Raw genomic sequence first — 60,948 nt, 5'->3', positions numbered from 1 at the left:
CAACAATGGCCCAAATATAACAAGTAGCTCTCGGAGTTCGACAGCCTTACACAAGGGTAGACCAGAGCCAATTCTAACCTCCATTTCAATTTCTGACATGATCTCATATTTCTTTCTTCGTATTATTTTTTCTCCCCATAGTCCCCATTCACTTGTGTCACCTGCTCACTAGACAACAAAGTATCCTGCAGTGTTGCAGACTTTGATGCTGTCTATTCAAAGTTATCTCGTGTTTATGTCACGATTCACACACATGCTCGTAATTATTCAGTGAAGATGTCAAAGTATTCATCTACGCAGAGGTTTGAAACACACCCAATATTGATGGCCTCATGCGCATGTGGTGGTTTACCATGCAAGTAAGGAAGTGGTCTTTTGCCAAACGATGTGAGCCAAAAGAAATGTTTCCTTGCTGTGAGCCTAAACCAACCAGTACTAAGCACAAAGTTTTCCTTTGTTGGAAGTTAGAATAATAATGTGAGTAACTGTCATCAACGTAACTACTATGCCCTGTGGCTTGGACGTTCCTGTGTAACTTGGGTGTTTTCTCTCCATGCAGTTGCAGCAGGACAAAGAACTCGAGGCAAGGGGAGATCATTTCTCCAGTGGTGGACGGTGAGGGAGAATACTGAAGAGACAGCTGAGACTGAGCCAAACAAGCCACGCAAGTTTCGCCAGCTCGTCGGGAGCACCACTAAAGGTGCTGTTGTTCAGGGAAAGAAATCCAGCCAGAGAAAAGATCCACTTCTCTGCAGCCTTTGCCCATACACCACGCATCACTCGACCCACATGAAGGACCACATGCGAACACATAGCGGAGAGAAGCCCTTCAAGTGCACCAAGTGCCCTGCCGCATTCACGCAGGCAGCACACTGTCGGCGCCACTTACGCACCCACGGGCGCCGGAAAACTTCGCTGACCTAATTATGTCTTGTAAAATTTCTATATAGACATGGTGACTCCATCTGTGTATTACGGCTTTATAAAGTGAGCTCCTCTTCTGCTTCTCCTCTTCTCTCCTGATCCTTGGCCACTGGCAATGTGGATCGCTGCACTCTCCCGGCCAGCTGTCGTTGCCCTGCCGCTGGTAATGCGCTGGTAGCACACTTCTGACAGATGCCTCTTCAGTTCTACCACTTGGTCAGTTATAATAGATGGTCTTCAACAGTCTTTGTCACTTAGCTGTTTTAACAACGAAGTACAGACCAGTGAATGGAGTTTTTGAGTCCAGTCCTTTTCTCGCCAATATTGTGGATCCAGGGTCGATCTCTGGCATCTTTGTTTTACAGTGATGATCAAAGTGTGTCTTCATAGTCATCCGGTATTTCTGTCACTGCATCTGGGTCTTGGGATGCTGCACTATTGATTAAGCTCAGCTCTTGATCATCCGGCAACCAAGGGATAGTACTGAATGCAGGGAAGTGTGAGCTGCACCCAATGCCTGGGGTGTAAAACCTGTGTTGGTGAGGCATTTCTGGCTCCAACCTCTTCCGCCCTCCCTTAAACTCTGGATATAACTTAATAAACATTCTGAGGTCCTGGATCATGCGTTCAGTGAGAAAACTAGCCTCAGGATGGTAAGTTAGTGAATCGGGATGTTTTCCTCATTAGGCCAACTGCATAGCTCATCGCTTCCGAACGCTGCTCCATTGTCGGTAACAATTAATTTGGCGTTCTTGAAGATTTCCCACTCGAGAAGATATGTGAAACAGCTCACATATTCTCTTCCAGCTTTGGTGGCAACAAAGGGCATCCACTCATCCATGGCGACCAGAAAAGCTTGAGTTCTCCTAACGCCTTCACCTTTCTTCTTGAACTCGAGCAAATTCAAGATGAATGACTTTGAATGGGATCATTAAGTATTCTGGCAGTACCATTTTGTTCCCACAAGGTTTGTATTTGACCATTTGGCACTCGTGACGTGTCTTCATGTAGTTAGCGACATCTGCTTTCATATTTTTCAACGTAAACCTCTTGGTGAGCTCGTGGTAAGTCTCCAAAAATGCATCATGTCCTCGCAGTTTAGGACTGGTGTGATATAACTTGAGGACTGCGGGCACTTTTGTTTCGGAAACTAGACTTTCCGCTTGTGCAGCTCCATCTCTTTCCTACCCTCCCAGAGCTGCATCAAGTTAATATTTGCTTCAGAAATTTCTTGCGGAACATGAAGTTGTGATTATGCGTCAGCATCCTGATGCCGCTGGCCTGGTCTATGCATTATGTAGAAGCTGAATTGTTGACTTTCGCTCACCCAGCGGACTACCTAGGCTTTGGCATTGCAAGTTCCAAGAGATACGTCAATGCCTGATTATCAGTGAAGAGCTTGAAATCTTTGCCTTTCGTGTAGCTTCTGATGTATCTTGGGGCCATAATGACTGCGAATGCTTCCTTGTCAGTTGTTGTGTAGTTCTCTTGCAGTTTCGTGAATGTATAGGGATGGTATCCGATCGCCTTGAGTTCCTTGCAGGTTGTCCATTTTCGTCTCGTTGATAAAGGATGGCGCCAGTAGCATAGCGAGAAGAATCTGTGTAGAGTTCAAACGGCAAATCAAAGTCTGGGAATGTCGGCACAGGTTCAGATGAAATGGCTTGCACAAGTTTCAGATAGCTGTTCTGACATTCTTTGCACCATATGAACGCCTTTCTGTTTCAGTTTAGTAAGACATTTCGTTTTTGATTTCAGGCACCACCAGTGCTTCAACCTTTATCTTTTCGCCTTCAAAATCCAGATAAGCCGATGTCTACCCACTCTCGGCAAGAACCATCGTAACTGCAGACACGTATGATCTCCCCACGCGCAATGTTGTCAGCATCGACTAGGCTCTTGTTGAATGAACTTACAGAAGCACCTGTATCAATTAGAACTGACAAAGTGTGGCCGTCCACTAGCACCTGGACACTCAAATGCCTGTCCTTGTGAAAAATACTGTTTCCTCAACAATGCATCGCTCTTGATCCAAGTCCTGACACTGAACATTGGGCATCGTGCAGTGTCGGTTACAGTCGGTGCTAGTTTATGCTGCCTCCAATGATGTGGCTGTGTTCTTGTCACGGTAGCCGCCTATACTGACCATCTTCTTATCAGGTGCATGGTATTCCGGACATTTATTATTCAGTACTAGTAGTAATTCGTCCAGAGTGGTAAGTGATCTGATTTGAATCTGTCTGATAATATCTAGTCATACCATGCAGAACGAGAGCGATGACAGAAGAATCCACCAATGTCGGGTCAGCAATACGAAGCAAGCACAACTTTTCAAAAACATACTCTCTGATATTAGTGCCTCTCTGCCTGTAGATAATAGCATTATTCCACAGTTCTACAGGATTTACCTGAAAAGAACTCAAGAAGCTTTTCCTCCATTCAATCCAAGAAGTACTATTTGCAAGTCAAGCCACTTTTGTGCGTTCCCACAGAAAAAAGGTCCTATATTACGGATGCATTCTTCATCAATTGCCTATTGGTTTTTGTTGCAGGCATGTTTGTAGTAATCCAACCAAAAAGCTATGCCCGAGAAAGTACCATTAAACACGTCTGGTCTTGCAAAGAGGTCTTTGTGCTTTCCTTTTGTATTTGCTACTGAACAACAAGTCTCAGGGGCTGCTGCTGCCGTGCCATATACGTCATCTGCATTTCTTGTAATGTGCTAATGACACATGCTATGTTAGTCAGGGAAATTTGCTGGCTGGTGGGACTCTCCCTAACCAAGACGCCAAGTCCTCAAGGTTCAGACTGACAGTCACACTTCAGTGACGAGGTCATCTACTGTAGCTCCGCCTGTATGGGAAATCGTCTCCAGAAGACTCGGGGGGGGGGGTCGTATCCTCCAGCAGCCTGACGTATCTCTCGCCATCTGGTTGGAAGCCCACGATAATGGGTCGCCCCTCACGGCGCGTGATGTCGAACTTAATCTTCATTTGCGGGTTCCACACCTCAGCTGTGCCAATGTAAAGTTTCTATGTAGACATAGTGATTCTTATCGGTTTATTGTGGCATTCTCAAGTGAGCTTCTCTTCTGCTTCTTATTCTCTCCTGATCCTTGACCACTGGTGATGTGGATCGCCACATGTCTGTATGATGCTCACATTAGCTCATGCTTGGGAGCTCGTGGCACTCATGTTTTGTGCAAATGTGTGGGGAGAAACATGCATTAACATGTGTTGCGTCAATCATATAAAGGATTCCATTGCTCCGGAGTGCTTTGGACAGAATCACAATGGCACATATATAATGCATGCAAGCATTGTATTTGGTGGTCTAACGAAATAGAAAAGGGCCCAACATTGGAAGTTGAATACAGAACGGATTAGTCAGCTAGATGAAGCAGTGTTCTTGAATAGTAAAGCTCTACCTTGAATAAGCAGGATGACAAAGGCACAGGCTCCATATTCGTCTTGTTAATTTGCAGTAGGCATGTGCTATCGAAGTGTCGGCTATTGTTGAAAATGGTCGACCATTGTTGAAAGACCACTGTTTGGCAATCTCTCGCTCATTGACTCCGTGACTATGTGCTTTTGCCTTAGCTCTAAGTTTGAGCACTGACATTGAAGAGCAGTGTACCACCTAACCCGGGAATGTGTTCGTTTGACATATAGTAGCTTGAAAATGTATGCATATTTGTATTGTGTTTCCATTTTGCATTGCCATTCACTAGTTTGTTGCGCTCGGTTCATAAGAGCGATGTGTTCATATGGTTACATATGTCAACTTTTCCACGAAGTTGGGTGTTTCATTGTATTGTAATTGACCTTGTTAAATTTTGTAGAGAACTACGTAAAGTTAAATACTGTTACGAACTAGTAAACATTGCTTGTCTTATATTGTGAAGTGAATTTCCTCAACTTGTGCTTCCTTTAAAAAAAGAAGTATGCATCTCCAGATCTTAAACTGCTCCCAAAATATGTTTACATTGTTTCAGTTTAATTCTTACATGTAAGGAGTGCATGGCATGAGCAGGAGTGCAGGAAAAAAGTTGCATTAAGGCAGGTTGACGCTACAGCTACACTTAGTTGCACAATAACCTGGTAAATAATGTTGATGCATGGTGCATTTAAGGGAAAGTGTTTTCTCATTCTCTGAATAAAGATATCCTTGCAGAGCATTCAGAATTTTTTTTCTAAATTGCACTTTTACAAAGGGGTCATTTGCTGTCACTGGAATTGGACCTCTCTTGACTTTAGCCCACCTAAACGGATGTGAAATCTATTGAGTTGAGCCCAATATCGCCATGAAAAGGTATAAAGCATGCCTATATAAATGCAAACACGAAATTTGTGTTCAAAGCCAGTAATATTTTATGTGTATGCCTATGATGAGAAAAGGTTGCACGATTGGGATTCTTCAACAGGTGAACAACATAACTAATAGCAGTGCTTAGGACATACTAGTAAGCTAGTTGCTTAACAGCGCTTGTGTTTGTTTATTCTGTGTTACGTTGTTCTTTCAAAGTGCACTGCCATATTCCAAAATAGCAATATTTGAGGTGCTGACTAAAACAGTTTCAAGAATAATGTGACTAATGAAATGTTGCCAGCATGTAAATTGAAGAAAACACGGTGGAATGAGACACGGCGATTTCGGCAGTGCCGAAAGGACTGGACAATGTACAAGTGCTTATAGGCGTTAGTTTCAGGTCTTCCTTTGGTGTCTGTCATTACACACTGCTAAAGCTTGACTGAAGTCACTACAACATATTTAAAGAGCGTCCTCACCATACTTTGGTAATAGAAACAAACAATTGTAATGGTAGGTCAGTTGGTACATTGTGTCTGGAAACTATTACACCAATGTTTCTTGTGAAAAGAGCTGAAAATTTATGCAAATGCAGATATGCTCTCTTCTTGAAAGGAAACTGTTTGGCTGTGATTGAGATGACATTACGTGCTATGTGCTTCGCATCATATGCTTGCATTTGCTGTGCGTCACAAGCCAGCAGTTGCGGGGACAACTTGGAAATTCTCATAAAATGCTGAGCACACAGCACCATCTCTTGAAATGCAGCACACAGCAGGAAAAGATGAAAGACAAAGATTAATAGAGAGTTTTATCCATAAACTTCTTCATTTGCTGAATGCTGGGTAACCTAAGATGTGTACCGTAGCAGCAACGTTGGTAGTGACATCTGGTGGCACGGAGTCTAACCTGAGAGCATGGAAAGTTAGTACTGCACTGACTTGCGTATTCTACCTAATGGTTGGTGTAAAGCGTTGGTAGCAACATAATTGTTAACATGCAGTAGTTTCTCTTTTTGTTTCAGGGATAATGCAGATGTGACACAAGAATTTTAGAAACACAGTGTAGTTGTACAAATCGTCACAAGATGTCCCTACTAGCTTTGCTTCTGCCACGTGTGGCTCTGGTAATCCATAAACAGTAACAAGTTCATGGACAAGCTAATAATAGCAAACTAATAAGGAAATCGCAGGGGTGGTTGCTGTGTCAGAAGGATGGGAACCTTGCATCCGAAACCAAACTGCACTGTGTGCATGTGTAACTGAGTGCATTAAAAAGAAGTAACCTAATTATTATATTCACTCTCATGGAATTGAGGCTACATAGTGTAATTACTTAGTCAACAACTATCAAATAATGTAAAAATGAGACAAAAATTATCTGTCATTACTTGAGGACCCTTGCTTGGCTTGAATACTATCACTAAAGTATAAAATACTAATAGAAAAGGAAAAAATGCATATTGCAGACATAATGCAACAGTTCTGAAGGAAATTATCAAATGATGATTCTGTAGGTAAACAAGAAATGTTTTTACAACTGGGGTCACACATGTCAGCTTCTTTCCCATGCCACTGCGTAGTGGCTATTATGGCCACTTATCGCTGTTTTTATCATAGGACTACATAAGCACAATCTATATTGCAGATTGAAAAAACTCTTTAAAAATTTTAAGAAAAAAAAATTTCCACAGTGCTTTTCACATAACCGCTGCTGGATTGGGCGCCATGGATGGTGCACTTTCCATAACACTGAAAAAGATTTTATTGACTGAAGAAAAAAAGAAAGCAGGTGTCGCGAACATCACAAGTCATTCTCCTTAAATGCTTAACCAATCATCTTGCAAGTGTAGCATTCATTCTGGAGTATGACTTGGGTCCTTCATTGCAGCATTGGCATAATGCGTTTATCTCCCACAGATGCAGCAGCACCGACCAATTGTGGTGAAGGCACTTCATTTCTCCAGTCATGGCCGGCGGATCCTTCCGAGGAGGCGGGCGAGTTCAAGCCAAGCAGGCATTCTTTCTTCCAAAGTGTCGGCGAGGGCGGTGCTCGAGTGTGCAAGAATGGGATGCGGAAAGAGCCACTTCTTTGCAACCTGTGTCCGTACGCGACACACTATTCAACCCACTTCAAGGACCACATGCGGGTTCACAGCGGAGAGAAGCCCTTCAAGTGCACAAAGTGCCCAGCCTCGTTCACACAGAGGGCGCACTGTCAGCGGCACTTGCTCACCCACGAGCCCAAGAAGCCTCACCAACGTGCTGCACTTGCGCGTGCCTCTGTTCGGAAAGCGAGGTTTGTCCCCTGAGGAAGTGTACAGCCTGCAGTAAAATTGCAAAAAAGGCAAAGAAAAGAGAGCCTTCCTTGGCAATTTTAAGGAGTGCGCAGTCAGACTTTGTTTTGTGACTTACACTCGCAAAAGTAGCTCAGCAGGCTTGTCGTTGAGCTGCAGAGCGAGAGGTTCGATGCCTTGCTGTGATGCTGCATTCCAGGGGAGGGAGTCTGGGGGCCAAAATGGGAATGCTCAAGTACCACGTTTTTTGGGTGCTAGTTAATAGAACACCAGATAGTGAAAATTATCCTTTGGAGCACAGTGTGTGGCTTCGAGATGTAGAACACCACAATAGAACCATTTCTAAATCTACAAGTGTGCTTGTCTGCTTTTTCTTATTTGCTCAAGTAATGATGGCACCGATCATGATTCACATCAAGACAAAGTACTTAGCTGCACACTCGGGGCCTGACTTTTGCGCATGGTTTTATCAGGCCCATACTTGCTGATCTGTGAACATTAATATTTGTAAAAAGATTCGCACACGAAGCAACACGTATACCACGTACTTTTTGAAGCTTGTCCTTAGCACCCACCTTTCATGGTATCCGAACTCACTATACCAATGATTTAAACGTAAATTTACCTTTAGATGTAAAACACGCAAGCAGCAGCAAACATTGAACAGCAAAGACTAACAGGCAGTGCAATGTTTCTATTCACAGTGACTTTTTCGGCAACTTTGCTGTTGCCGATGTTGCTTCAGAAACTTGTCTGTGCAAACTTGCTCAGAGCAAGTACTTCACTTGCACTCTTTCACAATCCGAAGACTTCCAACTGTAGGTTTGGAGGCCGATGTCTGAAGCTTACTTGGAAACAGAATCTATTTTCTTCTAAATATTGATGACAACATTCACAGAATTGTACAATGCATCCGAATTTGTTATGGAGATTTAGCAGGTATAATCACGTGAACCATGACTATATTTTTCATGTCAGAAGACAAGTAAACGGTGCTAGTATGTGCGGAGTGCAAAAAGTGACTGCTTTGCCATTAGCTGTCCGAACTGCCTCATGGGAAAGCTAGCTTTAATATTATAAAAAGGGCCTATAATGTATCAATGCAGCAAGTGGAGCTTGTTGGTTGGGATTCATTCCTAAAGACAGTAACAGTAGATAAAACAGATGGAAAAAGAAGGCACGCTGACACTTTATTCATGCCTTTTTGTTTGCGCTTTTATTATTAATTTGTTTTTGGGCTTATTGGCTTTGACAGGCAGTTTATCAGTCCGTGAAAAAAATGCATAAATCCATTGGATTTGTTAGTACTAACCTATGAGGCCAAAACTTGGATGATAACAGTGCAACTCGAAAGAAAGCTGGGGACCCGTGAACGTGTGGTGGAAGTTAAAATTATATGCTTAATGTTGAGAGATGGGGAGATGACAGTATCTGTTTAAGAGCTTATATGAGTAGTTGATGTTAGAGTTACAATTAAGAGAAAAGAACAAACTCAGGCAGATTGTGTAATGTATATAGAGAAGGTAATTAGTAGTGTATCAGTGTACTGCAAAGGGTGCCAGGAAATATGATAGAGGGCATGCAGTGAGATCAGGATATTTTCAGGCATAGGACGGGGGCAGCTTATGCAAGTCGAGGGTAAGGAGGTCACAGGGAGAGGCTTCTGTTCTGCAGGCAATTTGTGACACCACACACTGGGAAACAAGAAGTTGGCAGCTTAAAAGGCGAGTAGTCCAGCAGGAAACTTCTTTCTCTTTGGGCTACACGTAAGCATTGCAAGTGATCACAGCGAGCGGTCCTCATTGAGCATCACCGGGAAGTGTGTAGGAGATAAAGAACATGTGTTCTCACTCTTTCTAGGCAATGTGGTTTCAAGTAATTTATGTGCCTAGTCTCAAAGCTTCTATTAAGATATGCTTTTGGCAACATTTGCCGATAGTGCAGTAGAACTTCGTTGATACGTTCCCGTCACGTACGTTTCCCGGCGCCAGCGTTCGCAATCGAGGACACGAAAAAAAAAAAAGTACGTTCCCGGAAAACAGGATTTTTCGGCATCAACGTTCAGTACGTCGCCAAACTGCGATCGTGTGCCACGTTTTGTGACACGATCGTGTCCCACGTAAACAAGGAAATGCGCGAGGAGCGCGCGATCGAGAACAGCATACAGCTGCTCGCCACGGCAGCTTCACCGCAATACTCGCCCGCCTGCCTCGCGTGAAAAGGCCGGCGCGCGTTTCTCATTTCGGTAACAGTAAATCTTCGGGGTCGTCGCACGCGGCATTCGCAGCTATCGCCGCCAATCCTGTTGCGATAAGCATCTTCGCCTGTCGTTTCACAGCGTGTGGTGCAGTCGAGCGTAGTGCTCGCTTTTAACGGGCGATAACCGAAACGCGCCGCCGTTCCCTGCTGCAGACTGCGATCGTATGCGTTTTCCGGCCGCTAGATCCGATGTGAACAAGCAAAGGCGCGAGGCGCGCGCGATCGAGACGTTATGTAGGCGCCTGCCTCACGTGAAAACGACGGCGCTCACTTTCTTGTTCTCGGCATATCTCCGCCCGGGTCATCGCACACCGTATTCGCAGCTATCGCCGCCAAACATATTGTTATAAGCACCTATCTGTTTTACAGCGCGTGGTGCGTAGTGTCATTGGTATAGCGTACTGCACGCTTTTAGTAGGCGATAATCCAAACGCGCCACCTGCTGCAGGCGGCGCGATGTGAGCATCACGTTTCGCTTCGGCGGCATCCGGCGTCGCCCACTAGCTCGAATTAGCTTCGGTTTCCCGTCGCCCTCTTAAAACACCGCGCAATAGGAAAACAACAAAACGCTCCTCGGGTCGCCGGATCGCCCGACGCGCGTCGGCGACTCGTGCCGCATCGATCTGCGCTACGCTTCGCATTACGTAGATGGCAACAACCGTTGAGTCTGTCAATTTTTTTTAGTTCGGATCGTACGTTTTCCCGGTAAGTACGTTTTCTCTCGCGTTTTTTTTTTTTTCAAAACGTATCAACAACGTTCTACTGTGATAGGTCGGAGGTACGTATGCATACAAATACCGAGGTACCATAAGCATAAAATGAAAGATGAAGATAGCAGGCTTTTTAAAATGCTTGCTATGCATAATTACATGCAGGTGCATCATGTAAATGCTTTGTTGATAAGGATTGACTGTAGTACCAAGCATACATTTTTGGTGGCTGAATCATGACAGTGTTACAAATGCAGGTGAACCTAGAACAGTGCATTGGAGTAGTGTCAGTATTGTTCATTTTTGAACTTATGCTGATATTTTCAATGTGCACAGAGGAATTGTCTCAATGTTTGTGTCAGTACTCCTTCAAAGCACAGATCTTGAAGAAACATTCTGTAAATCACACTTGTCAAAGACTTAAAAAAGCTTGAATGCATTTTCATCTTGTCTTTCAAAGCCTGTACTGCTTGTCGCACTGCTCTGTAGTCTAGCACCCATGGATTACATATAATGGTGAGCTCCGTCTAGTGTATTGTATATTTGAGGTGCCTAACATTGACCCAGTTATATGGCACTGACATGTTGTTAAATAATAGTAATTCAAATTTTCATCATCCTTGTGGGTGATTAATGCTGTAGTTTTTTTTTTCTTTAGCAATTATTGTAGCGTTACTTGAGAACAGCTTACAATGGATGGCAAGTAGTCAGGTTTCGATGCTGTCCAGTAGCCCTCACTCGAGAGTTACACTGGGCGGTGCAGTTCCTATTGTTTTCTAGTCATGCACACTATACTTCACCATAGAGCATGATCCTTGAGTGCATTGCGACCACCTGAAATTTAAATAGCGCATATTGAGAAAATTTATCTGCAACCCATTAAGCATTGTTATGATGTTTAAATCGGTTTACTGTAAATCATATCTTTGACAAATACGTGGAGTAGCATGCCAGACTGTCAATTGGGGAAAAAATCACCAGCATTCCATTGGAGATAGCATCTCTTTCTACCTTTCTGTTTATTGCACATGCAGGGTAATAGCGTTTGAAAGGGTGTGCACATTTTGTTGGTTTACACAGACCGTTTCTTTTTTAATATGTTATGGAAAAGTGCGCAGCCTTGATTAAACTCAATGTAGAATCTGGAAGTTCGTTGCAAAATAATGTGACTTTGCCCGATTGCCTACGGTGTGCTCTAACTTCTTTTTTCATGATATGTAGACCAATTTGTTTACCTGTCTCTCGAAATTTTGTCTCTGTAGTTTGTGTGTGTTGGCTAAGCCAGTAACTGATGTTCTCACTGTCTTTTTGCAAGGGGCTTGGAATGCTGCGATCATTCAAGAAAGCATGTGCTTGGAGGTCAGTGGTCTGCACGCTTTCTTGTCTTGGAGTGGTATCTAGAGCACTGCACGGCCTTGACCTTACCCAAAAGCTCGGGCTGGCCCGCAGGCCAGGCCTGTGTCATCTAAAGAGAGCTTTGATGTCGGCACTTGCAGCTTCAGACTCAAGTCTGGCTCGGTCTTTGGTTGAGTCCACAATGAGCCCAGCTATGTTGCCTGTGGCTTTGCAAAACTGTTTGCTGTGAAAATTCCTGTATTTGCAGCATTTTGGTCAGTAGCACAAGTCGGGCTAAAGGAAAGCAGGGGCAGGCAGGTCGCTACACTTTAGCGATATGCTCCACCAATAAGTGCTACGTTAGCAGGACTCCTCAGTCTCTCACAAAATGATACCAATAGACCCCCCCCCCCCCCCTTGAAGCCCACCTATGCCCCACTTTTTCCTGTCTTCACAGTACTAGGGAACACTGATCAATGTAGTTCTCAGGTAATTAAGGCCCCCAATTTCTTGAGGTGAGCTGCACGTTCAGATGAGAGACTGATGATCTGTCATTTGAATCCAAGTGATGAGATGGGTCACAGTGGCCCCATCAAACAACAAAGGAAGCGCATTAGCCGGATAGGGAGTGGCCGCAAAGGATGAACTCCAAGTGTGACAAGACTTCTCAGAGTTGGAACAAAATGAAGACAAGTTGGATATATATTTGCATTGCAGTGGTCTTGGAAGAGATGGAACACCTGCATGAATAGTGGAAGGATCACAGAAAAAAAAAATGTCCTAGACTGTCTTCATTTGCTGGAAGTATTAATATAGCAACCGCAATCTTAAGCAGTGGAACGATTTTCAGTGCAGATAAATTTTGCAAGAGCAGAAAACATCCTTAAAGTAGACTCAGTGGACGATCATTTGTTTCTGCATAAAAATATTCGTACTTGTGGCAGCAGTGAATGCTTTGTGTCTTTGCATTGACTTACCTGTGACAATTTTAAGCAAGAACAAAAATGAAACAAATGTTCAACACTTTCTTAGAGCTATGCAGTAATTCATTAAGGTGGCAGCAAAGAGATTTTGGAGTACACGTTTAGAAATTGCATTGTGTGTTAAGGCATGGTGCAACTTGCTACTGATTTCCATTTCATTCTTTGTTCAAGCACGTTCAATAAAATGGGGTAGTTTATTGCACGTTTAATGCAACACAACTTATGATTTTTAATTGTTTTTAGCTACTTTAAACCAACAAAGTTGCGTCAAGATTATGCAGCGTTAGTGAAGTGGATGTGGAAAATAAAACAGAACGCAGGTAAATTAATCTCTCAATACATTTTTCTCTTGAATGAAATTTTGAGATGGTAAATGGCATGGTCCTCATGTTCATTGCCTTGCATTCATTCTCCCTGGCAATACTTGTGTTCACTAGGGATCAGCATGAATGAAGAATTGTATGGAATTTTAACCTGGTCGAGAAAAAAAAGAAGTACTTCATTTTCTAAACTGTATCTGCACTGTGCTTAACACCCAGCAAATTAAATCAAAAGTAGACGGAGCCGAAATTCGCTCTATTACGAAAAACCAATGCTTGCCTTGCTGACTGAAAAAGCGATGATTATAAAATGAAGTTGAATAAAGTAATAAATATTCCTGGTTCCACGTGACACATAATCATGTCCCTTGCATGTCAACCGTTTCTATATAATGGATTGGGAAGAGATCCTAGCACTAGTAATTATGGAATTCTGAAAGCCAATAGACCAGCATATTTGAATTTACAATCCTGTAAATTTTAATTGTTTGTGAGAATTCTAGCGTTGTACGGCACAATGTTATCCGCGATTCAAGAGTGAGAAGAAATGGCTGCTAGTGTGTGCAACAGTAGTCAGCTATGTTTTCTCTATACGAATATATTATTATTCATTCCATATTTTTTCAACAAGTATATTGCTGCACAACCATGTGGAAAATATAGTAGGGGCATTCATATGACAGAGTGATGCACAGGTCTGATAAATAGAGCATGTGGTTTGTTTTTCTCTTACCTGTTTATTTGACAGCAAGAACTTCAATGGAAAACTTCACAGTCAAATCTTTCTCCTTAGCAAAGAATCTTGACGTGGCTAGTAGCCTCACAATAACTACGAACTGGATCATGGTTCGTTAGGCTAAAGGATGTATGGGCTGAACTGGATCGGACCAGGCCAAGTTTCAGGCCTGGGTCAGGTGTAGGCCAGGTTTGAAACAATCGGGTTGCGCTCGGGTCAGGCCCAGGCCAGAAAAGATGGCCTGTGCAGTGCTCTAATGGTATCTCACTGGGGCACAAGATCTCATTAAAGTCACATTGTGCATTTATTTCAAATATTTGTAAGTGTTCTGGGATTTCGAAGTATACTATATTCTATAGAAACATTCTAGGCGGTGGGATGCTTAGCTTTGACGATGCACAGTGCTTTTTCTTCTTTTTTTTTTTGAAGTTGGCATCACTGCTTATGCAGAAAAAAAAAGCATGCCTAGATTAAAATGAGCTTCTGTATCTTTTTTCTGTTAGGTCATTCTGTAGGGTCTTCATGCATGCATTTGATAGCTGCAGCTTTTTTGATACATTCTTGTTGCTTTTTGTTATGCTTTCTAATGTTATGTTTTATGATACTTTCTTTGATTGATTGTTTATTCTTCATCAGATTTGAGGTGAAATATAATTATGCAGTTTTGCTACTGCTTTGGTGCTAGCTGAACAACTGAGCTGCATTTTGTTCATTCGATACAAAGAAGGTCTTCATCACTGCTAATTGTTTGCCCTAAGATACCAGGGAGATACCAGGTTAGATTCTTCATCGAAAATTTCAAGTTCTGACTTTCAGTGTGCATTGATTGGCTGACTGAGGAACAGTTGCGGATGTTGTGAATTGAGCTTGGACAGGTGCGCTTCTTATCAGTTTATTTCAGCCTCTTATCAGCTTTAGAGGTCATGTTTTCGAGCACACTCACAGAAATGTACTCCGTGCACCTTTTAGCCAAAAATGTAATGCTTGTTTGGCATAGTTATTTTGGCCATGGAGTCGTTGTGCAGCTTGTCATGATGTGAAATGCTTTTCACAATGTTCCTCTCGGTAATGCCCACACTGTTAATGCCTGAGCAATATCGCTTTGTAAATCCGAGAGGTGAAAGTAAATTATACGAAAGCTGACACAGAATGGGTATTGTGCCCAGAGCACAAGATGACAAGAATGGGTCTTATTTGGGATCACCCAATATCATGGCAGTTACTTGTCCTTTAAGAGTACAAACACACCATTTTATTGCTAGTCTGTGAGAACCAGGCGTGCTTCATTTATCTGAGCACTTGCAGGTGTCATACCATTTAGTCATATCTGCTAGGACAGGGGGTTGTTCAACCACCATATCTGCAAAACCGTTTTTGCTTATCCTGAAAAGAAGCTAGCAACATTAAGATTTATATATTTTAAACTTTGATATTTTTTGTATATGCAAGTGTATTTTAGACACTGTTGCAGCGAAAGCACCAATATTAGTGGCCGTGAAGTTGGCCTCACTGTGTGGCACTTTCCAGATGCAACAAATTTGTTGAATTGCTGGTGATGAAAAAGGAAACATTCACAGACATTCATTTAGGATCAGAAAGTACAATTTCAAGCATGCCTAATGACCACAGATAAACTGAATCAGCTAATGCCCTGGTCGATTAAACAATGCCCCACTCATGTATGTACATACACACTTCTGAAGTACCAGGATTGGATCACCAAATTTTCTTGGACTGTGCTTGTCTATCCAATATATGCAATCATCCTCTCTTATTGAAGACAACTCAGTATCTAAACAGGCATAGCAGTTTGGATTTGGAATTCTAAGCCCACAAGTCAATATTCACATGTTACAAGCCTATGTTAGCCATCAGGCTGACATCTTTTTCTCCACATGAGGCAGAAATGTTAAAGTTGTGTGACACCTTCATTCAAAGGTAATTATCAAGCAGTTAGAGCGCATCCAAGTTTAACATTTTTCATGCGACTGTTATGACATAGAACTTCTATTCATATCGCACACCTTTTTAGATTGCATGCAAGACCTGTTTACGATGAGAAAAGTGAAGCATTAGAATGTGTGTAATACACAATAGAATCGAGCTGAAATTCAGCAATTATTCTCAAATGATTTGTTGTAGGGGGTGACAGAAACGGGAATACGAAGCAATACCCCTGTCACGTCTGCAAATCTAATGTCATTTCCAATGAATGACATTTGTTGCGATTAATGTCACTCTCACCGCACGCTGTCACACGGCAAAAACTGTCATTTGAAAATGATGACAATGACGATAGTAAAAAGAAAGACAGGCAAAAAGAATGTCAAACCCACTTTCTTTTGTACAATAATTATTTGCCAATATGATAATTTCCATTGGAACATGTGATCCTCCCTTTCACATTGTGCTTCTGGATCCCTAACTTGTTGATACTGACAACCAACTCGAGTCAAGCCAAGCCGAAGATCATGCAAGCAACATGGCAGAAAGCATAGCGGGCAAGTCCGCTAACTCTGCTGAAGAGGAACGAGGAGCGACAGTTGTGTGTAATCGTCGTTCTGATGTGCATGTGGGCTCCTAATATCCACATCGGCAGCACATGCTTTAGGAAAACAGGCATGCATTTTCGTCAAGTCAATCGGAGTGGCCGCGACTGATGCTCCAGTGCGAACAAACAACTGCCACAGCTAAAGCCAAGGACGTCCTTATAGTCACTGGATTGAGAGTAGCTTTCTATAATTATGCAGTTATGCGCTGTGATGCACTTAAACATCATCAAAGTAATAATTAGGTAATAAAATCTACAAAACAATCATTATTGTTTCTTAAACAACAAAAAAAGCATGTGCTGTTTGTGAAGCTGACCGATAGGCTCCTGGTGTCCAGGGTACACATTCGATACCAAAACGAATGAGTTTGGCGAACTTATTCATTTGGATTTGTCATTTTCAATGAAGTTCATTACGTCTTACAATGTGATAGCAAACAAGTGTCATTATAAGTGAATGTAATTCGTTTTAATTGACAGTAGATTTGCCGTGTGACAGGGGTATAATTTGCTGTCTTGTTGCAAGACATTATTATATTTTGCCTTGAATTCTGCATGAGTGGAATGTGTGTTTTTGCTACAAGCTCAACGTTTCCTGACGTAGTACATTTTGTCTTGTATGTTTCTGTATTCTTTATTACTGTTCTCATTCTGTATGCCTGGCCGCACTCTTCTTCCTTCTCCATCATGCATTTGTCTTCAGCTATTGCTGGCTGTATGTATACAAAATATTGTCGTACTGAATACACCTCGACATGAAAAACACAGATGTAAGAAATTGTTGGAAATAAGAAGTAAACCAGAAACGTTTCTTGCCAATATCAGTGTGTAAGGAATAAATGCGGATAATGAATATTGAATATTTTTGTGTTGTGTATGATTTCATTATATCCCCTTCAGGCTCTTATTAGATCTGTCTATTGAAAATTTATTTTCACAACAGATAAAGAACTTAAAAAATGTTCAGCGAGTTTTATTATGTTTAAAAAATGTGTACTCCATGCAATAGCCCAGTACGGGAACGCCAGATATGAGAACATCAACAATTTCACATTTAGCATACTACTTGCAAGGGAGCCTTCCTGCCATTTGAATAATATGTGTGTCATAAAACATTGTGAAAAACAGTAAAAGTGAACCCATACACCATTAGACACTGTGATGAGAGTAAACAAGCAGCCATTTACTTTGTAACTCATTTTGCTAAACAGTGTACACTTACTGTTCAAATCTTCAGCACATGTCCAATCTAAAGTGTTTCAAGATGCATGCAACACATTTTTAATATCTCACTTTCATCAGCGCTTTTGCTTTTGACGTTCTAATTTTGGCGTCCACAGTTGAGCGCACAGCGCCTGAAGGAGGTAATGCTGTTTGGCTGTACTGGTGAGGTGTTTTCACCAAGTGCATTTACTCTGTATAATGAGGTTAACCTGAAATTTTTCTTTCTAGTATGAGTGCATCAGAAATAAATGCTGATATTGAATGCTATATGTACTATAGTATCTTTGTGTCGAATGCAACTGTTATAAGGAGGTTCAGCTGTACAGGTGATGTGCTTTTGCAAAGTGTGTACCACCCAGTACAGTAACTATTTGGTGACCTAAGGTTTTTGTCTTTCTGGGTCATTCAGGAATGCCATGTGCATAATCGGTGTTTTCAAAAGAGTTCAATTCATGGCTGTGAAAACATGATCTCATGCGCGGCATTCAACCTTGTACAGGAAGGCATGGTCGCATTAAGTTCGCTCCCACATGAAGCCGAAAAGCTCTCAGAATATTACGAAAGATAATGTGCTTTGCACAACACGGAGGTCTGTAAATTTCTTGTGCTTTGAGCAAATACTTGCCAAGACATAAAATGGTGCGGCCATACTTTCTTGGGGACCATTACATTATAGCTACGAAGTAGTGAAGTTTTAGTCAGTGCAGTGTCAAACAGCTTACCATTTTTAAGGTGCTTTAATTTAATGGTGTACTCTCATTTTTGCTGCCCAGTGTCGCTTATGTTGGTATATGTGATGCTAAACCAAATCATCAGTATTATTTCTTACATGGTGTAAGGTTTTGTTTCTCTTTCTCATGTCTGTTGCTTGAGAAGGTGTATGAATTGATTCTTGTGCGTGTTTATTTCAAGGAATGCTTTAGAACTCACACCGTTGCTTATATGTTAAACTCTGTATGTCTCAAATGGGGAGATATTATTGTACACAGCCTAAAGCTTGGTTGATGGTCTGATACAGTGTTTTCACTGCAGAAGACATGGTGTGTCAATAATTTAGCTCTTTCCTGCGAAACGCCGATTACTGTACTGGTTTTCTCTTAATGGCAAAAATTAGACTGAAAATCACCATGGTTACATTCCGATTTGGGTGGAATGAAAAAGATGCTTGTAGACCATGTTTGGGTGCATGTGAAAGAGTTGTACGAAAATCCAGAACTCCTTACTACAGTGTACTTCATAACCCACTGTGCGATTTCAGAACATTAGACCCAATAATTAAAGTATGAATTATTCTGGAAAATTGTAGCCTTTATGGTCCCTAAATAAAACGTTTCTTTGTGGACTCTCAGTATTGATTAACTTGTTAATTTAAATGTACTGTGAAACTTAGAAACTTGGCAAACTGTGCGACCACCAAGTTGTCTGTTTTCTCATTTAATAATACCGATTGCAGATGTTGAAACACAATTGTGAGCTAAAATTCGACAATCGTGAGTCCCGTAAAAAGTTACGTTTTACAGCCTGCACATGCTGCCTGGAGTTGAACACATGTGTCCAGTGCACATGGATTTGAGCAAACAACATGGGTTTGTTCAAATGACAGAGTACAAGCACAAATTTCAGATAGCGTGGTGTCACCAGAAGCGAATTCGAAAAAGGCATTCAGGGTATCAGAACTTTTGCTCATGACCTTAACTACGTACAAACGAGATCGAAATGAAAAACTTGAAATGCAAAAATGCCAAGCAGGTCTTTCCAAATGCTGCGCAGGCAAGCTCCAACTTACCGGGAAACCGGTAGCAACTGAAGCCAACCAAGATTGATGTTCTGAAAGTCATGTCTCTATTCTTGTTATTCTTCATCTGTAGGGCTGTGTAAGTATTCGAAAGTTTCGAACGCAAGTCAAATATTGCCCTATTCAATTTGATCTTCAAATCAAGTAGTCACTATTTGTAAATACAAATATCTTGCGAACAATATTCAGATAGATAACTCAGTTCGCCAACTTTGGGATGAATTTACTGCCCGGCGGCTGTAGTAGACATAAAATGCGGGAAGTTAAGTAGTGGAATCTGCGATACATGACTCGGGAGCTAGGCTTCTACAGCTATGCCACTATCATTCCCACTCACCTATGACACTTGAGTATGTGAATAAACTGCTTGCTTGATCCTAATGCTCCATTTGTGTTTTAATAAGCAACACTTTGAAATTAACGGGCAGTATTATTATAAAAGAAGCTCTCCAACACTGTAACTGTTCTACATTGTGAAGACCATTTAGCACTTATGCTGAGAATGGCTGTTAATTATTCGAGAACTATTCTAAAAGTATTAGAGTTGATTTGCTTCTGGCACTTTTCTATTCGTATTCAATTCAGTCTCAGAAATTACTTTTTGCACATCCTTTTATTCTGTAACACAATATTGTGTGCTTGTCGTTGCTTTTATCTTGGTTTGAGCTTGAGCTTATTGCTGCAAGGAGGGCAAGTGCTTTGTACACCCAGTAGGAATAAATGTCGCGTTCTTTCAGTTTCTGAATGCAGTTTGTTTGGTCACTGGTGAAAATCACCAATGATGTTCTTGATCACTTACTGTTAAGTCCAACATGTAATGCAATGTAATTGTTTTACATTTTGGCATGTCAAGTTTGCTTCTTTGTTTGGGTACCACAGTGCTTATGAATTAAAGTGTATTTTTGATTTCATCTAATTGTGAAAAACCATTTTTGGACATATTATACACAGCTAAACTTCCTTTGGTATTTCACGGCCGTGAAATAGTCCATTATGTTAAATTCAGGTGTGTATTTTATGCAAGAGTTTGTACTATTTATCGCCCATGAAGGAGCAGATGTAAACAAAAAGCTTCTTAAGGCTATGAAAATGTAACTTGCGCCTTTTTAGCTACTTGCTGCATTGACAGCAGAGACTAGATGAATCAAATGCATAGACAAAAAACATCAATGAAATTTTACAGCTTTGAATCTGTTCAGCAGGCTCATTTCATTAAGTGTCTGAGTGACAAATAATAGGAAAATATAGCGTGTCTGCCTGGCCACCCAAATTCAAGCAATGTTGAATGTGCATTGTAGTAGTAAGACATTTCTTTATTAGAATAGTTTTTGTATGCAGAAAGTTTACCTTTAAGAAACATGTGTCTGAGTCATTGAGTTGAGTATGCTCTATAATTTATTGAGGGTACATACCATGTATTTTGTAATACAGAAAACTTGTTTTCTGGGAGATTTTTTCGCCTGCTTACCAGTGCAAGGGGCAGTTGCAGAAAGCATTTTTCCAAGGGGTAACCAGAGTTATAACCTCAAATTATGAACTTGTGTGCAAGCAGCAGTAAGTTACTGCATATAATAAGTTACCAAGTGTTGAAGAGGGGCATTTGCGTGAAACTTGTTATCATAGTCACTTGGCATCCTAATGTGCAGAGCTTTTTGACCATAGCTAAATTTACTGATAAAATGCTTCATGCAAACAGTCCCACATTTTTGTGTACTTTTGAGTTAATAAGGCATATTCTGTGCTTTTTGAATGCTTATGGTTTTTAGGATTTAACATTGCCTGTTTAGTACAATAATGTGCATTTTTATTCCAACAACTCCAACCGAATATTTGGCACTTAGTGCTGCTGTGTTCTTGTGCATATCTTGCAGTAACATTACATTTCTGGGTGTGCACCATTGGTAGAACATGTGTCATTATTAAGGAAGTAATATGGCCAACAAACAGAAAAAACTATGAAGCAACATAATGACCACCTTTCAAATAAACTTATTAGGAAACCCTTGCATCATCACATTTCCGCATGCTTATGCTATGGCTGTGACAAAAAAGAGGGTTTCTATCTTATTCTTAGTTGATAGTTAGCAATTGTGTTCTTATGTGTTGTCCTTTATGTTATCTTTGCTACTATTTTCTTCTTAACAATGTTGTTCCAACTGGCCTGCACTTCTACGCTTCTCGAATATGTGGCATTGTTGTTCACTTAGTTCGTTCAATGTTTTATTTGCTGACAGAAATCAAAGCCACTGTGTCTCTCACCTCCAGTAAATTCAAAGAGTTTGAGAACTCGCTTACTACAATATCTTTGGTGCATTACTCGCTCACATTCACAACATATGGCAGTGCTTTTGACCTCCTTGGTATGAATAGTCTCTTTTCCTTACATCTATGCTTTAACCTCAAATGTTATGAAGTTAAAGAAGAAATGATTTGGAGCCAGACGGCACAAATATTCATTTCACATGTGCCAATACATTTTGACGATGTCCAACATGGTGCAAGCTTTTGTAGAGTGGAAGCAGTAACACAAGCTTAACAAGGCGGTCACACTCGTAATTTGTACCATGTCAACAGCAAGAAGCTGTTTCTACTCTGGAGGTAAATTTTGCAAGTCAACTCTGCACTAACTTGCCCTTTTGACAGTACCAACAGTGTTAGTTTTATCTATTGCCGAATTACTTGTGCAAGCAAAGAAACCAGCGGGATGTGTAAAGCCTTCTTTGAAAGTTGTTGGAATAAATATGTAAGTCTCTCTAACGGGCATATCTACTTTTCCCTTTCCCTGTAGTTTGGCCCTTGCAGTGTAACATGAGTGTTTTCTCTCCCCACAGCTGCAGCAGGACGAAGCGCTCGAGGCAAGGGCAGATCATTTCTGCAGCTATGGTCGGTGAGGGAAAATGCTGAAGAGGCAGCTGAGACTGAAGGTATCAGGCCACGCAAGTTTCGCCCGATCTTTGGGAGTTCCATTACAGATGCCACTGCCCGGGCAAAGAAAAGTGGAATGAGGAAAGATCCGTTCCTTTGCAACCTTTGCCCGTACACCACGCACTATGCGACTCACATGAAAGACCACATGCGAATGCACAAGGGGGAGAAACCCTTCAAGTGCACAAAGTGCCCTGCTGCGTTCACACAGGCAGCAAATTGTCGGCGCCACGTACGCACCCATGATTGTGAGAAAACCTCGCTGACATGATTTCGTATTCGTAGGCACATGCCTTGAGCGGCAGTCATGCTCTATGGAGATGTGCACGAAGAAATGTGTTAACAGATGTAAACACAACGTAAAGGATATTACTGCTCCAGAGCAAGTTATACTAGACAGCCAAGGTACATGAACAGCAAACATGGTAATTGCTTTTTTTCATCTGGCTAGATAGGAACGGGCTCAGTTTAGAAGAAATTTGAGTCCGGAAAACTCATTCATGAGCTTTGGTACATAGCTGTTATCAGTGCTTTAGTGTGAATAGGCAAATACTATTGTGGAGCCATGTGGACTTAATATAGAATGACAAAGGCATACTTACAATAAACATAGGCTGTCATCTACTGATCCAAAGTGGGCTGCCAAGTGGAGCCACCAGAATGAGGACAACAAAATGTGCATGTGTGTGCTCCACATGTCAAGCATTATTAAAATATATTTGTATGACAAGGTATTACTTATAATCAAATTCGTGACAATATGTGTGCTTTTTCCTTTCTCTGCATGATGGAGCACTCGTATTCGAAAAGCAGCGTATCAGTTAACCCAGAAGTTGTTTTGAAATAAAACAGCTTAAAGAGCATGTTTAGTAATCTTGTATTCCAATTTTGCATTGTTTACTGCTAGCTTGTTGCACTACTTGATTATAATTGCATTAAAAAAGAAGTCGCAGTTTGGCCTGGAAATCACAGCACTTACGATAAATTTGTGATAACAAAGTTTTCAGCAACATGAAGCAAGGCTCGTAGTTTCATTGGTCATAAGTTGCAGTGAACATTCCCTTTCTGATTACAATACCAAGCATGGTGTCGCGCATGCACGGGCAAACACGAGCAGATCTCACTCAACGACCACAAGCATTTGCTATGACAACATTGCCACAATGAAGAGTGGCACCAATGGCGAGCAAATTACCCTTAGGGCTGCCTCCTGGTTTAACGCGAAGTAGGTATGGGAGAACACAGGGCACACGAAGCCATGGGCGAACGTAGCCTTTGTACCCATACCTCCAAGATAGGCTCACATGGTTGTGCACAGCTGTGCCATTTGCAGCCGCCCGCCTGCTGGAGGAAACACACCAACTTCCTCCTCCTCCTCTTCTATTGCACGCTCACTGCTTCCCCACTTGTGCACACAAAGAGACTGCACGCATCCGCCCCACCCCTCCTTCCTGTGCGTGCGAGACGCTGCGACACCAGGTCGCCATCCCCGGCTCTGCGTTGCACCTACAGTACAATGTGCACGGCCGCGATCTTATCACACTTGGACTTTATACAGAACATTACGGTGATGATGGCGGCAATTCATGTGTAGTGTCCATATAATTGCTATCACAAGAAAATGTTGACTTGCAGTACACATACCTAGTCATTTTATTGCGATAGCAATTATAGCAATTACATCTTCTCATGCCATGCGTAACGACAAGACAACAAAGGGTGGTGGCGCTGCCTTGTTAATCAAGAACTAAATTAAGTACAAGCCACTTCCCGTCATTGAGGATCATGAGAGCATATGGTGCAAATTATTCATGGGTAGATTCGTTTTAATAATTTGTGTTATTTTTCGTGCCCTTGGCAGCTCCTCAGAGTTTATTCAGAAGCTTGATTACATTGTAAGCATAACTAACAAATGTAGTAGGTTAATACTAGTGGGCGATTTTAATCTGCCTGGTGTTGACTGGAACGCACGCATATCAAGCACTGTCGATAGGCTAGACGCGGACTGTATGTTGGAAATAATGGCAAAACATAGTCTAATTCAAGTGGTAAATGAACCAACGCGAAAATAGGGCCAATGCCACTCGATACTTGGTGTGGTATTTTTATCATATGAGAGCTTTTATTGCCAAATCGATGTAGAAAATGGAATATCGGACCGCCAACAATAGCAGCCACCCTTAGGATAGATGATAAGGGCTTTGCCAAACATTGTAACACGCATGTGCTAAATTTTCGAAGGGCCGATGACACATCAGTCCTCGATAATCTAGAGATACCTCTTGACACGATACCGCAGGAAAATTATGTGCCGCGTGTTTGGACATATTTTAAGTCAACAGTTGCAGATTGTATATCGCAGTTTGTACCTGTCAGATGGAAACGCGTAGAAAACGCAAACCCGTGGATCACTAGAACCATTATTCACTTGAAATGCTGACTACGGCGCGCCTGGCAGGCGATGCCAAGAAACCCTGACACGATATCTGTTCTTAGCGCACAGGTTTGAACTGAATTAAAGACAGCCAGGGCAACTTTCTTTTCGACTGCCTTGACCAATTACGTGAACTGAATTAAAGACAGCCAGGGCAACTTTCTTTTCGACTGCCTTGACCAGTTACGTGCTAAACAGTCCGGACAGATTCTGGAGATACCTGACTGCTTCAAAGTCAGCAATAACTGCAGTTCGCGTGAATGATAGCATTTACAGCAAGCCAGGCCTCATGGCAAAGGAATTCAATAATTTCTTCTGGTCAGTGTTCTTGCCTGGTCAAATCGACCCCCCGATACAGGAATTACAGGACACCTGCGGAGACGAAATTCAAATTTCAAAGGAAGGACTATTAAAGCTCCTATTGAAACTAAATTGTGAGAAGTCATCAGGGCCAGATGACATACCAAATGAATTTCTGAAACGCTATAGTGACTGGGTTGAAGAATTCCTAGTACAAATTTTTAGGGCATTATTAGACACTGGTACTTTACCTGATGACTGGCTAATGGGCAAGGTAGTGCCAATCTTCAAAGGAGACAGATTCAACGTGAAGAATTACCATCCTATTTCTATTACATGCACTGTTTGTAAAGTGTTGGAACACATCCTCTGCAAGTATATAATAGAGAACATGGAAACGAAAAAAATATTTTATGCTAAACAACATGGATTTCATAGGTGCCTCTCCACCGTGACCCAGCTGTTCGAGACAGTTGAACACTTTGTGTTAGCCATAAACAACAAAGACGACATAGATGTCATAGCCTTAGATTTTTCTAAGGCATTTGGTAGGGTTTGCCATGCAAAACTTTTGCGCAAGCTTTATGACACTGGTCTTAGTACAAAAATAGTATGATGGGCTCAGGCTTATTTAAAGAATCGACAACAGTTCGTAAAAATTTCTAATGAGCAGTCGTCAACATTGGTGGTTACGTACGGCGTTTCTTAGGGGTCGGTCTTGGGGCTGGCGCTGTTTCTGATATACATTAACGATATAGCCATGAACATTAACCCACTGATCGAAGTATCACTATTTGCAGATGGCTGTTTGGTGTTCTGCCGGGTAAAAAGCGTCATTGACCAAATTTTATTGCATGAGTCATTGCAGATTATTAATGACTATTGTACCTTATGGGATATGTAAATTAACTTAAACAAGTCTGCTTGCATGACTGTATCAAATGAGAAACTACCCTCGCTTTTTTCTTATGCTATTGGTGGTGATATAATAAAATGTACAAAAGATATGAAATATCTTGGAATAACCATAATACACAATCTAAAATAGAACCGTCATGTGGCGATCACTTGTGGCTCCACACAGTGAAAGCTTGGCTTGTTAAAAACGAAATTGAAGTTTGCCAGTTGTGATGTAAAACTAAGTGCATACCGGGGAATTGTTCGCCCTAGTATAGAGTACGGAAGTATAGTCTGGGACCCATACCAGTGATACCTCATTAATAAACTAGAAAAAGTACAGCGTCTTGCTGCCAGGTTTGTTTTTTCCTGCTACAATCGAACGCAATCACTTACAGAGTTACTTGATAGGGCTAACCTTCCGGCACTTGCTGAGTGCCGGAGGGTTGCTAGATTAAAATGTATATTACAATTACAAACATGAAGCCTAAACGTGGATCCCAGCCTGTACTTGCGACCTCCTCGCAGAATAGCACCAAGGATTAATCACAGCTATGCTTTCATGCCTCATTCCTCCAGATTTGATGTCTGTAAGCATTCTTTTTTGGTTAAAACAATTGTTGACTGGAACATACTTAATTCCGAGGTTTTTGAAAATGTTGACTGTGTGGTTTCCTTTGAAAGAAACTTGGAAATGTTGTTTTACTAATCGTAAATGTATGTATGCCTTGTAATTATATACGCCTTGTGGATAATTGCTGATTAATTGTTTTCGCATATGCCGCTGTTTTGTTATAAGATTGTATTTCCCACCCTGTAACAGCCCGAAAAGGGCTCACAGTATGGACAAATAAAAATATCAAAATGTGGACACTCCAGGTGCATTTCTGTTGTTGTCGTCGTCATGATGTTCTGTGTAAAGTCTAAGGGCGATAACATCATCCCCATGTGCTGTATACTGTATGTGTGAGTTAAAGCATGTGACAGTGGGCCAACGATGGCGGCTCAATCCCCACATGGGCAGAAAGGCTTCCTTCCCGCATGGGCAGAAAGTGGGGAGGAAGCATGTCGTCTACCATCGCATGCAGAGAACCGGGAGTAGGGGAGGGAGGGGGAGGGCGTTATACTTTAGTGGTTGCTGCATGTGGCTTGGTCGTGTGGGCTCCATCTTGGAAGCAATCTGTGATGGGGAAAGAGTCTAGGTGCACCAACAGCCAATAGCCTCGTGTGCGTTATGTTCTTGCCGCTTATTTGCGTTGAAGCAAGAAGCAGTACGAAGGTCAATTCGCTCGCTCCTGCTGCAGTGCTTCCTCACTCCTGTGTTTTGAGAGTGAGTTTCTGTGATCATCAAGTTAGGTGTAATGTTTGCTTGTGCACATGTGACACTATGCTTGTCAGTTTAGCAAGTGAATGTTTACAAGTTTACATGGCCGATAAAACTGCTATTCTTGCTTCTTTTAGCTGTCCAGTTATTTTCTATCACAATCGATGCTTTGCTTTTCAGGCGAAACTGCGATTTCCTTTTTTTCCCTTTATTGATGGTATTGGTCTGGAGCACGCTGGTCCTAAGGTTGTGTATTTCATTACTTTGTCGCCAAATAAACTGTTTGAATGAATTTGTAAACAGAGCTATGTATATAGAGACAAATAGTATTGAAAAAATGGTAACATTGCTTGTCTTGCTTTAACGATTAACGCTTTCTCAACTTGCACTTCATTGTAAAAAAATGTCTAGACCGATGTGCAAGCACGACCTGAATCAGGCTTTATTGCAAAAGTGCCTGATATTGAATCTATGTTCATGCATGAGTGACTGCATTTAAGTGAAAATGTTTTTGCTTTGTCTGAATAAAGACACCCTTGCAGTACTTTCAGAATCTTGTTCTAATTTGTGCTTCTACACAAGGGTGACTATCACAAGTGCATGTTTGCACTAACATAATGATATAAAACTAAAGCCAGCAGGTACTTCTTTGCATATGATAGGGTCTGTTACTAAGGCATTCAGGCCAGAGCTTTATTCTGCTGCTTTGAAAGAACCAGTAAGAACACTCATGGCTGCTTTAGAAGGTCTGCCAGTAATTTTCATTGGCTTTGTTTCCTATGTTACAATATAAGAAGCTAATTCAGACATGAAACGGGCATGCTTAATTTTTTAGGTTATTTTGACGAAAGAGGAGGGATGTTAATATTGCCAAAGTTATATGACCAACATATACTTTGACCCTGCGTGAGAACTTGGGACACGAAGACTAATTTTTGGCTGTCTAGCAGCATGTCAAACTGAAAAATTGTTTGGGCATGATAGTTGTACAAGCATGGGGTATGTCTCACTTGCTGAAAGATCTGTAAAGCTCTGTCCATTTGCTGCGCAGCTCATGTTGTGAAGCAAATGAATGCTTTTCTACCAAGCCGGTTTCATTTGGTATGTTTTAGTTCAAGAACCCTTATGGTTTGCTATGCTTAAAGTTACTTAGGCAATGTAGAGAGCAGTGTTGATCTCATGTTTCCAATTGACATTTGTCACAGAGATATGAGTGGTGTCATGGTCAGATTGACTGTGAGGAAAGTGAGTGCTTGTGGTCCGTTTACTCTCATCACAGCAGAGTAAGGCTTGTGGTCCCCTTGCTGCCACCATCATTGTGTTGTGACACCATATTGTTCTCAATAAAATCTTGTGAAGTTGACAAAAGCTTGTGTCCTAGTGGAGCAGAGCACAATGGTTTAGCTAAAACTGGTGATATGGCAGTACAGAGATCACAGGGAGACTGATGAGCAGTGCATAAGCAAGCCACATGGGAATTGAGGGGCCATTTATATGAAAGCTTGACACTTTTCGTCCTTTAGAGACATATGCAAAGAAATCATTCAAGGGATTTGCCGATGCTGCTGCTGTAGGTGTTGGGGTTGGCTGCATTGTGCTTCCACTTAGTGTAGTATGGAGGAAAACGAGCTCAAGCCTTTCCTTCGCAAGGTTAAAGTTCCACCATCATCTCCAATATTCGACATTTATTGTGGGGAATTAGACATTGAGTGCATTATGGAAACTTCACAGGGTTGTCTACGGGATGCACAGTAGCAAAGATTTACCGCAGATCGAACAGCCAAGCAATAGGCAATACAGTTAACTCTCGTTAATTCGAAAGGTCAAAATTACAAACAGAGGCAGAATAAATGAATTTCAATATATTTTCATTGCCTGAGGTAGTTTGCAACGGCTTTCTGCTTAATGCTGCTCTTAAAGTGATTCAAATCACAATGAACAGCAATATGTTTAAATGCTGCCTCAACGTACAACTTAAACGAAAAGCGAGCCTGGGGTGCCATCAAGGCAGCTTTAAAGTTGATGGTGAAGGCGTTCAACCATTCCATTTGCCGATGGGTGATACGTGGTAGTATGGATGTGGCGGACGCCAAGCAGGCATGTGAGTTCACAGAAAAGATCACATTTGAACTGTCGGCTGCATTTGGTCATAACAATGCTGGGGCATCCAAAGCGCAAGATCCGGCTACTGACATAAAGTAATGAAAACAAAACTGAAGTAAAGTAAAACAGCTTCACAGCTGTGGAAGCAGTTGCGCTCTCTGCTGAATTTATTGTTTTTCATGTCTTAGTAGCCTCTGCACATATGGAGGGACGCTGGCAGGGGTATGATTAACCGAAGCATCACACTTTCATCAGCTAAACGAGCTTTTTTCGATAACCAGGTATGGTTTCTCACCAGGACGTTCTAGTGCATTCAAATTAAGCAGTGCATCAAATTAATTAGTGTCAACTGCCATTTTACAAGCACGTACTGCGTATTCTTTTGATATAGAACACTATTTTTTAACAAAACAGTCATATTGCCGTTGCCATTTTTGCAGGTAGGTTACTTGGCTAGGTGGACATTAGCAGTATGACAAAAAGATATGAAAAGATATTTTCGCTAACTAACTTTTGCAACCAATTTTAGGTGTACCTTGCAATTGCAATATTGAAGATGAGCAGTTGTGAAGTGTAGTAAGCAGGAATTTTAAGACTAGCACCACTTTAGAGAATTCTGTCCCCAATATCTACACGCTCAAGAATGCCTCAGCGTTCGGGATCAGATCATCCCAAACTTTTAGAGGTATGCTTTTAGGAAACCCAACAGGAACGTCCATTTATTTTGCAGCACAGTTTAAGGTCGCATATCTCAGAAAGTGATGGTTGCAATTTCTGCTGCACAGACTGCTTCACCATTCCTGAACTTGATTTTCACAATTGTAACATGAGGCCTAAAGTCAGTAACTGTTTGCTATATTAATAGCCGTGTTGAAATAAAAGGACGGTTCCTTCGGATACATGCCATCAATGGTGGCGTCCATGGAGTGACGGGTCATATGTGTTAATTAGTGGCTACTTAACAAGATTCCATTAAATGACTTAAACTTTTGGTTTCGGTTTGCTCGTAATCGAGAATTTGAAGCGAGTTCTCCGTACAAGCCATATCAACTTAATACCGCACCCCTTCAGGTGGTGTTCTGCTGACGTTACCCAGCAGCGGGCAGCCTGAGTGCTGCAAGAAGCACGGAGCCGTAACGCCCTGGCTGCCCGTGTTTTTAAGCAAGCCCTGTTTAATGCATTGGAGCACAAGCGTAATGAGCGTTAATGCTTTTCACCAGACAATGAAAATTTGAAAATGAATGTCCCGAAACTGGCATAGTCCTGTGAATTCGATCGAAGTGGATATGTCTTGCGAACTCGCTGGCTACAATTATTTACTTGAAGGATGTGCCATAATGTAGGTAACTAAATACAATTACTGTAATTATGCAAATTATTCACTTAAGCGTTTTGATGTCTTGTGCAAGCAGTGACCAACTCGTGGAATAATTTAGTTCCAGATTTGGAATTGTGCTGTCTTCCATAGGCAGTTTATAAAAACTAGGTGCTGTTAAAAACGCGGTGTATAAATAACAATTATGCTCCCTATGCCTTCTTTGGCTTCATTGTATTGTTACTTAGCTGGTTGCGAATCCTGACTAAGATAAAGTTGCAGCTTCCCCTGAAGGGTGAAGCACCGAGAGCCATAGTAAAATATTAGACAACTGCACAAAGTAATGTTTGTAGTGTTATTGACCGTATAAAGTGCATAAATGTAGGCTTACTAATTAAATGAACAGGCATGGTGTCATGCGTGCGCAGGCAAACATGGACATATGTCATTTTATGACTGCCCACACGTCACAATGCTGGCGGCGTGAAGAGCACCAGCCTGGGGAAAAGATAGCTTCGCGATGCCTCTTACTTCAACACGTCCTCAAAACTTGCTCACAGAACCTCCACACTACACGTGGGGAAAGACAGTGCTAATGAAGCGACCAGCCATCTCTGCTCACTGTCTTTGCAGCAGCTAGCCATGCGCAGCCACGGTCGATCTAAACGAGCTGACGCGCACTCGCCTGCCCCCCCCCCCCCCCCGTACCAGCGTGCTCTTGACCACGTGACCTCGAACTTTGGGGGCCGTTTGACGAATGCGTCAAATGGCCCAGCGGCTGTTGTAGCTGCGAAACGGATGCAAAAAAACTGCGAAACTTCCCATCGGCTGCGACGCCACGTCACGAGCGCTCGTGACCCTGGATCGCGCTCGCTGGCTCGGCCAGTACGTACCGCTATGGAGTGAAGCACCTACATCGTCGGCGGCCGCAACCTACGTAGCAACGAAATGTCGGTGGCATGCGGCAGCTTGCTGGCACGGGCAGCATTTACCGCTATGGAGTCTGGAGCATCTACATTGGCAGCGGCCGCAGCCTCGGCAAGAGCGAAACGTGGCAGCCTACGCCAATACACGCAGACAAAGTAAGTGAGCGGAAGAGTGTAGCAAAACGAGCGAAGAGGCAGGCAGCAAAATAAGCATCGCCGTCAGCTTTCCCAATACAGGGAGCCGGACCGAGCATTACTCGCAGCTAGAGTACAGTCGTGAGCACGCTTAGCGTAAACACGGGAGCGCGTGCCGCCCTGTGCTATCAGCGACGCCTGCCGACGCGAACCTGAAGTTCTGCACATGCGCAGTGCGTTTGCGGCTTGAATATTTTACCACCGCGCGCATCGCGTCATCGGAAAGCGCCTTCGTCGTCTGCTATGTTGCGCGCCGGCTGCCGAACGTTTTATGATAAAGATCACGCCACCACCCAGCATGCTATGAGCAAATATATAAATGGAGACGGTGTTTCTGAACGTTCCACAGGTGACGGCATACTGCCATGGATAGGTTTCCCGAGGAGCAGAGGCGTGAAACTGCATCTTGCATAAAAGGGGTGCACCCAACGTCAAATCGGACCATCGGTTAACAGGCCATTGAAGACCGTGAACCGAATAATTCAGGCTTTTAAGCATGAAGGACGCATCCGCGATACGACGCAGGATGAAGATGAAGAGGATACGGCGGAGGATAAAGGTGTGTTAATCATCAAAGCGGTAGTCCAGGATCCTTTCCTAGAGTGCTGACTCCATTTAGCTATTTACACGTTTTGTTGTTAGTAATTGTTGCGGCAAGCAGGGCGAAAGCTGGAACCCACGCGAACGCTCTTAAATAAGGACGAAGTGACAAAAAACGAACGGTGGTAGCTTCAGAAGCAGGCAAGAGATGGTGTAACGTAGTAACATATTGTTTTAAAACGTCATTCAATGGGCGCTTATTTGGTATAGAAGACACGCAAAGTCTAAGCTAAAAGTAAATCGAAGGCCGGTACTGCCGCACAGACCTAGCCAGCTCTTGTTTCATTGATCGTAACTGGCAGATCGCGGTAAGCCGGACGATAGCAGCAGAGGCAAAATATAGCAGACGACGACGGCGCGCTGCGATGATGCAATGCGCGCGATGGTAAAATAGCAACGCCGCAAAAATGCTGCGCATGTGCAGAACTTCGCGTTCGCATCGGTAGGCGTCGCTGATAGCACCGTGGGGCACGCGCTCCCGTGTTTACGCTAAGCGTGCTCACGACTGTACTAGACAATGGTCGAGTGGGCCTAACGGCGCTCTCTCGCTGAGGCGCCGCGTCTGAACGCAAGTTTGCGAGGGCGCTGCAAGCGAACTGGATTTAGTGTTGCTGTATATCAGTATGGTGTTCTAGAAATATCAGGAACACTAAGTGAATTGGGGCGGAGACTTGCTTCGCGGCATATTCAACGTAATTTCGCTGCAAACCCCGTGACCCATTGCGCGGGTACGCTCTTATAATAGTGCTTTGTTTACAATGCAAATTTATATTGACACCTTTTTGCTACGTATGCCTATCTGAGGCATGGATTCTACGACATGACGTCTTCAATTTTGCTGTCGTTGTCAAGTGTGTCGTCTGCTTGTGAGCGCGCGTTCGTTGCGCGGACGCCCAGTTTATCTCGCAAAAAGTCTGTGCAGTAAAATTGTTTATGGTTTTACTTGCTTTGGTGCGCCCGCGACTCTTGTCGGCCGTTATCAACTGTAATTTTAGCCAGGTGAACTGATATTTTTAACGCTGTTTTCTAAAAATAACGCGTTCTTTTTGACACGCACAGAAGCCGCCTATCTGCAACATGAACCTATAGTAAGAAAATTTTATTAATACGGGTGTCATTTTACGCGCGCTTTTTGTTGGTGGAATACTGATCAGGGACAATGATCAAAGACTATTATAGTGAAATAAACCAGGTTTATTAACTGCGTGGCGCAAAGAGATGCAGATGACCAATGCACTTTTAGGTAAATCTAATTGCTACATTGACATATATATCCACGAAATATTTTGACGCGTGTACTTGTCTATCTTTATCGGGTGACCACGCTTCAACGCCTAACAAATGTTTTCGCACAGCGCAGGACGCGCCTGCATGTATCGGAAGTTTCTGGAATGTTATCGATGGTTCCATCCGCTGTCTGTCCCCACCCTTGTGCAATCTGTTTGCATGTATGCGCGACGCGAATAGTGTAGAACTTTGTGGAAGACACGCGGCTCCCAGCGATTACTCTGGAACATTCGACGACTGATGTATAAAAGCCGACGCGCTTGATGCGCTGATCAGATTTTCGACGACCGCCGATCGTGTTCGCCGCTATTGCTGTCCTTTGAGTGTACTTGCTTTTGTGGCCACAAATTCGCCCAATAAAACGCTAGTTTCGCCATTCACCGTTTTGCTTTCTTCACCGTCACTCCCACGTGACAATATGCAAGAGAAAAATTATCAAATATTCTAACTGCACTGATAGAAAAAGTTGGAACTTCTGACCGGAATAAGCACGTTTCTTTTAAACGCTGCACCAGCCCCAGGTGAACCAATTGACTTTCAGAGAAAGAGAACCAAGGCAGTTATTGGGCGTTAATATGAACAACAGTGTTAGGGACAACATATTGCCTATGTACTCTGATTGAATCGATGAGACCGGGAAATCTTTACCAAAGGAATCTCTGTGGCTTGTATGGCGATCTAGTTCGACGTGCCAGCAGGCGTAATGAAGTTGAAACATGTAGTCTTATCGAATGGTATTTGCCATTGAAATCGTATTCGACTTCAAAATTGACTATTAAAAATTACTGAATAAGTGTTTGCGTTCGGAATGTAACGAATAACAGCACTTTTGAAATTTCTAAGGTCAAGGGCCGATGCAAGTGAGGACTCTTATTCCGAATGAATGTGCTGCTGGAGAATCGTGGCTGTTGCGCAGAGGCGCACCAGTTCCCGAGAGAATTAACGCACGGGTGCTAGTCGGTTCTGCTGAAAAAGTTCCTAGCTATAATTCAATATAAACGCCTCGTTTTGGGTCAAATCTGCAAACTTGACACCGGCAAGGAAACCATTTGTTCTTTAGTCGGACGCTGTAGCCCAATAAATCTGGGTGCCCAATGTGGTACCACACTTATCTTCAACGAACACAGCAGAACTACAAATATCTCTACGTGTATGTGAGGCATGCCGTTCCTTTAAATGCTTCATTATTGTCCCTATGATAGTTCACCGGATAAGTGAAAGCAGCCGTGTATAATACAACAGCTGCTTAGTTGAGCGGACGTACAGTCGGGAACGGCATTACATAAATATGAAATATAAGATAAGCGTAGCATGTTTCCTATTCCTTTTCTATTCTAATATTCTATTCTAATAATCTATTCCTAATACATTCCCATTCTCTCTATGTAATTGTCTCCTGTGTCGCCCCTACTGTCTCTTTTGTAATTCTTGCAGTTTACGCTCCCCCTCGCAAACCATTGGAACCTCTTTTTGATGCCTTACAGTCCCACCTGTCCTGTATCACTCAGCCATTTCTGGTGATGGCTGGAGACCTTAATGCAAAACACCTAATGTGGGGTCCAGTGGATGGTGATATATCCGTGGCGCGCAGCTCGCATAATTTGCTACCGCAAAAATTTTAAAGCATTAAATGATCCACGCTCGCCATCTACCTTCCAATCCCACTTTGCTGCAAGTTGGATCGATGTCTCTTTTGCATCGGTTCATCTCGCCTCATGCGGCTACAGCTGGTCGGTAGACGAGTATGAAACGCTCTCCGACCACAAATATATTTTGTTTTCCTTTTTTGGCCATACTAAACCTCGGCATAAACTCTTAGCCAAATCGACTACATCTCATCTCCTGCATTCACTCATCACTTCCTCTTGGCTTTTAATGGTACAACAGACGACTTTGCTATTTATGCACTCTTTGACATATACATACATATATATGTGTGTGTGTGTGTGTGTATGCGCGGGCGCGCGCAAGGGTATTTTACGTAACTTAACATGTCAATTGGAAAATTGTAGAGTGACTTGAAAAACTCCCCATACAGCTTTCTGTTGCTCAATACGTGCCACATAAAAGTATATTTCCGAGCGTGAAAGAAGCCCGCGAATACACGCAAAGTGCCTCGAGCAGCCAGTCGCGCGGCAATTTTGCGTGCATTTGCGGGCTACTTTCACGCTCGGAAAAACACTTTTATGTAGGACGTGTATCGGAACTTTTTCATGTTGCTCAACAATTTTCTCATTAACACTTTTCATCTAATTATAATATTTGAAAAGTCGGACAATTAATGTTAATTATCCAATTAGGCAGAATGAAAATAAATAACTTGACTATCACCAAGCAACGGCAAACAAGATTACTTTGGTTCTATCCAGCTACATTGCATTCCCATATTTTAAAACTGGCTGAAGTTAGCTGGGACACCCGGCATAGAAAACGTGTGTGAATGAGAGTTTTTCAAGAAGTGGAAGGCTTTTCACGTAACTTAATCCACGGACGTAAATCTTGGGTGGACAGGGGCGCCAACCAGTAACGCGAATGGGGCACATCTCCTCCGGGGCCAAGTCACGTAATTTGAACTATAGGCGCATCTACATGGCGGGCAGGGGTCACTGCAGGTCCCGATGCCCACTCGGTAGATGCGTCTATGGTTCAAGTAACGCGAAACAACACCCTGTATATATGCATTGGTGATGAAGTGATCAGTAAAACATATATGTGCAAAAGACGCACACATACATAAGTGCGTGTGTTTTTCACATATACCTCGAAACTCAATATTGCTCAAGACTCAGTGTTATTCAACAATCAGGTAACAGCATTTAGTCAACGGCTTTATTGTCGTGAACACTCAACAGTAGCTCAGCTCAATACTACTCAATATGATTCAACAATATATCAAGAGAATTTAGTCGGCGACTTCATTGTTGGAAACTACTCAACAATGGCTCAGTAAAACTCAATAGTATTCAACAATATATCAACAAAATTTAGTCAACGACTTTCTTTGTTGTGAACTACCCAACAACTTTACTGTTGAATTATTGCTCTGTAATTTCAATAATTATTGAGGTATTGTTGAAAGGCTATTGAGTCAACAATTCATAAACAATATGCCAACAACATTTCAAGTCATTTTCATAAGGGCTGCAGCTTTATCATCTCCATTCTCGCTGGATTAAGCCGTGCCCCACACCGACTAATTCTTGGTGGACTCCGGAGCTCACTGTCGAACGCAAACGCATCCGTGCTCTCCGCCGGCGCTTCCAGCGAACCACTGATCCTCTCCTTCGGCAGTCGTTTAAGGCTCAATATTAGAATGCCCATGCCAACTATAAAATTCATATCGATCAGGCCAAATCTGCTACTTCCAAATCTATCTACTCATATCTCTCCAAACTTAATCTTTTCGGCCTTTCTTTACGCATATACTTTGATAAACTCTGTCGCACCAATCAACTATCCTCCCTCAGTTTACCCGATGGTCGTTCTACATGCAGCGTGCTGGATTCTGCCCGCTTTCTCCTTACTGTTCACGGTTCTCAAGACTCCCCCTCAACAGATGATGGCGACCACGTCCGCTTGCGCACTATAACCGACACGCCTTACCCCTCCAGGACTACCGACTTCCCTTTCACCATTGGCGAGATTGAACATGCCCTCAATTCAGGCAACACCAACGCTGCCCCAGGCCTTGATGGACTGACTCATCCCATGCTCTAAACACTTTTTCCCCATTATTCGACCTGTTTCCTCTTTGTTTTTAATCAATGTCTTAATCTATCTTATTTCCCTGCTCATTGGCGTAAAGGACGTGTCATTTTTATTGCAAAACCCATCCGCCCTTCTGACTCCTTCATCCTACCGTCCTATTGTTATAAACTCATTATTTAGCAAAATTCTCGAACGTCTTCTAAATTCCCGACTTTACTTTTTTCTTCATTCCAATAACCTACTTCACCCGCGTCGATTTGGTTTTACGCATGGTAAGAGTGCGTCCACCGCTTTATACCGCCTTCGAAAAACTTTAAACAGCCATCAGGACTTGAAACTGCACGCCTTTCTCATCTGCCTAGATTTCAAAGGGGCTTTCGACAGTGTTTGGCACCTGGTCGTTCTCCACTTTTTACGCTCCCGCAATTGTCCTTCTAACCTGTACTGTCTTCTAACATCCTTCTTAGAGAATCGCATGGTCACTTTCTGATCGCAGGCTGGTGAGGTGTCTGTCACGCCTACATTGGGCAGCCCTCAAGGGTCACCCTTCAGTCAGCTCCTATGGAATATTGTTATTTACGGATTACTTGACCTCCCCTTTCCTCCGGACGTGTTTGCGCAGGCCTACGCCGATGACACTGTTGTCGTGCTCTCTACAGCCAATCGTCGCGCCTTAGAATCTAAGACATCGCTCACTCTCAATCTCATTTCGACCTGGGCAAAGAGTACTAAACTCACTATCAGTACTGACAAATCCTATTTCCTTTACTTCCTCAATAGCCAATCCTCTTCCTCTTCACGCACCCGTCTTCCCACTGTTCGCCTTAACGGTATCGCCCTCAAATCTCAGTCCAGTAATAGCATTCTCGGCGTCATCCTTGACACACATCTTACCTTTAATGCGCATTTAACGTATCTTCGTACCAAAGCAGACCTTCTTTCTTCCCGTCTTCTGTTCCTTCGAATGCACTATTCGATTCCTCCCTCTGCTCTCCGTCTCCTCTATAATCAGGTTCTGCTTCCTTCCATAACATATGTTTCTCCTGTCTGGTGGCCGACTTTTCCTACGTCACAGTTTAAACTCAAGGTTACCTCTATACAACGTACTCTTCTTACAATCACCGGTGCTTTTCGTACGACGCGTACCTCTTCTCTTCAGGTTTTGACTAATGTTCTACCGCTCCCCATTGAACTCGACCGCTTAAATGCACACTTTTCTTTATTCGCGCTTAAGGCCCTTACCTTTTATGGCCCTGCCACCTACCATCCGTCACTTGTCCAATACCCCCTGAACCCTTGGGTCTGTCATCCCAGCCTCAAACATCGTTTTTTTCATCACCGCCTTCAACTCCAAGAGGTACCCTCAGTAACCGCTCTGGTGGTCTATCACCTGTGTATTGATGGCTTATATACTTCTCACTGAGCTGGCGCTGCTTTCCTACTTTATAATCCATATGGCCATATCACTAAGGTCGGAAAGTTTAAACTCATTGGTGCCACTTCTTTTTACGCCACTGAAGCTGTCGCGTTATTAGAGGCACTAACCTACATACGGACTCTGCCTCATACCACCCCTCTGCATATTTATACGGAGTGTCTGTCATTGCTTACTGCATTGAATACTTTCACAACCACCAATACCTATGTTCGGGGCATTAAGCAACTCCTTCTTTCCTTTTCTACCTGGCGACGGGTGTATCTCTTTCATGTGCCAGCACATCAGGGAGTCGATGGCAATGAGATGGCGGACCTCCTTGCTTATTCCGCCGCCTCCTATGGTCTAAGTGTCTCCTTGCCGCCCCTTCTTCCATAAAATCTAAGATGCGTGCCTTTTCCTTCGCCCAGTGGAATGTTCATTGGACGCGAGAAAACAGTGACCCTGCACTTTTTCAATGGATTAAAAACGTTACTCGCATTCCTCCTTTTTTTCCCGCCGAAACGACCCATCGTTCACCTCATCACCGCTCATGGCCGCTTCCATTTTTACTATTTCCGCTTTCATCTTTCATCTCACTGTAATTGCGCATGTGGCACCCCTTGCTCGGACTTGCTACATTATTTCGACGACTGTCCTCTCACTTCTCATATTGCTCATCTCCTCAAGGACAATCACCAGCCTGCTGTGACACCTCCTCTTTCTCATTCTCTTCTTACCGACCAACGAAGACGGGCACTCCTCATTCGCCTTTATCGCGTCATCTCTTCGCTCACTTTTCCTGACCCCTCCTCATATGACCTTACCTTCAGCCATCCATATTTCGTCATCGATTTTTTCCCCTTCTTTCTCTCTTTTCATTTTCCCTTTCCTCTGTCTCCCTCCTTGCTCTTCGCCTTTCGCTCTATAGTGTCCTTAGTTATGCCAACTAAGGCGGAGCTCGTCTCCGGGGACACTATAGACGGAATGCTTGACCTCCTGACTCAGCCCCTTTTTTGTTTTCCGTCCATTCCTGTCTGTCTCATTTGATGAATCCTCAATATACCCTTCGTGAAACTGTTTTGATACCGTTTTCAAGCCTCTCGTAGACATGCAATCGCGCTGCAGTCAAGCGGACCCTGCGCTCCGCTTGTGATGCCCGGCGCACTGTCGGACCAACCTGAGACCTCCGATAACATGTACAAGATGCGCGCCGCCCCACGAGCCTTCAACGCATTTATCACTGCGTTAGTCGATAGGGAGCCACCTACCCAGTGCACGTCCGTCTCCAGCCTCTTGCAGTCCGGTTCACCCGAAGACCCACTCCTGCTGTCCGGCATCCTGCTGGACTTGCCTAGGCCTCCTCTGGTCCTGCCCTCTCCTTTTCTCCCGATTTTTTCTTTTCTTTCCTTTTTCCTTTTCTTTTGCTGTCTCCTATTTCTCCCTCTATTTCCCTCCCCCCCATCTATCTCCCTAACCCCCCCGAAATGTTTTCGAGCTGCGCATGCGCCGACGACCAAAAGAACCCCCGGCGCCGGAAATTATTCTGGATTTCGTTGGATGCCTTTTTCACGCTGAAAAAGGCATTTCGGCGCGCGCATTGCAAACTCGGGCTGAATTTCGCGGCAACGCCCGTGCACCGGGAGTCAGATAACGCAAACAGCCCCATCCGTGCACAATGTTTCAAGGGCGTTTTGATGGCGAGCGGGTTCGTTGTAGCATGTCGCGGAGGCCGCGGAATATACGCAACGCATGGATTTCAATTTCGAAACTTTGTGGATGCGAAGTTCTCATAAACTTTTGATGCGAAAGGTGCATTGACATTTGCAAAGTCGTGTTTTAGGTTTTCAATTCGGGAAATTTGTGGGTTTAATGTTGTTATAAACATTTGACGCCAAAGGTGCATTGACGTTTCTGAAGTCGTACATCGGACCATACAAGGAGACAAGCCAAATCAACGCACTATGAGACAACTTGACAAAGCACGCAGCGAGGTCCGATGAGACGAAGCGTTGTGGTAGTTCATTTTTGCCGTCATGCCACAGAAAAGAATATCAACATTTCTGTCACCTGCGCCAAAGCATCCATGTCAAGACACAAAAGCCAACAAAGGTAACTATGTTTTTATTTATTTTTCTACTTTGACTTTTATTCGCAATGACACATTAAGACATTTTTCTTTCTTGTTTTCGCTACTCGCGGGCTTCCAGAGCCAGACAGAGCGCATGCGTTTTTCTCGTGTTGCCCCGACCACCGCGCGGCGCACTTCAGTGCGCGTTAATTTTTTCTCTGGCCAAGTAGATTAGGCCTGGCAGAGTTTTGGATGCTTTCTGGCTAGTAGACGTGAAAAAGAAACAATGGTCGCTCGCCGTCATCACTGTGGGAACTCGAGTGATTGCAACGCGTTCGCTTGAGCGCAACCTCTCTGGAAAATTTTGTCTTGCCGCTGTAGGATACCGAGCAGTATGCGTATGGTTCTCTGTGGGCCAAGCCGTCTGACGTTTTCTTCGATATTCTTTAGGTAGGCATATTAGGTGCCCAAAGAAGGCATTCAATTGTGGCCAACATGTTTTCCTTTGCGTTTTTTTTATTTCAGTTCCCTCGCCCCCCAAAAGAAAAAAAAAAAGGACACTGTTGCGACACAGCGAATTGTCGCATGGAGAATGTTAGATTTTGTTGCTTATTCTTTTGCGGAAAGTAATGGGCCATGGGACGCTTCAGTTGCCGGATAGTCTCATTGTATTATTGCGATAGCAATTATATGGAAAATTCAGGCGCATTCGTGCCGTCACTGTCGCCCTCATGTTCCGTATAAAGTCCGAGGGCGATAACATCGTGACCGCGCGCCGTATGCTGTATGTGCGAGTGAAAGCGTAGGGGGGGGGGGGTGCATGGGTGAGCCGACGATGGTGGCTCAGTATTTCTGTGCGCAAAGGATACACAGCGGGGAGGAAGCGCTCCGCCTTCCGTCGCGCGCTATTGGGGGCGAGGAGTTACGGAGTCGCCATCTGCCGGAAGCGCCTCCCTTGCGTAGTACGAGGGATCACGCGGCGCGCTCCTCATACGTTTCGCTTACGGCGCTCAATGAAAACAACACGTGGCAGCCCTCCTGGACATTTATGTAGCTACTCTCAAAACGAGGGAAGTTTTTGACTGTCGATATAATCTTGGGCGAACTGAAAGCACAGAATCGTTTACAGACGCTATCTCTTTACCGAATACGTACAGTGAACGCCACTGGGCGCGGTCGCCGCGATGGAGTCTCCCGAACCGGCTTCTCGCGTAAAAGGTAGGCAAACGCTGAGAGTAAACTATGTGAAATATATTCTTATAGTGGGCTGTCTGTATAACCAAATGGGGCATAACAGAATGAAGCCTCAACGCAGCGATCGCACGGGTTCGCGGCGACCGACGGCGCATCTGCATGCATGTCCGCGCACAATGTTTTGCTTTCGCTGTGAACGCGTTTTTGCACCGTGTCGTGAACTTCAGGCCGCAGCATATGAGCATTTCACAGTACACCAGCAACCATTGTGGCGTGGACGCTATCAGAACTGTTCAAAAATAATTTCGGTATAGAGACTTCGACGCCTACGGGGATTGTGATGTGTCGTCGCGACGATTCAATCTTTTCCTGTCTTCTAAATTCTTGGACATTTCAATATTATTTCTCAAGTTGCGTCGCACTGTACGTATTGTTATCGGTCTTAGCGTGCGATTTCCCTCTGATTCTTTTTCGTAATCCAGTGCATTAATTCATAACACAAACATGGCCATATGTCATGCCTTTCTTTATTGTGCGTCTCACCGCTCCCTTTTCGTTCCAGTGAACTTGCCAGTATCTAGCATCAACAAGTTCATAGACCAAACCGTCATGTCATTAGCCGGGCAGCGGGCGCGCGTCTCAGTGCGCGTTTTATGCTACTCACCGAATATCGCGCAGTCCCGGTGCCGTAGCAGAAATCTTCCTCGCGTCTGTGCTTGCTGCATACCCGAGTTGTAGCCGATGGCTCTCTGCCGGCTCTAAGTTTCGCCAGCCAAGCTCCACGCAGCTCCTTGCCCTGCGGCTACGTGTGAATAAGGCTGACACCGGGCTCCGGTGCGTACGTCCGATACTGCAGCACCGAGCAGTAGCAAACCATGCTGCACGCCTGCAAAGGCAGCCACTACCTATTATAGTACTTTCAAACGTTGTCAACCAGACACCCAAGGCGGTAAAGCCTCACCACTTAATGAGAACCGCGGCGCAGGTGGGACTTTAAACTTTCGTTTTCAGCTCGCTTCGGTGCTTTTGAAGCAGCCGACGCGGCCGCTGTGTCCACGTGATCCCTCATGCCACGTCACGCCGACGGTGGCGCCAGCTTTTCCACTGGTGGAGCTCGCCCCAATACACATTTTCATGGCCGCCACCATATTGCTGCGCAGTGGCGCCATCTATGGGCAGTCGGCATGCTGCCTTGGGCGAGCACTCCGTTTTGCATGGCAGGTATAAGCTCGGTGCTGGTTTCTGGCATTTGTTTTCGCTTTCGTGCGGTCTATTTAGCATGACGTTCGTCTTTTACGTGGAAAACGGTTCTGTGAGACATACTGAAGTGGATTGAGTAGGCATGGCCGTACTTTCTGCTGGCGTTGAGGCGGTCGGAGCACGCAGCGCGATCTGTGCGCGCACAATTGAACCTACAACCAGCCTCGGAGATCAATTGTGTACTTCTGAAAACTCAGTTCGTTAGTGTTACCTTATATCAGTATTATTTAGTTCTAAACTGCAGTTTAGGAGCAATGAAACATACACGACGATCGTAACAGCGTGGGTACCGTTCTGATATGGTAGAAGTTGAGATGTTATACTTTGATAAGCGTTCAAACTGTTAACTGTAGATTACATTGAGTGACTGCTTGGTTCAGTGGATGAGGTTACCACCCCTGAATATAAGTGTTTTGGTTAGTAATAACAGCATACCTTGCAGAGTGAAGTAAGCTTGTCCAGCAAAGCGACCGTTTACGAACTCCTCGAGCGTCCGCTGTGTGGCAGATGCTAAATTACAGACATCTGTTATATATAGCGCATGGTCCGAGCATACGGCATCAACGTTTATAGATCTATAAACATTGTGCGGCGTGACTATGCGAGGTCGTATTGCGCCATTAGCCCGTTTTCTCTTTCTTTTTTGAGAAAGAAGATGATAACCAAATTTTTCTTTCGGTTGTGTTAATTCCGTTCTCTACGACGCACTCACACGTATAACGGAAATTCTTGCCCGAAAAGATAGCTATCGCATTCCTTTTATGCGATGCCCCTCATATATTATGGCTCTACAGGGCAAAAAAGGCAATGCCGAAGCACGTAGCTTATATATATATATATATTTATATATATATATATATATATATATATATATATATATATATATATATATATATATATATATATATATGTGTGTGTCATGCTGGTTCGCCTACCGAAGTGAGCGCTGTGTTGAGCAGCGCCATCGACCTCATGCAGTGTAAGAGTTTGAGGATGATCCCACCACTGGCGACCAGTTGTAAGGGTTGTAGTCTGGCAAGAACTATGTGGTAGCTGATCCATGCCGTCGTCCAAATCCCCCACGCTTGGGATGATGTTGTAGGGAGGAACTTGCTCTCATCGAGAACTAGGAGTACAGAATTTGATAACAATATTTACATTAAAACAGGAGATACGTTTCAACAGCCTTGCATGACTGCAAAAAGGAGCACGAAGCTCCCATCACGAAGCACACAGCACACGAGCACAAAGCACCCCGCTTGTCGAGCACACAGCTGCTTAAAAACACTCTGTCCTTCCTAGATCCCTAGGTGTGGGAAAACTGCTGTCCAACCTTCGTCCAGTCGGACCGTCCACAGTCATTGGAGGCGTAGTCGACCCGCCTTTGAGGGGGAGGGCTCACACACTCACGTACGCACTTTGGGTTCCCAGAACTCACCGAGTTGAGCGGGTCCTCGTATCCAGATTGTCACGCTTGACACCAGCCGGCGCCTCTTAATTCCAGAGCTGACTTCTCCGGTATCCGCCACGAGTGTCAGGAGACTGTGACGAATCCTGGGACCCGAGGAAAACGCACCGCAACATACCCTTTTCCGAGAAGCTCTCTTGCTGCAAATAGACCATGAAGGCGGCGGCGAATCAACCAACAATACTCGGTCCGCCGAACGGCTAGCCTGGCCGACGCCGCTGGGCTGTACGAGACGGCGCATGGTTAATTCACTTTGCCGTGGTCTCCAGTTCTCCAAAGGAAGTGCATGGTCAGTTAATATTGCCGGCGTCGCTGGTTGTCTGAAGGACGCCACCCCGCGGGTCAATCGAAACAACTGCAGCGGGCTGAGACAGGTTTGCAGAGCAGTACGCCTGCAGGCCGGTCGTAACAGCAGGAAGGCTAGCGTAGACATATTTCGCAACTTTCACGGCCTATAGGGGGCGCCACCTTAAATCCAACATGGCTGTCCCAGAGATTAAGAACTAGAGCAGCCGGTGCAGTACTGCGGTCGTCTTGCTCAGTGTCTTGTTGCTTCGCGTCATCCGTGGAAGTTGCGAATAATGGATCTTCAGTTTACACGCCCGCTGTCGTTAGCCTGCGTAATGGCCCACATTGGGCAAGCAGAACGCAGGATTCGATGCTTGAATGAAGGCGAAGAAGTCTTAAACGCTGGCCATCTTGTGTGCTGCGGCATAAAAGCGTGCACGTCGACGTCCGTCACTGTTGAAGGGCTCTGCATACAAACTTCGCACGTTCGAAGCAAACCACATGAGCTGTGGTTTCAATTTTACAGCGACGGCGTTATAAATGTAAGTCACCGTGCTTAGTCTTTGCTATTCTATTAATTCGATCGCTTTGAACGGGTACCATAACCTTTGTGGTGCTCTCTGCAAGTTGTTACTTCTGCCGCTTGAATAAGTCACCGTGTCGAAAAAAAAATCTTCCTCGTGCTGCGCGACCGAAGTTCTTTACATCGATGGCGTGAAAAGCAGCCTTAAAGCAGCGTTTTCTGTGCAAAAATTTCTTGTCTAGTTATCCCTGCCTGTGTTCACAAAGCTGGATGTTGAACACGACAAGTAAACAAACCCATGCCTGACCACTTTTTCGAGCTAATACAATAACCGTTCACCCTTGCAATTTAGTTATTGCGCTTGATGCGTGCTGTGCAAGCGACAGCCTTGCGGTAGTTTTACGGCCTGCGCCAGTCCTACCGCGTCTTGCCTAGACAGGTCAAGTGAAATTACCGGTCCGCGGCAATGCTCGCTTCATTCTTCCAGTTACCTTTATAAAATGAACTGTCAAATAAATGCACCGTGAATCAGCTGAGGGTTCGCTACGCGAACACTGCACAGTAGTTTAACGTTTGTTAGACTACGATTTGTTACCTTACGAGTGCAGTCCTGCGCGCCTGTGTTCACGTTGCAGCCGCGCATCGAAGTGGAGTGGCCGTCGACGACAAGCACGAGCTCCAGGTCCCTTTACCCCTGTGCCACTTTGCTTCGATGCACGGCCGTTGTCGGGCGCACTGGCCCCTTGAACATATTCTAGATACGAGTGGACGACGGTGTACAAAAGTTTGACGGATAAAACTGTTCGTGTACTGTCAGGGAAACCATGTCAATAAAAAGCAAATAAGTGTAAGCGGTCATATGTGCTTCATATGCTGGAAGGAATACCACTTGACTGGTTAGTGAGGCAGCACAAGAACAATTTTTTGTCGACTGCCTTTCCATTTCTGAATATTGTCTGACTGTACTAAGGAGCAATAAATGAGCAGAAGTAAGAGTGTATTTTATAATACAGGCAGTACCTGATTGTATAGTTATTGTGCAAGTGCAGTGATTGATTATGCAAAATAGCTGTTGTTTCAGGGCCACTGTACCTGCAAGGCCGGCAACTCGGCACAGTGTAAGCACATGCTTGCAATGTTGCTGTTTGTTAACAGGTAAGGCTTTTCATCGAAACAGTTAATTTTTTGTAGTTTGTACCAAGCACACTGGTTACCTTGCTGGAGTTGCTCGAAAAGAGCAAAATTTCAAGACAAACTCATTAACAAATGAAAACAGAAAAACAAACTTTATTCAAGATTATACGGACATTCACTTCATGCAGCCAACAAATTCAAAGATAAATGGAAGCACTGCACCAGTCAGCATGTCAACACAGCTAGAGCAAAGGCTTGAATATATTCCTGGAAGCATAACACACAATACCAAGGAAGTGCTAAGGAAATTTTGAAAAAAAAAATGGATGCACCTGACAAGTGTTGATACATTAAAAGGAACGCTGATGACAAAAGGATGAAAACGAGTGATCAGAACTTTACCTTGAAAGCAATTTGATATCATTTGTTAGCGCACATTCCACTCCCTTCCCCATGGAAGGATTGCCTTAATGTGTCAGAATAAATATGTGATGATTATTCTTTACTTTCTGTGCATGTTTCTTTTTTGTCCAATTTCAATTTGCAGCAGCATTTAGTGCTCCACTTAGAACAAAAAAGAACTTAAGGTGTAAGAAATGGGCTCAGCTGCTGACAGCAGAGAGACATACTAAGATCACTTGGAGGGTCTTCAATACTATAAATCAGATCTTTACGCACCTAGTCTCATTACTTTCTCTTTTGTCATTGGTGGCAATTATGCACTGTTTTGCGTTCATGAGCTTTTTTACGCATACAATTGGGCTAGTAGGTTGCCTGTGTACAAATCTGAGGGAAATGTGTGCGCCTTTCAGATTCAAATGGAATCAAGTATTGGACGTGTTTAACCAAACTGTTGCCTTCAGAATAATTAGGGACGTTACAGCTTACTTGTTTATTTGCAGCTTATGACATTCACATTATGACTAATAATGGTCAATGACGTTATGTTTTCCTGAAAGCAATGGTGTAGATTTGATTTATAATGTCACACTGTGTAGTACTTTTTTATGTTTAATCAATATAATTTGTTGTTTACAAGCTATCTGCGCATCCTAACTTGAGATTCCTTTAATGCCACACAGGTCAGGGATCGAAAACCTTGAGCAGCTAACCTCAACACACTTAAAACAAGCATGGGGAAAGCTGAAATCGATGCCCCTTTATGAGCCAAGAAGGACAAAAGATCTGTGCCATGTACAAGGTGCACCAAGGCTCTGCTTAAACAGCAGGAAGCTTGAAGAAATACGGAACAAGGTGATTGCTGTTGCTACGAAGAGCACGCTTGCACTGCACAGCAAAGGGCGGTGCTCAATTACTCATGACAGCGCTCAAAAACACAGCATGGAAAACCCCAAACTGAATGTAATAAGCCCTATATGCAGGGTATTGATTCAGCACATGGCTTTGTGCCAACAAGTGCGAAAGTATGAGGAACTTCAGTTCCATGGTGTCGCCTCTGAAGATGCCACCACACTGAAGATATACAAAGCAGCCAAAGAACACCTCGTTCCTCGTGTGTATCGCTTTTATTTAACGCATACCGCCGTGACACAGGAGGAGGCAGTTGAGATCTGTTCAAGCACAGTGAGCCAAAGTGACACCAAGTGGCACCGACAGAGGATGCTAAGGATTACTGGCAGCAAGTGCCACAGCTTATACAGATTTCTGCCGAACAAAGAATGCACATGGGATCAAAAGATCACGAAATACTTAATTAAACCTTTAAGGGTAATGATGCCACACGCTATGGGAAATCATGTGAAAGGCCAGCCACTGAAGAGTACACTAGAAAGACTGGAAATGAAGTGACAGCACTTGGCCTTGTCATTAGTCCTGTCGTTCCATGGTTGGGCATTAGCCCAGATGGTGCTGTTTTTAAGAATGGACAACCTTCTGTGCTGCTGGAAGTGAAGAGCCCTGTTCGGGGAAAACAAGCAAAAATTTGTGAGCTCATGAAAAAGAAGCTACCATACATAATTTCTGACAAAGAAAACTTCTCTCTTCGGCTAACACACTCATATTTTTCACAAGTGCAGCTTGGCCTGTTTCTTTTGAACCTCAAAGAGGCGCATTTCATTGTTTACAGCCAAGTTGAATCTCTAGTGATTTGTGCAAAAAGAGACGACCACATTATTGTCAATCTTGTGCGTCTATTGCAATATGTTTACTTTGAGCATTTATTGCCGCAGCTTGTCAAATATGAAAAATAAGTTTATGGGGCTCGCCCTATGACGACCTAAGTGACTGTACTGGTCACTTCAGCCTTGTTCATTGTCCGAGGTCAGCTTAAACGTCTCGACTACGCTCATGGTTTCCCTTGACTGTTGTTTCTGCTAATGTTGCTAGTCCTTGTTCCTTTTGAACAAGTCGCTTGCTTTGTTTTTGTCAACACTTGCTGTCACGAGCTGAAGTTGAAGAAAAAGAACAGAGAGAAGAAGGAAGAGGAAGAAGGCTGATTTCATACACCACAGGTGGTCTTCGCACAAACATTGATAAATCCCTTAAATGTACGTCTCTGGGAGGTACCGCCTATTTGTGATGTGCGAGAGAACCTACAGATTATATATGATGACATCTACCCAAATAATGCAAAACATCTCCCTTATAATATATTAAACGGCTTATTACAGGACCACTTATTGAGTTTATCTATAAGTACGGTCATTGCGACAGACGCCTCACAGTGTGAAGAAAAATCTGGAATTGGCATTTTCTCTCCTGCTCTAGACTGGTCATTTGCAATCAGGATTCCGGACTTCTATTCCGTATTTTTGGCTGAATTTCTAGCTGTAGTTCTAGCCTTACGCAAACTATATTTTTCAACATCGGCGGTAGTAATTATAACAGATTCTTTATCCTTATGTTCCTCGCTCACAGCAAATGGTGTCACTAACCTTTTACGTACATTTCATTTTCTAGTGCCTGCCCACATAAATTTAATTAGATTGGTTTGGGTGCCTGGACATAAAGGATTAGTCATGAACGAAATGGCTGACAGTCTCGCGAGAGAGGCCCTCAGTGGCCCTGTATTACCATTACTTCCTACAATAGCTTACCTGACGACTACAAGATTCAGGAGATACACAATTACTCAAGACTTTTTGAACCCAGCTGTAGCTAATTTTTCAGAATATCGACACCTCCTATTCCCTTGGCCCAAAAATTCCTTTCACACCAGAAAAACTGAAGTCATCTTTACCCGATTACGTTGTCGAATACCAAAATTAAACTTCTATCGTCACAGGGCTGGTCTGGTGCCCTCCCCTCTGTGCCCAGTCTGTGGAGAAGATGAAACAATAGATCATTTTTTCATATTCTGCCGCCGTTTCACTTCTTTAAGAAAAAATCTAGAATCAAGATTTACACAGCTTGGTTTGAGCTTTTCAATTATAAATATCCTTTCCCTAGGAGCCTCCTCTCTTGGAAAGTGCCACAGGGATATTTGCTCAACCGTGGAGGATTTTATAAGTTCTACAAAGAGATTGTCTTGAATTCTTAAACATTTTATTTTTGTTCATTTTCTCCAGTTAGCTTTACCAATTTCAGTCTTTTAATAAAGATAGCCTAATTTCACCCAAATCTTGGCCAATCCCCCACAGTGGGTGTGCGCCATCGCATAAGGAGTACCATACCATACCATACGTGGCCTACAAGGAGCAAGGTGGCAAATGGCAGAACACCGCTAGAGGAGAAGTCAGTTAAAGCACTGGGCGAAGAAGGCGCTGAACCAAGGACGGCTAGATCGAACAGTTGAGCTGGAGGAGGACACCGGTGGCTCTGCACCAGCCGGGTTCGATCCTCCACGCCCGCGGCTGTGCACCGCGGTCACCAGCAAAGGCTTGATCCGAGGACAACGGTCCCGTCCTATGCTACGCTGACAACCTCGCCCTCACCGACGACAACGCTCGACAAGCCCGACTTTTTCTACGGAGACGGCCCTCAGCAGAGAGGCCAGTGGTGCACCAAGCAATGCGGAGGAGCTGCACTGACTCGGACATGTAAGCGCCACACCGCACGTGACTTATTAGGACGTGAGAACTTGTGAGACGATTTAAGAACTCGGGAAAGATATTAGTGTGAACGAGAGAGATCAAACTCAATGTAACCATTGTTGCGGATGTATGTAAATGTGACAAGGACTTATCGGTGAGGTACATTATAAATGTGCTTGGTGTGTCGGTCCAGATTCATGTCTCGTGCGCCGGTAACCGTGACACTTGCGCAGAGGTATTCATCTCAACACTGCCTTCAGAACAGCTGTTATTTTTATTTTGTGTATGATCTTTCTTTTGCTCATGTATACTTGTATGCTTATGTTACTGAAAGTTTTATGTAACACGTGCATACTTTTTTACACTTGAGTTATGTGTGTCCATGAATTAAAATATTTATTGCTGCCCTACTATGTATGTTTTGCTCATGTTTAAAGTTTGGTGTGATACGAGCTGTTGTCAAAAACGTTGGGGCAGTTGCCCAGTCAAGCTGCTGCTAAAGCAGCTCTTTTGTGACTGCCTCATCCTTAACGAAAATAAATGTGTGACCTGGTTTGTTGTATTTTTTCGTTGTACAAAAATAAATGTTGTATTTTTGGTTGTACAAGATATTTGGTGTCTAAGCTTTAAATAGTTGGAACTTTTTTTCAGCTAATATAGGGGCTGACAAATTTACCATCCAGGCAATTATGATGAACACTTCATCAGCCACAGCAAACATTTCCCATGGCAATGGGAACTTCAAAATTCGAAACAGTTTTATACGCTGTATCGCCCTTTCCACATGGACCCTGGCCCTTGCAATCTGAACAGTCTTCATGGCGCCTTCTTGGGAGAACTGTGTTTGTTTCCTCAAAAAGGGCGGCTGAATCACACCAACACCAAGCTAGGTGCATCTGTCATCAATGTTGAAACCCTTATCAACCATTACGTCATCTTCAAAAGGCTGCAACTGGTCGAGAGCACCAGACACATTAACACAAGCCTTATCAGAAGCCCGCCCACCAAAAGTGTCACTGACAAACGTGATGAGAGCACCAGGGGACATGCCAATTAGGACTTTCAATGTGTAGACACTCCTATAATGGGAATATGTCAGTATACGGCATGAGGCACAGTGCGATTTTTCGACCTACATTTCTGTAGAGTCAAGTACAACCCTGACATCTCTGAACGCTGCAAAGCAATGCGGCTGATTTTTTTGTCGCCTCAGCAGTTGGCCAAGGAACTGCTGCCTCGAGGACAGCGGCCAAAGGGCGAACAGTGCCATAAAAGTACCTGTGTACAGTTGCTTCGGAAATTGCAAACAATACCGCCAGGCACTCAAATGATAAAAAATGTCTTGAGGCGAACGAGAACAAGTATTACGCGCTCTCAGAGACTACACTCGGTGCTGAGTGTGTCAAGTTTTGCAACGGCCTCTGACAAGTACATTAACGATTCCGCAGTTTCTACACCTGTGAAGGCTTTTATGGCAGCATCTGCCGAGAGCAAGTCAACCAATGTGTTCCTTCTGGCTGGCGATAAATCGGTGCAGACTTGAATGCCAATGTCAACACATCGACAACGTCTATCACTGAGGGCAAGAAGTGCATCCAAAGCAGACCGTTCGAGGCTTGTAGCTTCACTCAGTGTTGTGCCAAGCCTTTGCAGGGCTATAGCAGCATCTTGGTCAAGCTCGGTGACTGGGTTGCTTTCAAGCTCTGTTGGTACCTGAATCGAACAAAACCAGCAGTGAATGAACCAAACTACCCTAGTAAATTATGTGGTAATATTCTAAAAATACAATATGAAAAGGTGATGGACAAGAAGAGAAAGCTAAAAAAAGACTTGCCAGAAAAAAATCAAAACAAGAATAGTCGTGACGCTTGAGCCAATCATTTGAGACAAAAGCATACCAATGCAAGCAAGACAGTATTCCTAATAAATGGAGCTGCATACAAACAAATTACAGATACACGAGGGTGCCTGCTTATGAAAGAATTCTTGACTCAGGACCGCTGAGTCCTGGTACTTGAAAGGAATAACCTCAGTTGAGTTTGATTTCTGAGTGAGCTGGCAGCATTTTCATTCTACTGAAAACTGCGCTGCAAAGGCACTCCCTGGAGTAAATCGAAAAACGAGAATCCAGATTTTTTTTCTGGCATCTTTGTTGACTCAGGTCCTCCATATACCACAACAGAAAGTCCACATGACAGGGAACTTGACATATCTCCCCAACCTGCAAAGGCAGAGTTAGAAGCAATGTGAAAGAGGGCATGTGAACGTCTGGTTTCCACTCTTTAGACGGCCAATTCAATGGGAGGTTATGTTAGACACAGGGGCCAAAAAAGATTGGTGCTATGTGCTCACATGTTGCTTCTCGTATTGCTTGTACTTGTACCTTGTGTCAAGTGCACTAAACTAGAGCTCCTACGTGTTTCTGGTAAGATATATTTGGATGCCACATGGTTTTTGGATACTTTATTATTTACTTTCACTAAGCAGAGAGTAACATCCATAAAGGAGGTTCCTTGGGATAAAGTTCAGCATTAAATGAATGATGGGTGATAATATGGCACGTGAAATGCACAGAAGTATACTTACACTAACAAAAACTACAATTGTACATGTACCACAGCAACAAGTGCATACCATGAAGCTGGAATAATCTTTCTACTCCATGTCTAATTTATGCTCAAACTGAATTAATTTCTCAACACGGTTTACTCAGCTTACCTTAGGATTTTGTTTTCTCTATCAAAGAATGAAATATATTCAGGCTTACAATTGCGAACTTACATTTTCCGAACTTTCGATGTTCGGACCCGCCGTGGTTGCTCAGTGGCTATGGTGTTGGACTGCTGAGCACGAGGTCGCGGGATCGAATCCCGGCCATGGCGGCCGCATTTCGATGGGGGCGAAATGCGAAAACACGCGTGTACTTAGATTTAGGTGCACGTTAAAGAACCCCAGGTGGTCGAAATTTCCGGAATCCTCCACTGCGGCGTGCCTCATAATCAGAAAGTGGTTTTCGCACATAAAACCCCATAATTCTTTTTTTCGATGTTCGGGTGTTGTGCTGTACATGACCCCAAAGGCACATTTGACGGCCCATTTTCAGTTGTGCACACAGCTCCAAAAAAATAAGAAATCCAGGCTTTTTGAAAATTACACCTTTCTTGGCATGTAGTGCTGTCAAGTTATGAATACAATATAAAGGAAATTGAGTAAGTCTGCTTGTTCCTTCTAGTCCGGCAAGCATGAGGGCAAATAGAAAATGCAATCTCATGTCCATACCTATATACATTTTATAGCGTTCAATGTCTGCACTTGCCGGAAAATTCTCTAGCAGATTTAATTGATGCGTACATAGACTTCTGATTTTTTTCTTAAGGAGAACTTATTTAATTTGTGTTAAGGATACTTCTGCAACAAAAGCATGCTAATGGTACTATGTGCCACTACTTCATGCAGGAGAGAGAGAAACAACATTATTTATCCCATATTAAAGGGAAAGAGGCTGCGAGAAGAAGGCGAGGGAGGTTATCCTACTCGCGGTAGGTTTCCTCTACCACTCGGCCCACCTCAGGATAGCTTCCTGAAGTTCGGGGTTGTAGCTGCACATGGCAGCCTCCCACAGCTCCCTACTACTTGAAACACTCCAAAGGTTAGGGGGAGCGGAGTGGTTCTTGCATTGCCACATAATGTGGTTAAGGTCCGCTCTGCTAGCAGGAGAAAACTTGCAGGCTGAGGTAGGGTATATTCCCGGGTGAATTTTGTGACGTAAGGCAGGAGATAGAAAAGTGTGAGTCTGTAGTTTAGGCAATTCTGCCTCGCGGAGACCTCCGTACTTATTGTACGCCCTTCCTATAAGCCGTGTGGTGTGGCCTACGCTGGCAGTAACCGATTGAAGTGCATAGGTATTGAGTCAGTTAGATTGAATGTGCATGCCAAGTACACAGATTTTGTCTACTACGGGAACTTGCTTCCCGGTAATATTAATCTGAATGTTGGGCATATCGCATTTATTTGCGGATAGAAGCAACAGCTCAGATTTGGCTCTTGTAGCTCTTGAACCCGGCTCTTGTAAGGTATCTTGAATGTAGCCATCCGAGCTACCCTTAATCTATAGGGTAGTGTCGTCTGCATATAAAGAATATTGGAGATCCGGTATTTGTGCCAGCGTCCCAGCAATAGACTTCATAGCTAGGTTAATAGAAACGGCGAGAGTATGTATCCTTGAGGAGTGCCAAAGCTACCTAAAGTGATTGGGGGAGAAGTTTGATTATTGAGACTAACGACAGCTGTGCGATTGGTAAGAAATTCGTCGATGTAGTCATGCATTTTTCGACCACAGTTAATAACATTCAATTCACGTAAGATAGATCCATGATCTGTGTTGTTGAATGCACCGTGAAGGTTTAGTCCTAAGATGGCTTGGGTATCTTTACTAAATGCAGGAGTAAGAAGGTCATGCTTGAGCCTCAGCATGGCATCATGCAGGACATCCTACGTTCAACGCAAAACAAAGGCAAGAAGGGTTGGGGAACCTCAGTTCAACTTAGGCGAGCAACTTACATGCCCATGATCTTGCTGATGCCCGCAAAGATCTTTCATGGGATGCTTGCGTCGAAGCTTCATCCACAGCGTCAAACACTTAGACAGGAAGACACCTAGACGGAATTGCTGTCTTCTTTAAGCGCTTCCGACGTGGTGTCCAGACAGCTGGGTCTTGGAAGAAAAAAACGCATGTACTGTCGATATGCACTAACAGGGATGCATTAGTCTCTCTGAACTGCAATCAGTCGAAAAGACCTCAGAAGCCAGAATAAATTGCAAGAATATGCCTCCCAGAATGCCACCAAACTTGCTGCCCCTCACATTTCCGGTAATTGAACATTCGTGAACCAGCCATTCTACTCAAGACAATTGCGGCTACAGCAAAAGGTACATGAAGAACTTCGGTGCTAAAACTGCTTTTTCTCTTTGCTTGCGTTGGCCTTCCCCACATCTGGCTATGTCTCTTTCGAAGCAGAACACCCGCACTTACGTCGCAGTAACTGACGGCGATAAATGTCTCACGACTTTGCACAAATGAGAAATTCATCTCTCTGTTCGAAAATAGATGGAAAGTCAAGCCGACGTTGCAGAGCACAAATTAAACGAATGAGCGGTGAGTTCGAGAACAAGAAATTTTGAAGCAGGTACAAGGCTTTACGGAGAATGTTTGCGCTCCAACGTAGCCGCAATGGCATGAGTGACAAAAACCCAAACATTATTCATCCCACAACATATTTGAGTTAAGATTCTGTATTATTTCTTTCCCTGCGCATAATATGGTGGTATGCCTGCGTCTTTATGGAGGTACGGCTATTCGCGATTTCAAGTGCTCGCAATCGTCACTCACCTGTCGTATTCCAAAAAAAGTTCTCCAGCGTGAAGTGCGCACTGCAAACCTTCATCGCTTCTGTGACAGCTTTACCGATCCGCAACTTAATAATCCATTTCTTCCTCATGGATGCAGCCGGTGGGAATGAGTGAAGGCTCACATTACCTATAGTATACCGCATAATTTTGGCATTGCGGCACACAGCAAATGCGGTTACGTCTATAGTTGCTCATTCTGAGCACGTTAAGTGTCCTTCAGGATCCCGCTGGAGCTTCGAACGCGCTAAAACATCAATGAAAAGTAGAGGGAAAGCGTAGACAACACCAACACGCTACGCGAACGGGCGGCAGCCATAATCTTTCGATTGGTTCCGGCCGCCGCCGCAAGACGGCGCCACCGTACGTGCAAGTTGCGAATAGTGATTTCAAGCATACGAGACATGATATGCGCCAGAACGATGCTGGTGTATCACAAATATTTGATAGCATCTGCCGCTTATATGTTTCGTGGTTGCCTTAGGTTGGCCGTACACGAGCATGCGCTCTTATGTTTTATGTTTTTAGTCCCTACGCCAAGCGATCAGATAGTGTGCAGATTTACCATTTCCTGCTGGTAATACAGAGACCCCGGTTCTCTTCGTTGAATTAAAACCGATATACGCAAAATAGTTCACAACACATACACACACCGCGGCTGACGATGCGCGTCACATGTTTGCGCCCCCAAGAGATGTTTTCTCGTACTGTAATTACCGATGCACCGAAAGGCTTCCCTGACGACCTTATATGAACGTACATTGCGTAAATTTCACAAAGTACGATCTAAAACATCTCGAAATCGTTCCGCAGCACGCGACAGCAATACTTTCAAGCAGCGCCGCGCCGGATCACCCAAGCCATAGAGGAGGAAAGGCTCGCCGCGTGCCCTTTCCTCCTCGCCCGATGAAAAGATCCATACATTGGGGGGAGTGGCGGAAGGGCAGGGGGGGGGGGGGACGCTTAGCATTCTGTGATCTGTGAATCTGTGATTGCGCAACATATTTATCTGCCTTGTTTGACCCATTATGTACAGTGATATTTCTTAGATACGTAGATTTATTGGATACTTATACTTACAGTTAAATATCTCATTGCGAGGTTTTTTCTATACGTGCAGTGAACCTTGTTTCCAGTGACACCTTTCTTGCTCTTCATCAAGCTGTATCTTCGCGCTTGTATATTCCATTGTAAATTCGCATTTCTAATGTACGAGGACGAGTAAAATGAAAGTAAGCCAACCAACCCCGCGCAATAATGGTTCGGTTCATTATGTCCGAGGCATGCGCGTAGCACACAGGCATCTCTCATTTACAAAAGTGACACGCAAATGAGATGATAAATGTTCTTTAATGTTCTCATACACTGCGTTGAACATGGTTAACAGACATAATGGACGCTCCAAAAGTTGGACAGCCTGGTGAATGAAGATTTTTGACAGCTTAAGGTGGTTTCCCAAAAAGAAGTTAGTCTCCGTGCGGCTGCCATGTACGTTGCACATTGCATTTCACTGGCCACTGTGAAGCGTTGGAGCAAACGGTTCAATGAAGGACGTGAAAGTTGGAAAGGCGATCCAAGACCGGGCCAAAGCCACCGTGCAATCACCTCCAACGCAATTGCAAAGGTTGATGAGCTGATTAGACAAGAATGCAGAATGAGCATCGATGAACTGGCAGGGCGTGTGAACATAAGTCATTGTTTGGTTCACACCATAATTCATGAATATTTCGGTTATCAGCTCTTGTGTGCGCAATACATGCCCAAGATTTTGAACCACCGGCAGAAGACGGAGAAGATTGGCGCTGCCTTTACTCATCTCATCCGGTACCACAACGAGAGTGACGACTTTTTGTGTGCAATTGTGACCGGGGACGGATCATGATGCCACTACTACGAGCCTGAAACACGACGGCAAAGCTTACAGTAGGGACATTCGAATTCACCCCCCCCCCCTCCGCCAAAGAAAGCAAAGACCGTCATTTCCGCCGGAAAGGTGCTGCTGATTTTTTTTTCGATAATCAGGGGCCATTAATAATGGAATTTGCTAAACCTGGAGAAACTCTCAATCATTTCCGATATCGTGAAACGTCGAATCGGCAGCGTGTCGCAATCAAGAACAAACCACGTGGAAAATTGATGAATGGGGCCATCTTGCTCCACGACAATGCCCGTGTCCGTGTCGCTGATATAATTAATACAAAACTGGCAAAGTTCAAGTGGGAAACGCTGCAACATCCGCTATACAGCCCTGACCTGTGGCTTTGTGGCTTCCTTATTTTGGGGCCAGAGAAAAAAATAATTGGCCGACGATTACGCTTCTTGGTAATGCGATCTTTGAGCGCAGCTTCTGCCTTATTTAGCAACAGGCAACCACATACAGAACATGCAGTGCAGAGCGGAGTCGGTTGTGCGTTTGAGATTGGGCAGCACATACCGCGATCCGCCGCTATCGAGCCGGCGCTCCGGCGACGTGCCATCGCGCCATCTTATAGTGGGTCACCACTGCGGAGAGGGGGGGATTAGCAATTATTATTTAATATTTCTTCTGAGGTGCGATGAGGAAACGGGTGGAGAACAGGGGTACTGAGTAGAGGTCACACACTCATTCGCTCACAGACAGGCCTCAATGGGGCCGTACAAGGTTGGGGCGGGAACTAGAAGTAAGGGGACAAAACGCTATAACTATCTTTCGAGTCAATGCAACAGCACTGCGCCAGGTAAGTAGAGGTATAGGGCAAGAGTGGAGGCGGGAGGACAGCCAGGAGCAAGCACTGCCAGAGACGACAAATGCCACTGAGGAACACGCTCCGGAAAACGGGGAAGCGAGAGACGGCTGAGAGCCGTTCATCCACGCGACGCGGATGCGGAGGAGCAAAGAGCCTTGCATCACGCGCGAGGCGCCAAGGAGCGCCCTCCACTGGCCCCGCGGCGGTGCGGCGACGGTGGGAGAAGGGACGGCGAGGGCGGTGTGGACGGTAGCGGGGAGAGTCTCTGAAACGGCGCTGTGCAGGGAACGGGGGCGAGAGGATAGGCGAGAACACGCGATCCGGCTTTGGAGGACAAGGGGAGAGCAAGAGTCGCGCCGCGCGCGAGAGATGGCGCCAAGACCGCGGATGATGGCCTTGGTTACGACGAGGCACGACGGCGACGCGAAACGCGGGAAAGGGTGCCAAAGAGCTGCGCTCTAAAACAGCTCAAGGAAACGATAATTCGTGCCCGACGATGACGTGAAAGAGTCGGAGACTTTTTGAAGCCACAACCCAAGGTATTTTATGAGACGGGAATCACGCAACTCGTTAGTGAGACAAACGTCTAAATGCTCATGGAGACTACCTTTACATAATGTACCCCGTTCGCATTGGCTCACTTTGATTTGACTCGCCGTCGCATATATTGCAGAACTCCTGCTTTCTATATGTGCTCTCTGTTGCGGCTGTAATTTCGGTGCAATCGCTCACATTACACCACCGGTGACAGCTGCTACTGCGCAATGCATTGGAACAAGGGACAGCGTCATTGTGATTCTTCCCTGGCCGTTGCATATGTACATAAATGTAAACAAGGTTCTTGAATCACAAAATTTTCATTAACATATTTCTCCTGCTGCACTGCATTGCTGGTTTCGAACTCATATAGTTCTGTAGTTCGTGTGGTAATTTCTTTACTAATTAATTAGAAAAAGAACATGGAAGCATTGTTATCAGCTATTTCGGGCACAAATTTTGGGAAATACGAGTACATTACTTTATGAAAAAAAGATGACATGTCTTGACAGTGCGTAGCGTCCAAGAATTCGTGTGAAGCATCTTTCGCAATGGCAATGCAGTTATTATTCATGTAGTTTATCCCTCAAAAAGGTCTATAGAGTGGAGGCGGAGCCGCCACGCGACCTCCCCAAGCGAAATCTGGCTACGCCACTGCTACTACATGGGTCCGAACAAGCGCACGGGGTGCAGGAGATTTTAACGCTTCCTAACATCCCGAATCCTCGCGCACACCAATGTATTGGCCTTGCGGGCTTTTTCAGCTCTGTTACTAAACTTAGCTATGAAGCTGGTATCATTCAGCCGCAAAAACTTACGTTTTGCAGGAGTAGTTCACGGATAGTGTAGAGGCAACCACGTAGCTCTCCGTTACCAACTTGTACGCCTTTCGTCGGCCCTTCGCAGTTGTAGTGGAAAGAAAACTGCTGATTGCCGTCTCCCGGAGTGGCGGGAGGCACGACAAGTCACTCTCCCAACCATGCACACGGTAAACGACATCGCCCACGTCGAAATGAGCGTCGAACTATCCGAGAAGCGACGTTGCTGCAGCGAGTCGACAGCACATCGTTACGGCCATGGAGGAAGGAAAACTGATGAGGCGACCTGACGTCACTCTTTAGGAAGCTAATGACATCTTCGACTGGTCGTTTCAGAGCGCTCTCGCAGGCGGCGTTGTCTTCGGCTGGTTGAAAGGGGGTGCGCGCCCTGCATTCGACTGGTTCCTCTCGAACGCTCTGAGGCGCTCCGAGCTCCGTCGTCAGGGCAGTCGTCGAGATCGAAGCTTCTCCCGCAACGTCTTCACAGTACAGCGTCGCTGCAGTTTGCGACGGTCCACCACAACCTAGGCCACTGCGTGCTGGCGTCTCGACGAACGATCGTTCCACGGCGCGTCCGCCGGTTTTGCCGGCAGCGCCGGGAGCTTTGGACAGGGGAAACATCGGACGTTGGCAGTAGTCAGGTGCTTTCGCATCTGCCATTC

The 60,948-nt window shown here is 44.1% G+C and overlaps 1 protein-coding gene and 1 long non-coding RNA gene across 2 annotated transcripts; one reads left to right on the top strand and one right to left on the bottom strand.

The window, feature by feature from the left end:
* The first annotated feature begins 471 nt into the window (after positions 1-471).
* On the top strand, positions 472-27,865 carry LOC126528430 (uncharacterized). Its single transcript, XM_050176318.3, has 4 exons — positions 472-700; positions 7,152-7,530; positions 11,813-11,856; positions 22,273-27,865. The coding sequence occupies exons 2-4, from the start codon at positions 7,304-7,306 to the stop codon at positions 22,635-22,637; spliced, it is 636 nt and encodes a 211-aa protein (XP_050032275.2). The 5' UTR covers positions 472-700; positions 7,152-7,303; the 3' UTR covers positions 22,638-27,865.
* A 25,838-nt stretch (positions 27,866-53,703) lies between these two features.
* On the bottom strand, positions 53,704-60,626 carry LOC140213113 (uncharacterized). Its single transcript, XR_011890053.1, has 3 exons — positions 60,287-60,626; positions 55,360-55,512; positions 53,704-53,914 (listed from the first exon to the last, which is right to left on the bottom strand). It is a non-coding gene; the product is annotated as an uncharacterized lncRNA (long non-coding RNA).
* Between the last annotated feature and the right edge of the window lie 322 nt (positions 60,627-60,948).

The sequence above is a fragment of the Dermacentor andersoni genome, chromosome 9, assembly GCF_023375885.2.
Source record: "Dermacentor andersoni chromosome 9, qqDerAnde1_hic_scaffold, whole genome shotgun sequence".
In the NCBI taxonomy this organism is placed as follows: domain Eukaryota; kingdom Metazoa; phylum Arthropoda; class Arachnida; order Ixodida; family Ixodidae; genus Dermacentor; species Dermacentor andersoni.
Note: the sequence above shows the minus strand (reverse complement) of the source record. Positions and strands in the feature narration are given on the sequence as shown.

Coding starts and splice junctions, on each gene's coding strand:
- LOC126528430 (XM_050176318.3), top strand. CDS start 7,304: ATGCGGAAAGAGCCACTTCTTTGCAACCTGTGTCCGTACGCGACACAC. Junction 7,531..11,812: donor GCCTCTGTTCGGAAAGCGAG/GTTTGTCCCCTG, acceptor TCTTTTTGCAAG/GGGCTTGGAATGCTGCGATC. Junction 11,857..22,272: donor AAGAAAGCATGTGCTTGGAG/GTCAGTGGTCTG, acceptor CTCTCCCCACAG/CTGCAGCAGGACGAAGCGCT.